The following is a 72,089-nucleotide window of genomic DNA, read 5'->3' as shown; positions in this document are numbered from 1 at the left end:
AAGTATTATCGATGCGATTGCTCTTTGATATAGAGAAATAGTTTTTTTCCGGCTATCAGTTCTTAGAAAGATTTCCTATTTTCTTTACATTTCATACACCAAAAAAGAGTTTTTTGTTTTCCAAAACACACCACGTACTTAAATATTATACGAGTAACACCCTATTTTTTTAATGTAAAATTGGTACCAAAACTGACTTTGTTATGAGAGATAGTTAAACGTGAGAGGAATCCGATAAGGTAGATGCATTATTATAGTAACTATCGTCTTTTACTTACTAACCGCTCCGCCATTGTTCTCGTCACAAAATGACATGCCATTCAACTTTCAGCGTTTTTCTTGTCAACGCATTAGCTGTTCTAGACATGTGCTGTGGTATTACAAAATTATATGGCTAAAAGTTATTTAAGCTTCAATTTTAAAAGTCAGTTAACGTTCCCTCGAGCCGATTAAGGCGGCTCAGAAAACAAAGTCGGAAAAAAGTGACTTAGGACTTGAAAAAGGCTAGACACGAAGTGTTTTTATGCGATGGCGTACTACCTACAACTAAATAATTAACCGTCGTAAATAAAACTTGAACATGTCACGTTTGGGTACATAAAATTACAAATAAATGGTCTACTGGACTGAAATATATTTAACTAGCAACCCGCCCCGCTTCACACGGGTTAAATAAATTAAATATATTATTATAGGTACCTTAACCTTCCTCAAGAATCACTCGATCGATATATGGGTGAAAACCGCATGAAAATTCGTTCAGTACGTATAAACACTCAACACAACCGACAGTCGCGGTGGAGGACTTAGTTTTAGGTGTAGTGAAGTTAAAAGTAGTGATATACTCGTACTTGCAAAAATCATAGTTCATTATAATCGAATTATTATAGACATGGAACGTTGTAGAAGATTTTACTCCGTCATCGTCATTTTTTAATACTTGTTATCATGAAAACGAATTAAAGATTTGACAACTTTGATTTATGACATAAAAAAACTAAACCCATACTAAACCACCCATGGCCAGCATTGGGCATGACAAAAATTTGTGCCCAAATTTTGGCTTTATCAAGCTTTACTCATTAGCACTAACCTTCCTTAAAAAAACACATCCGTAGGCTTAACTAAACCACCTACCTACCAGTGGCGGCGCGTCCATAAAAGCCGATTCCCTCCGGCTTGCCTGTTTTTTGGACGTTTGAGCAGAGTTATAAAGGAAATATGTAAGCCAAATTAGCCCCGGCTTGCCTGTAGATATGTTTGACGCGCCGCCACTGCTACCTACATACATATATTAAGCTTATAATGCGCAACTATTCAAGATTGTAAAATCGAAGTTGTTATTAATTTAACATATTTTATCGTTTTATAAAACGACGCAAAGCCATGCAAATCTTTATATCACCGATTGCAAAAATACGATCACAATCGAAAATTTTATGACTCGTAAAATGAGTCAATACAGTAGCGATAATAAAACATGACCCCGAACTGTGATTCCCATCGATTGCAGAGTAAAGGGGCCTACAGATTACGAGTACAAGTTCCCCGGACGATATCAGCCTGTCAGTTGTACGGAACTGTCACCTTTTACGATTAACTGACAGGCTGATATTATCGTCCGGTGAACTGGTAATCTGTGTGCGCATTACGTGTCGCGCTATGAAAAATAGTACAATGATTATGAAGTATTCGACTTCGAATAGTCGTTACGGATCTCGAGTTCGTACTTATATACATAGAACTATGGTCTCGGTAAGCGAAGGAAGAAACATTCCATGACTTTTATGGATTATATGCGGTATTTGTGTGCACGGAAGTGTATGAGACAAGTTAATATAATTTTATAATTATATGATTTCATTATCATTACTGCGTAATGCTAAGTGATTTGTTCACATAAAACCTTAGTCATGATTATCTCTTATAATGGCTCCTCTACACGATGGGCCAACGCCGGCCACTGCAAGGGACGCAGCTATGCGGTAAAATGAGATAGCAATATCACTTGATAATGCGTCCCTTGGAGTGGCCGGCGTTGGCCCATCGTGTGGAGGAGCCATAAGACTTATATTTTTAAGAAGTATCTTGAACATGTATGTCGCCACCTATCAAACATCTATCAAGAGAAGATAGTCTAAAAATTGCAACCAACCAAGAAATCAACGTCCACTATGTACTTGTAAATGTACTACTGATTAAGTGTATTATGTATATAATCTTTTTCATCCATTAGATACCCATGTATTATTTACCCAAGAAATTTTAGCTTGAACTTTGCAAAATTGGGTTTCACGATTTTTAAGAACTTGGCAAGTCCCACCAGATCCTTTCCAGCTAATACCTCGATGCTGGCAAGTTTTCTTCTAATATGTGAGCTTGAAATATTCGGAGGGCGCTCGTAAACCGTTTCGCGCGATTAACCGCCTTTGACCCTCGCTACCCGTGTAATGGTCGCTCTGTTCTGCTCCGCTCATAAAGACCTCTACCCCGTCAAGCGAGAACGTATATACGACCTTTTACACAGGCATTGTTATAAACTTTGTAAGGCTAGTTGGTTTATGCGCTGGTACATGGTGTTATGGTCAGCTAGGATGCCGTACCTACAGGATTTTTTTTAAATATTCGACTTTGTATCAATAAATCCCGCTGGCAGATAGACACGAAGAAGGACGAGCAACGAGCATGCATGAATAAAACAAAAAAAGTACTTACACCGAAAAAAATAAGCTCTAGCAAAGTACCAATTTGGCTTCGTTAAAATTTATTTAGTTGAATACAACTTATTTAAAATGCGGAATGAAGCTTTGTAATTGACAAACAAGCAATTATTGCTAAACGTTATTGGTTGTTTTAACCAAGTACCTACTAATTTGTTTTCAAATAAGTGTCTTAGCCAATTTAAACGCGTGTTATTCACTTTTAATAAATTTAATTGCATAATTTTACTAACTTACGTTAACCTAGTTGACTTCTTTGATTTTAACAACGAACTTTGCAGGTTTCCTCCTAGCCAAGTCACTCGGTTGTAGACAGCAAAAACTTATTTATTTCTAGCCATTTCATTTTTTCAGTATACATAATACGTTCGAAGTAAAGTTCAAAATATGACACTTTTGGGTACGGAACCCTTAAAAATTTAAATAAACCTTACTGTAAGTAGTAGGAAAAAAGTAAAAAGTAACCTGAGCAATTTGAATCCGTATTGTTAATGGAGATAAAAAATTTGTTTAAACAAAAATGTATCTATTTTTCAATGACTGTACTACCTATTTACTATGTACCCAGTAAGATATTTGACGTGTAGGTACTTAGTTACTGTAGCACCATAGTAAAAACAACAATATATCAAAGTACTTTTAGTTGTTCCGCTAAATTATACCGTAAATATAAAGCTCGTAGTAACACTCTTACCCGACTGTTTCCACATTTTACCGACCATATTTTCATTCCCAGCAGTAACTCTCATCAGAACCACTTACTCTTTTTCTAGGGTTTCCACGTGTGAAAATTTAACACTTACGACAAGAATAGCCACTTATTCAGCATTTTATGCACTTTTTACTGCTTGGTTGAGTTCATGTGTATTTAAAGTTCTTAATGTTTTATTTTGGTCTTTGGATGGGAGTTAAAAATAACTAAAAAAAGGCTATCTACCTATTTATTACTACCTTCCTACTTACTTAGTACTTATTAAGTAGATAGATAGAATATAGGATATTTTTTAGGGTATCGTAGTACCCCTGCCTACCTAGAAACCCTTATAGTTTCGCCATGTCCGTCTGTCCGTCTTCTGTCCGAGGATTTGCTCCGTGAACGTTAATGCTAGAAAACTGCAATTTGGCATGGATACACAAGCATGCATTGCGACAGAACGGTAAAATAAAAACTACAATTTTTTTTTTTAAGGTAGGTTAGGTACACCGCCAAAAAATTCAATAAAAAATTCAATAAAACAATTTTTATTGAATTTTTTGGCGGTGTCCCAATAGTGTGGACATCAATGTGTGATATCATTGGACAGGTCTTTAACGAATAAGGGTCTCCAAAAATATTTTTTTTTGATATAGCATTGTATTGCATTGTAGCATTTACGGAAATAATCGCTCCGAAAGAAAAAAATGTGTCCCCCGCCCTCAAACTTTTGAACCATGGATCCAAAAAAAATTAAAAAAATCGTGAAATATCAATAAATGGGTCAAACAGATCACTGTGTTACGTTCTTTCCTGTAGACATACACAAGAGTTAAGGGCTATAAAGCTTAATTTTCTTATTTAACCCTTACCCACGTAAAAAGGTCCTCCTTTTATTTACAGAACTATGATAAAATCATTACTTACATGCCCACAAGCTGTTAACTATTGCCCACAGGAGAGAAAAATGTACAGTTCGCGCCAACACGCTAGTTTTCTCTCCTGTGGGCAATAGTTAACAGCTTGTGGGCATGTAAGTAATGATTTTATCATAGTTCTGTAAATAAAAGGAGGACCTTTTTACGTGGGTAAGGGTTAAATAAGAAAATTAAGCTTTAAAGCCCTTAACTCTTGTGTATGTCTACAGGAAAGAACGTAACACAGTGATCTGTTTGACCCTTATTTACTTTCAATGAAAATTATAGCGACCATGATCGGTCCAGTAGTTTTCGAGTTATTGCAAAAAATCTTCTTTTCTTAGTAAAAAAACGTACAAAGCGCTGCAAAGGTATGCTTGTAATGTAACTACAGTCGCCTACCAGGCAAGGTAAGCGTCCATAGTGCGAGGTCCGTGCAGCATCTAGTGGGAGACATCTGTATGATGGCGCTAAAAGACTAGACTTGGTAAATGGCGCTTTTGGCAATCTGCATCGTTCGTGGCACGCGACTGTAATTGTTTCATAATTGCTGATGTTCCCATCAAGACTGCGGGAGGAAAAGTCCGCGATAATGCTTAGCCTGTCAAAATTTTCTGCGATCAAACATAACAACGAAAACCCTTTACCGAAGAAAATAAGGTTATATTTATATCAAATTAATTTAATTATTTAGATAATAGGTACATAACTTGAAAAACTAAAATGATCGTACACCCACGATCGGCCACCTCTGTGTTTATAATTTTTCTTATAAAACGAATATGGTTGTTGAGTTAGAAAGAAAGGTTTTCAACTTATTGATTCTCTTCTCATTGTCTTATACACTCTAGGAGGAGGCTCTCAGAGGTGGCTCTGTCCATCAATTGTTTGACAAGTTTTTCTCTGTATTGTACATGGCGATCCTTATTGAGAGACTTTTTTATTTTTTATTTATAATGTAATTTTTGACTATCTTGATGGAAAGATAAACATAATTTTGACGAATGTAGCAAATTTATAGTGTAATTTTCATCTTGAAATAAAGATATCTAAATCTAAATCTACTTAATAATTTTGGGTATCACGACTCTGAAAATCTAAATCAAGCTTCTACTGGCTATTAAATTAGTCTGTACGGCAAAGTTAACAATAACTTCTTAACTTCGAAGCTATTTCTCTGTCACGCCGTCGACCAAGTTTCACTTTGTTCAAAATTTTATGTATTTCGCTGTGTTTCACGGGTGTTTTGTTTTGTCTTCGAGACAGCAAGAGCTTTAATTATCCCTCTGGGTCTGGTTGAATGGGAAACTAATTGTTGGTTAAACTTACTGTTACAAGCTCGTTTTGTTTAGTCTGAATAAATCTTTCAAGATTTAATAAGCATTTGTAAAGCAAATAATAAAAACAGACGTAACTGTTGAAAACTACCAGTAGCTTAACATTATTTTTTAGTGGACTATTTACAAAGTAGGTCACTTTGAAGAAGTATTGATAAAACTTTTATATTCATCGCTGTTTTGTTATTTTATAATTTAGGTATCTATTTGTATGTCATAAAACTTATTCAAACGTTTAGATATTATATCTTAATTTAATTTTTATTAGTAAATATACATGTATATTTTCAGTCTGACTTGCTGAACTTCGAACACAAATGTATTGTTTTTTTTCCGGCCTTCATTGTCAATTTGTCATGTTACGTTGTAGGTACATTACTTAATGTACAATTCTTTAATTTGCACAAAATACCTAAACACAACAAAAACTCGATGTAAGTGCACTGTTATCTTAAATATAATTCTGTAGTTTTGTGATAATATTGATTTCAATTTAAAGGACAAACATTTATTCATTAACTTTTCTCAAATATTAACCTTCGTTCAATGTACATTTTAACCAGCTCCTTTAAAGATAATGGTGTCTATTTAATACCGGAGTTTCTGATGGAATTTAATATGACAAGTACAGGAGTTGATTTATAGATAATGTAGCATTAATTAACGTCGACTGTAATGTGGCATTAACTGGTAACAGTCAAGCAGATTGACAGTTACTTACTGTAATATTCCTATTGTTCAACGAATTATTTTATAACTATTAACAATCTAACGTTCAGTATAAATATAAGCGTGAACAAACCCCTTTTGTGACAATGTCTCGTAAAAGGTCCCCCACAGCGGGACCTTTAGTTTCTGAATAAGAAAATTACCCACTACCTTAACAGCCAAATGATAAGTACCTATATCCTTCGCGGAGTACCTATGAAGTATGTTTTAACATATATATGTGCTTTAAAGATGAGTTTATATGAAATCCTCAGTAAGAGTTGTATAGGGTGAGGTCCCGCCGGTTACGTATGTAACAATCAATTTTAACGAGATATGTTAAAAATTATGCCTAACAGTGTTATCCTATAAGTAGTATGTTGAGCAGCAGCCAATTAAATATCTATAACAGCTAAAATGTACTGAAATGTAGATAACTACGATCTGATTCTAACGTTAAGATACGTCAAAAATTTGCTTAATTATACGAGATGGATCAGATATGTCAGTGTCAAAAATTAGGTACATACAGCCAGGCGTGGCCCACTCCGAGATTTCGTCGCTTTGCTACAGGTAGCTAAATCTACATCCGTTCGACCCCAATTTTGGAGTTTACCATAAGCCGCGCGTGGCGCTGTCGCCACCTAGCGACCATATCTGTGCTGATCGTGACAGACGCGTTTTGTTAGAGAGTGAGTCTTCTGTACCTAGTACTATTATTTATTCTGTGATACAGCGGCCTTTTTAGCGGTCACCTAAAAACTAAAGATCTTTAGTATGATCTATCGAAATCTATGCGAGACTAAAGTTTTGTGGCTGTTGCCATGGAACATCAGTACCATGAGTCACAAATTTTACAGGATAAAGATGTAATCATTCTCATTTTCTCAAAATAACAGATCCTGGCCGGAATGAAAACAGTCACAATTTTATTGAAGTATTTTAAAAAAAACGGCCCTCATGACAATAAACGTTACGCGGAAACGGACATCCTTTGATATTAAAAAAAAACGGATCGTTAAAACATTAACACGGTAGATAGCGTGGAAATATAGGGCGTCGCGGGAATAATTCGCGGTAAGTTGGACCATTAACTTTTATCTCGGAGAGGCAGGGGACTAGGCCGTGAATAAAGGGGTACAGAACGGACAAACGAGAGATTTTTCAGGACAAATCATATTTGATGTATTTCATATTTCTTTGGAGAACACAGCAGCCATTAATGCAGGTAATTTGAGTTATAAATATTGTGACAACACGTCAATTTGAAGTTTAGGTATTTAGATAATGTGGTGTTTTTAGAAAAAAATCTGGTATTCTGAGATTGAAACATTTCGACACGATGCCGTTTTGACATGTAGGAGGTTTAGTAAATGGGTATAATGAAAGCAAAGAAAATTTAATGTAATTGCAGCTGCTCGTATTTTACTTTTTCGACATAAAAGTTCTACTCGTCCAGAAACTAAAAATGTTTAGTGAATCTCAGCGGACCGACCACTCTGTCCAGATTAATGATGATTGCTCTTACGGGGGAGGGCATAAATGGCACCTCTGCTGGGATTTGACCTATAACGCATGATCCGGCATATTGTGCCACTTATCCGTGGGCTCCCGTCAATTACGGAGGTTAATGTGATAAATGATTATTGATATTTGCAGTGTTCGCAGGGGGAGGTGTTTCAGTCAGGGCAGCGGTGTTTACCTGCCGGTACCTATTTGCTATTATTTTTGTGATATTGTCTGAAATGGAAACCATCTCTTGTTTTTAATCTTACCTTCTTGAGATAAACGTTTTTTGTTCGAAAAGATTTAGATATCATCAAATGAAAACTTAGGTATAAACTTTTGGTTTCATTGCACCCATAAACAGCATCGATTGTAGTATTCAGAAAATGGCCGTTGTTTTGCATTATTCCCGCTTAATGTTGTGTTATATCGAAAAGAATATACTTAGTAAGTAAGTGCTGTGTGTTGTAATTTTTTTGGTTACAAATAAGATAATGGACTTATGAGAAGTAAGTGACAACTTATCACAGTTAATGTTTTTAGTAGAATATTCGTTCCTAAAGTTTGTAGTACGTATAATATAATGACATTTATTTCGGTTTGTATTTTTGTGTTTCTACTCTAAATAACACAAATTTAAATATTTTAATTTGTTTCTCTCATTTTTTAACACCATAAAAGGTGCAACCGCAATAAGTACCAGAAACGCTACCACAAAAAAACGTTTCAATTTCGTCCCACATTAATTTCACCCTACTCACACATCTAACCAAGCGTTAAGTTTCACGTTAAGGCAATCGTAATTAACGCTAGATGAATGAACGGGCCGAGTGTATCATTTATTAAACCCGCCTGATTTGTGGCCGACTGTACCTACGTTTCATCAATTACAAAAAGAGTGTAAGAGTGCTATTTGATTGTTTTATGAATATAAATTAAATAGAGTAAGCCGAAGATAAGTCTACAACTATTTTGACAGGAAACGCAGTGCAAGTTTATTTACTTAACGTAGGTAATAGTTTCATAGAAGTTCGACGTTTAAAATAACTGTCTAAGACTAATTGATTTTATACATACCTATCTAAGTGTTAGTCTTACCATAATTTTAAAACGGTCTATTCCGTTTATCACCATACAAACAGCATTACGATTCTATACACAACTATTTTGCGATACATAAGCAGCAGCTAATCTAACCAAATTATAAATATTTAGAAAAATAATTTAAATCATTGTGCAAAGCCTGACACCAACCGATAATTAGTTCCAAAAGCCTATCATTAAATTACAATTCAGCGAACATTTTAACAACGACGCAGAGCATTCAACTTCAGGGCGGCCATTTTTCTACGCCGACGGACTTCCATTCAGTCCTGCTAAGCATATCTGTTGTAACTACATTTGATAAATCATTCAGTTGTATACCTTATTGTAGTATAATAAGGTGGATAATCGAATGAACTTGGCAGTGTTACTTGCAGCATAAATTAGAGTCTATAGAAATAAAGGGCCGATTACTGTGGTTAATGACGAAAGAGTACCGGGAGTAGCGGTGCACGATTGTTATTTAGACAAGGTGTTATAGTGCCGTTGGTACAATGTGAGCGTTTTGAATCTAGGTCTCACTTATTATCCTTTTAAACTTCCATTGTGTGCTAAAAGGATTTATGTTGCCAGCCTAGTTTAGGTAATGTTACTGAATATTCGTCTCAATGTTTATGTTTGTGTTTATTGTTTGTTTTAGACGATGTAGGTAACACATCTTCGCATCAAACATGATTCTACGTCTATGTTTTGAAGCATTTACTAATAGGTAGCGTTTAACAAGTATCGGTAGATTGGTGATGTGACAATGCCCGTCTTGTTATATTGTATCCTGCAAGAGTCTGCAAAGAAAAAATAGGTTTAATAAATAAATTAAATAAATATTGTTGGACCTTATAGTAGTGTCGGCCCGAGTGGGCAAATATTATCTATTTGATGCTATTGTGCCTTCAGGAGGAAATATAAATACTACTCCGCCACGCATTATTAACTTTGTTACAGTTACTAGTTAGTAGAAATTAAATAAAATGGAACTATAAAAAATACATATTAAATTTTTGCCATGTTTAAGCATTTTACCTCAATAATTTTCTACAATTTCTTGTCGGGCTATAAGCAAGTATAATTTACAGTCCATTTTTTAAATAACATAATATGTACTACAGTACCTACCTAATAAATTGTAAGTATTAAGTGTTAAGTTATATTAATACCTAATGTAGTTATAAATAATACCTTTCATTTATTTTCTGTAAACTGAAATCGTGATAAAAAGTAATTTTGACTGACTATGAATACTTATTAACTGTCAGTCACTGAATATTAAAAGTAAACAATACATTTTTATAACGGGTGCACCTTCTGGAAAAGAAATGTAACTTGGAATTTATTAAATTTACTTTCTTCACACTACACATAACTCAACAGTAGGTCGCCTAAGGATATTTTACCTACCTACCTAAACTACCTACCTACCTAAGTGTTTCTTTTTAAACAAAGCTTTAGATACCTCTTACACTTTTAGGTAGGTACGTAAATATAATTTATTTATATTACCTACCTTGTATATTAATGGACAAAATTGTTAATGAGAATCAATAGAAACAAGTCGTTGAGTAGGTGGTGATATGGTGCCGAGTTGGTATGTGAGCAATGAGCATTACCCTCCCAGAGTCGCCCTTCTGTGCCTTACCTTACCGTTAATCCAAGCTACGTGACCGCCCCGAGGTCGCGGGTTTCGAACCCATTAACCTTGTCCTACCATGATTTAGGGGGCGAAATACGAATTTCCCTATATTTTTGCCCCTTCGCCTTTTTGTGTGGAACAGATTTTTCATGAATTAAGTATACTGTCTGACACCCGTAGTAATGAAGAGAGGCGGTTTTTAAATGTTCAAGAGCATTTGGCATCTAGTCATGCTAATAAAGGTGGCAGGCAATGATTTAAGAGAATTCTCGTGTTACCGTAGTTCTTCGTGACATGGTCAAGCACCCGTAATTATGGAATTTGAGGATTCTGAATGTTCGAGTGATGAGGAATGGCATTGTTCTAAGTGGCGGATTAGTCACGTGGTTAAGTGGCAAATGCTACAAGCCCCGTGCATTTGTGAGCCCCGCACCACATCACCAACGCAATGTGACTGTATCACCGCAAATACTACATTACTACAAAGGCCGAGAAGTAAGGGATTACCGACCGAGCGTAGCGAGGCCGGATAGTTATAAAAAAGTTATTCCTGAAAATTTCTATACATGTATATTTGTAAACAAGTAAATATTTACTTACAATAGGTACTTCAACAACTTGCAACTAATATTATCTAACCTGTAGTGCTGAAATTGTACGTTGTTCAGGTTGTTCGAGTATTGCAGTTCTAACCTAAACTTAGGTAAGTACCAGCTTACTGGAAGCCTTTAGTTTGAGTTTATCTAAGTAAATTAATAAAGAAACATTAACAGGTTACCAAACGCGTGTATTTTTACTGAAATTGTGGGACAATTACTGTACTTGTATAAAACACTTACCTACCCCCTTATTCATACAACTTTAGGGGCCTGATTTAGTTAAATTGTGTTTTATCTCTTTCTTAACAATACATAGGTCAAAAAGATAGAAAAAGATAAACGATTATTAGCTAACTGAGGTTTGTAGCGCGTTTATGAATAAGGGGGTTAATCTTCACGAGTTCTAAATTCTAAGTGCTTAATTTCCCACTAATAATATTATATACTAAATAAGTATAACTGATGATAAAATGTTGAGTATATTAAGAAAGTTTACTTTAAAACAGATATGCAATATCGTATACGTTGCCAAGAAACGCAATTGTGAGGTGGCAGGCATTAAACTTGCATCTGTTTGCGGCGATATAGACTTCAGTCGCGAGTTGCAGGTTCTGCTGCGGAAACACTCAATTTTCTATTCACAACTGTACCGCTCAGTCTCTGAAATATGTTACCTTTCCTGTTTTTAGGGTTCCGTACCTCACAAGGAAAAAACGGAACCCTTATAAGATCACTCGTGCGTCTTTGAAAAAATACTCAAAATTAGAAAAAATACACAAAATAGCTACCTATAGATTAGATGACAGGAAAACCTATTAAAAATGTGCAGACAAGCGTGAGTCGGACTTAATTACTAAGTTTTTGATCCGACCTCTACAGGTTTTACTCGTATCAAGATATTTCACTTAAAAAAATACATTGTTAACGCATTCACTGCCAGGGGGCGTGGCCTAGTAGGGCTTTTCCAAACTCACAAAATTTGTTTTTTTTTAGTTTATTTGTATTGAACATTTTATCTAGAACATAAATCGGATCTCCTTCCATAAAATGTAAGAGCTAAATATTAGCGTAGAAAGTTCTAGTGATGACTGTAAACCTGGGGATCCTTATTGGGGAATAAGGTTGAACTAACGATCAGGTTATTATTGGCTGCGGGGTTGCGAATGCCAACTCCGTCGTAGCCATAATTGTGTTTTTAGTTTCAAGATATATTATATTTTATATTTTTTACGTAGGTATTATTGGGTATGTTTTAAGGTGCCCATTTATCTGTGGGCCAATAGTTGCCTGAAAATAAAGATTTTAATTATTGCAGGATCAGCAGCAAGAGCAGCAGTCGAGCAGTTGTCGTGATCTTTAAAAGCTTATGACTAGCAGTTGATGTAAATATCCAAATATCCGTCCAGATGGACATTACATTAAGCAACACTTTCCACAAAGCAACCGACAGAGAGAAGCGGAGAGCGACCATAAGGAAAATTAGTATGCGGAGTCACGATCCTCAGCAGTGAGGGACCGACTTAGAAGAAGAGAGAGCAGTGGATGTGATTTATGATGATAATGATAATGATGACAATCAATAATTGACGACTGCAAGAGATCAATTGAATTTATTCGAAAGTGCACTGAATAGAATAGAATAGAATTTCTTTATTTGCCAGAATACGTATGGTATAAGATAACAAAGGTTTTACATGTAAGTATCAGTATTCAGTCGAAGACACTACATGCAAATAATTGACAATTTAATAATTTTAACATAAAATAAAAGCACAATATTGAAAAAACTTAGAAAATAAAAAAACAGTGGGTAAATTTTTCATAATTAAAAAAATGACACTGTGACCACTTTGCTTTGCTTTGCTTTGTACTTTGCATAGGTACCTACCGCAAACAGTTGGGTGGTCGTTTTTTGACTCATTCTACAAGATGTTTTACTAACATATCTACCTAAGCCTAATAGTAAATATGTAGTAAGATACTTAATAGGCCGTAGTTTCATTTTTGGTTTGGAAGGGATGGAGGTTGCTTTAACTAAAACTATTTACTGTAAGTTCTCACTGTAATCTTTAATTATTGGTAGTAGGGAATGCTCCCGGTACTGAGTTTGTATGGCGAGAACCGGGAATTCCCGGTTCCGGTACTGTATTTGTATAGAAAGCCAGTACCGGGAGCACTCCCTAATTGGTATGGTAGCCAGGCCGAACCTGTGATTCTTGAGAATGCAATAGGAAAGCGGTTAAATAAGGAGGATTTAAGTTCGTGTGTTGTCAGCGCCAGCCGGCAAAGGCAGAAGTTTTGTTTGTGTCATCTACTGAGAAATATTATGAATTGAGACTCAGTTATTGCTCTAGCTTAGCCCAAGTGAGACGCTTTGTTTAGTTATAATTAGCAATTATTATTGGCCATACACAACACGTACTTACACATAACAATATAGTTACAATAACTAGCTTACGGACAGGTGGTGGCATTATATGCTAGGTATACAGGGTATTTGGTACATTGTTTGCCAAATTAAAACGGCAGATATGTTGAGTCATTTGCTATCTTCTCATGCCTAGAAAAACAAAATTGGCCATGGTTTTTTTTACTACTACGCAAGCAAAAATTTGAAATTTACGAAAAACTGGCATAGAAATGAAAAAAAATGTGCGCCAAATTAAAAATTTCTAGGCCTGAGAAGATAGAAAAAGACTCAACCTATCTGCAGTTTTATTTTGGCAAACGATGTACCAAACACCCTGTATAATATGATTGAGTAAATAACCATATGGTCCGACTATCTCATTTAATTCTTGTATGACAAAATCCAAACATTTATAGTTTATTTATTTTTACACTCCTACTCGTTCATCTTTTAATTTTACTTGTTCTATGAAGGAATGTATTTTTATAACGATAAGTATTTCTTACTACGAGTATAATATCTCAGTCTTAGCAATAAATGTCACGCTTATTTCTTTTCTTTTATTCCGCTCCAGATTTAGTGGCAGAAAACCCGTATTTCCTGGACTGCCCGAGGCATCACTTCACCCGCTTTAAAAGCTTGTTCTCCATTCGACACGTTTCCTTCCTTTTTATCGGTTCAGAAACAGCTTACTGTTGTAAATCTTAGTTTTCTTTTACTTGATGAGTTTGAAGATTGCTTACCAGATTTACTTGCCTACAAGGAAAGCTAAGTGTTGTTTATAAAATAAATTCTCTGTTATTTATCGGTCATTTAATGCAATCATGTTTCATCACTTCTAATTTAACATAGAGCTGGGACATCTTACCATCTTGTCTACACATCTTTATCTACAAGTATGATTGATTTATATTGGAATCGAGCGCATCGGTTTACGTAGAACCTACTTATGTATTTTTGTCTGCATTGACAATATGATATGGGTCGATATATTGTCTCAAAATATGTATTATTCGTCCTTTTCAGCATAAGTGATTATATATATTGATCACCTAGAATCGCAGTAAATAATAAATCCATCAATAAATATTCAGAACTCATAAGGCGATGACAATCAAGATATCTCATGGAAAGCAGACATAAGAATATGATAATAAACTTCAGTAAATAAAAATACATATTGTTACATATGTATGTGTGTATGTATGTATTGTGTGTATGTGTATATTATTTTGTTAAAGCAAATAGAATTCAAGTAACCGGCTAACTTTTTAATAATTTAAAATATATAATATTCAGAAGAACAATAACTCATGTTATCAACGGAGTGGGTTGACGAATCATATATCGTATACATTTCCGTGAACAGATTTTCCAGCTAGCTGTAACGGTGTGTGTTTTCCTGTGATCTTAAAAAATAAAATTGGATGCGCATAAAGCTTTGGACATGTGTGCTTGAATTTAGAAATACGGCGAAAATAATTTAAGTCAAAAGTTAAAAATTTCTTCCGATAAACAAAGCCCTTGTTGCAACTTCGCGCAGAGCCACGGGTACAGCTTGTATGTAATAAAAATGTTAAGCCCCGTTCGTTTCAATCTGTATTCGGTATCGAGACCCGAAGGCAGATTTACATGCATATAGAGCCGGCTTTGACTTTATTTGCTTTATTCCAATATCCCATCGCATGCAGTTGGCCGTGCATGTGCCCTTTGACCTTTGAGTCTTTGTCACTGCAGTCATCGGTCAGATTTTATTCTTCTGATATGATTAAAATGATAAGGATTTTGAAAAATATTGCAGGAATTTTAAATGCAAAATAAAATATAAGTTTATATTAGACTAGGGTAGGGGTGGGGTATTTTAGTTTTAGCCCCTTTAGGGTTTTAAGGTTTAGTTTTAAGGTATTTATTTTGTATTTATTTTTTAATATATTAATGTATTTTTTTATAATTTCCTGTTATGTAATAAATGATAAATAAGTTTATTAAAGCAAAAACTACTACATAAATCCGGTTCCGTATTAATTCCGCTGTAGTAATTAGTAAGTAGCGCAGGCCAATTCGAACATCCACAGACATGAATGATATATGCAAGAAATGGACGGTAACTAAATTACATTATATACTTAGTCATTTAGTTATCGTCCACTTCGCTCGTACTTGTACGTACATGTATATCGGCGCAAACGAGGCGCACGATAACCAAATGCCATCATTACAGTGTGCGATAGAATTGATCTGTTAGTTGGTAATAGTAGTAGCAAACTGTAGGTAATGAACCTTAAATAGTCACAGGTTTTCAAAATGCGACGCGCCGCGAGTAGCTGGGGTGCGCATTTCTTCCAGGGGCGTAGAAAAGTCATGTTAAATGTAATGGCTCTCTCTCTACACGATGGGCCAACGCCGGCCACTCCAAGAGACGCATTTATGCGTTAGAGGGAGCAAGTTATATTGCTATCTCATTCTACCGCATGGCTGCGTCCCTTGGAGTGCCCGGCGTTGGCCCATCGTGTAGAGGAGCCATAAAGTGAGTCGCGCTACAAGCGCGATACCTACCATGTGAGTGCTTATTATATTTTGTTACATAACATTTTAGTTTATAGTCATATTTAAACAATTTCCATAATACAAAGAGCCATAGTCAATTCTCTGCCACTCAACACACAGTAACCGGCATCCGTTGGAAAATATTTACCTTGTAGGATTGTTTTCGTAGAAATAAAAACAAAAAAGGTAAACAATGAATATAAACGTAAGCAATTGTTGTAAAAACTGGCTTGAGTGAGATATTTCTATGTTATTATTATTTGTTTGTTTTAACCTTTGAAAAGACAATTTTTTTTAAATTAAGGCCTTAAATTAGGCTAAAAAAACTTATTGGAAGTACTATAACTCTCATAACTATGGAAGGTTCACCGTAATATAAAATTTTATTTTATTTCTGTTATTTTGTTGTCGTAGTTAAACATAAATGCTCCTCTCGAGCAAATGAAAACTTTTGTGTCTGAAGAACTCATTATCGGGTTATGTTATGAGATACAGCACGTCTATAGACAGACGGATAAAGTAATATGGTCCCGTTTGTCACTCTTCTGCTTATCACATGGATAACTCATTTCATCACACGTCCTTGCGCAAAAATTAAAAATATAGTTAAAAAAAAATCTCATCAAAATATTTATGTTCCAGTTTTTCGTAGATGCTCCATAATGGCAGCTCGAAACAACAGCATTTATTTGAATTTGATTCTAATGAAAGTATCTCCTTGACCACTGGTCAATGTTATTTCATGCCTAAAGGGTCCTTATGCTCCATGTCTATAAGGATTCTTTATACATGTAATATCACGTATTATCTACTAATTCACTTATACGTAACATAAAATCCAAACGTAACTCGCTACATAAAACCCAAAAAGTAGAACAAAATAAAGAATCAGATAACAAAACAAACCTAAAGTATAATGGATACCTAAAATATTTCTTCCCGCAAAATTTGGCAAAACGCAGACGGGTCCAAGAGAATGCATTAGCCTTATTCGGACGGTGCATTAGAGAAGCCCGCAAAATAGAACACAATTCTATTATAAGAGTTTTTGACGGGGAAAATGTACGGTTCTTTGTGTTTTCTTAGAATATAATGCTTGCGGCATATAATGCCAGACTTTATATTTATCTGCTTTGCCCTTTGTTTGTAAGGATATGAAAGGAGAGTACTGCTAGTTGGTTGTACGGTACATAAGTACAAGTAGCTAATAATACGAGGCTTTAGTAAATAAATATTTCTCTATTTTATCCTTGTAATAAAAGATGTGTGTGAGAAGACCTTTTTTACTTATACTTCACTTTGAACACAGCTCGAGGCAGATAGATCAAGGTTACACCTACCACGAGTCTAATTATGTATCATAAATTCATAATGGCGACGTAAAAATGCTCTAGTAGAACGAAAATCGTTTTAGTTTCGTACCTAGTCTTAATGCGCGCTACACCATTTAGGTGAGTATGTTTTCTTTTCATTTCGCTTTTACTTAGTTTTCGCTGTTCAGCCGATAGCGACCGACCGAGCCGATAGCGAGCCGAGGTGGATAATGATTAGATTCCTCAAATTCTCAGAAATCGTATCAACAAACTCAAATATGCCAGAAATTCATAAAATATTAGAATCAAAATATTAAATCTAATATACCTACATACTTAGAACTTCCTTTTAAATTTGAATGCCGGTTAAAAATGATAAATTGCCTGAAATATTAAAAAATAGTCGCTATTATCCACACTCTATGACGGCATTCCCTTCTGGTAGCAGTATTCTTCTTAACTTTACTTTTGTACAAATACATGTGGATATAGCTTTGCCAAAAGTTATGGGTGTTGGCAAAGTGTGGACAGAAAAACACATCAATAACTGGTAACTAATAACCTTACACAGGTGACATCGCTGCTGACCGTACAGAAATATTTTATCCCCGTATTTTTGCAGGGATGTGTCGAAAAGTTTCCAAAAAGCACATTCATGTTTATTGATTGAGGTTGTTTTATTATATTTATTGTGTAGATACGCTGAACGCAAACATGTTTCATATTTTGTCGTTGCGTTTTAGTCACTGTCCGTGATGTTGATTTTATTCACCCGGCGTTATAGGTACCTACACATGTATAAAATACATATAACGTAATAGATAAACCTTGTACTTTTTAGTAAAAAAAAGAGCTAACTCTGCATAAAAACGTGCCTACAGACAGGTACAAGTCACCTGCAATAATATGTTACTCTTCGAAGGCTGCAAAAATGTGACACGCTCTTATGGCTCTGCAAATAAGATCGTGTCAGATATTTTTGCGGCATTCGTTGTGTATAACATATTATTACAAGAACAGTCAGCATCAATAGTAGCGGATGGAACAAAAAGCTAATAAGATATGATTAAAAAATCTTCATTATTAATAATATTATAAATTTGCATTAAATCAAATCTAGACGTATTATAGTTATACTTACTTACTTGGTTGGCGCGGTGACCTAAAATGAGTCTTGGCCACCAACATAAGAGCACGCCACTTTGATCGGTCCAGAGCGGTATCCCGCCAGCTTTTGCCGACGGACGCCGAGCTCACGGAGATCTGCCTTCACTCTATCTGCCCAACGGTATTTAGGAATTATTATATCTATATTATAGTTGTAATATAGATATAATAATTTTTAATATCACACCTATAAATAGCGGATGAAACCACAGCGTTTTTACAAAAATTACCTTTAAAATCATTTTCAACATCAGGCTATAAATTTTGCAAATGTCAATATGAAAATAAATAGCCACGAGGGACAATTATTCCGAAACTCATGAATGCTTAACAAATGTAGTATTACAAATATATTAAACATTTTCTACAATGACGGTCAAGCCAATTCGGACGCGCATCCGATATCAAACCGATATTTAAATAATATTGGAATCACATCAGCTGTAATTCGCGCGGGCGTCTCGCTCGCTTTAATACATGAACAGACAAGTCAGGGTGAAGTGAACGCGCCAATGACAGCTAACTCCAATTATTACAAAATTTTCGTTAAACGGTTTTTTTAACAATATCAACGCCCACGACTCTGTTCTCGTACCTATAACTCATTAATCATTAAAGTCACTCTCATACATGATGAAATTTAAGTATTATTATTAACTTTCATTGATGACTTCATTATTACTAGTTATCATAATCCATTTTTTTAATACATTTATTTAGGTAGTCTATGTCCGGATGCATTTCAATAAAATCTCATTCATTCTGCTTTAAGTACCAAAATATATTATTCTTTCCACTTGTTAGTGCATCCTAAACTCGACGTGTTGTATTTTGAAACATTAAACAGAACTATCCACTAAAATAATTTCAATCTAATAGACAATGTAAAGAGAAAGGGCAAAAGCTTTTTGATCTGAACACACGAAACACATTAAAAGTGGACGAAACGGGCCGATTAATACGTATCAATTAACAACGATTCAGTTGAGCCATTAGTGGTTCACCCTTTAATTTTCCATTTAATGTCTTGTTTATTATTGACTTACCCAACGTAACTATCACAATTATGGCTGCAACGTCAAATATGTCATAACAACAAGACATTAAATTTGTCATCCTGCAGCAATGCAGTCTGCAGCATTACTGTTGCAGCATTGCGGTGCAGAATCAATGTTAATGCCTGGATTTTTGATACTTGCATGTTTTGAAATTTGAAGAACAATGTTATACAACACAACACTATCTTAATTTCGTATTTACTCTACAAACACTTCACATGATTTCAATCTTTTGTTAATGACGTCATTGTCCATTTTCACTTACTTAGCAAACACTGTTCAGCTAGAATACTAAAAGCTTGGTTGGATATTTTAAAAAACATCAAACTTTATTATTAACTTTCTTACTTTATGCCTAATTATTCTTTTACTCTTCTTTCCGAGACTTTCTACCAACTCCTTTTCAAGTATTGTACCTAACTTTTGCCAACCACTAGATCGCAAACAACTTTGGTGCATTAAATTAAATTCTATCATAAGCGCGAGTTATCATCCGTGTCCTTCTAAGTTAGGCAGTTAGTTACCAGTGACAGAGCCGTATATCTCAATTTGTTCTGATTTAGAGGACGGCAGAACACTGAAATGCACGCTGTGAATCATACGTGTGTTTCGGTCCAGATTAACTACTCATATCTCGTTCCTTCGATTCAGGTAAATTTTAGATAAATTAAACATTATTCTTACTAAGATATATACTTATTTGAAATCTATGATTACTTTTTCAAATAATACCTAGAGTAACAACAACGATATTCAGCAATAAATAGCGTGAGTGCTACCTATTCTCTTTCTCTTGGATTTTCACACGTCGTGTAGATCTAAATAAATTAAGAAAAACAAATTAGTATCAAAATACTGGGCTGCTAACAGACTGGTCATTAATTTTCCCTTTTAATTTCCCCTAGTCAATAAGGGTTGTTTTGTAACTTGGAAAGAAACTTGTGGAAATAACGCATTCCAGGCGCCAGCTGCTAGCGAAGGGTTAAATTAATTAATAGTATCTCGATTAGAGAAATACTTTGTTATCCTGTTATAGGTTCCCAATTTTTAGGAAGTAAGAAGGTAAATGCAGTGCTCTAGTGCAGAAACGTTTAATTTTCTGTACACTTTTTAGAACAACAACAACGACTTTCAGAGTATGAGAAACAAAAAGGTGCTAGGTACCTGATCGCGAAGAAAATGTGGTAAATATTTATTTTTCCATTTTTGCGTAACTTATCTCGATTCGCTCCAAAAACCCGAGGGTAGTTGGAAAAGATATGCCGTTTCCCAATAACTAAGTCTGGGACATCGAAGGCACATTATAACAGCTTAGGACGACGGCCGCAAATAAATTTCCCACGAGACGCGTATTTTACTACGGCAGGACAGCCGGGACGCTAGATGATCCGAATTATTTTAAAAAGACTCTCTTTTCAGTTTCATGTAGCCGTGCCTATATTTCCCAATGGTAAACGGTAATAATCTCACGCAGGTCGGTAATATTTCGATAGTTAAAATTCGAATGCAACGGTCTGCTACCGTGCTACCTCTTTTTAGAGCCTTCTCTGATTTTGTTGAAATACGTAGTAAAATGTTTTTCTTTTATCTGAAAAAAAAGTAATGAAGTAAGTTATGATTAAGTGTTTAATTCAATATCAAGTAAATGAAAGTAAATTGTCGTTTAAAAATTAAAATCGCTATGTGACGAATAGTTTTTATACCGAGCTGCGGTGAGTCTACTTATGTATTTTTTATTAATAGCTCATTTCCAACCGCCAGAGGGCTTCTTCCTATTATAAAAATTTAAATCTAGAACGTTTCCTCATTGCCGTTGGAAATGTCTGCTATGTCGGATGCATTAATTTGTTTTAAATGAATGTATAAGAAGAAACTTCCTCAAGGAAATGCACTTCCACTCTCTGGTTAGATTTATATTCTAATCTCTATTTTTGCTTTAAAAGCGTTTATGTTTGAGATGTGCTGCGCTAAGAATTAGGTACTTTTGGATGAAAAGCTTTTGTAAGTATGAGTTAAGGTTATGCGTCTTTTCTGTGTACATCACAAAATAAACGGATTTTAAAGCCCAATTTTCTTACTCCTTACCTATAGGCATGACATAAAACTATTAAAACGGATTATATCGCGTATCTTGAATTCATACTACATCCCGACGTTTCGAACCTTTTACAACGATCGTGGTCAACGGGTGACTGAAGAAAAACTACACTATACTGGGCTGTAGTATGAATTCAATATACGCGATATAATCCGTTTTAATAGTTTTATTTCATGAGTAACTATCGCGGCAACCGAAGACAACCTATAAGGTACCTATAAGGTATGTTAAAACTTCCTACTTTTATAAAGTTATAATATCCAAATCATTAACTTTTAATGGCCACAGAAAAAGACTTGTTTTACTATCACGTTTTGATCCTTTATTAGTATAAAAATTTATTTAAGAAAAATGAAAATGTAGAAATAATGCCATCCTCCCCATTGGTAAGTACGTAAACAGCGATTTGCGAGTTAAATGAACTCGTACTTGACCATTTTTTTTATAATTCTTACTATACAATATTTAAAAAAAAAAACCAGATAAATATAAATATGAAAAAAAAAAATGGATCAACTATAATTTTATTTAAAAAAACTGCTGTTGTTTAGCATCGTCGGCTGAATGTGACCGAAGCCTATTTCGAATAGTTCCTATAACTATAACGTTTTAAGTTTAAACCGCGAAAAATTGTTAGGTAACTTACAAAAAATTATGCCACCTTTATTAAACCAGCAAAGTCAACTAGGTATTATTAACCACTTAGATGCGGTCAGCACACATTGACATCGCATTATACACTTTTTCGATAACATAATTACTATACACAATACAGATACTGTAGGTATGTATCTTATTGGTACCGTTTTACAATAAGCGATACACTCAAAAATGCCCCCAAATAAAAAAGCTGCGACTAGAACGCAGGCCCGCATGAAAGCTTTGTCCACGATGACGGCCATTTTTTAAACTAACGTGTTCTGTCCTGTGTTCTATCCAATCTTTTTAAAGGTGTTATTCCTGTCCAATGTCAGTGCGTCTCACTCTCTCGTTAAAGCAAAATGTGAGACGCAATACACATTGGACAAAGAAATTGGATAGGTGGAACCACCCTGAGCGGCGACTGTGGATTGGTTGGTGTACCTGGATAAGCCTTGGTACGTTTTGTTACATTTTTTAGGGTTCCGTACCCAAAGGGTAAAACGGGACCCTATTACTAAGACTTCGCTGTCCGTCCGTCCGTCCGTCCGTCCGTCCGTCTGTCACCAGGCTGTATCTCACGAACCGTGATAGCTAGACAGTTGAAATTTTTACAGATGATGTATTTCTGTTGCCGCTATAACAACAAATACTAAAAACAGAATAAAATAAAGATTTAAATGGGGCTCCCATACAACAAACGTGATTTTTGACCAAAGTTAAGCAACGTCGGGAGGGGTCAGTACTTGGATGGGTGACCGTTTTCTTTTTGCTTTTTTTTGTTTTTTTTTTGCATTATGGTACGGAACCCTTCGTGCGCGAGTCCGACTCGCACTTGCCCGGTTTTTTTAACAAGTTAAGAGTGGCTTGGTATGGTATGGAGGTAGATTACAGGTGTGGGGTATGATATGGGAATTGAAATTCTAACACGTATTTCCATTTCATTACTTTTAAGACCATATAAGAATGATGAAATGCTGGCTGCTGAAAGCTGTCATTTAGTTTGTACGAAAAAAGTTATAATATTACCTGTAGTTACTACAATAGTACTTAATCAAATAAGAAAAACCGGGCAAGTGCGAGTCGGACTCGCGCACGAAGGGTTCCGTACCATAATGCAAAAAAAAAACAAAAAAAAAGCAAAAAGAAAACGGTCACCCATCCAAGTACTGACCCCTCCCGACGTTGCTTAACTTTGGTCAAAAATCACGTTTGTTGTATGGGAGCCCCATTTAAATCTTTATTTTATTCTGTTTTTAGTATTTGTTGTTATAGCGGCAACAGAAATACATCATCTGTGAAAATTTCAACTGTCTAGCTATCACGGTTCGTGAGATACAGCCTGGTGACAGACGGACGGACGGACGGACGGACGGACGGACAGCGAAGTCTTAGTAATAGGGTCCCGTTTTACCCTTTGGGTACGGAACCCTAAAAATCCACCAACTGCATACTTGAATACAGTCCGCTTTGTTAATTTATTACGAATCCTGGCTTAATTTACTGCTTTTAAAGGAATGGATGCGAAATGAAACGAATTCTTAAAGAAATAGTTTTATTCTCGATTCCGACTAGAGCGAAGTACTTAATTAAATTTCATTCGGAATGTTTTCAAATAGTTCGTAATACTGAAGTTACATTTACATATTTTTTTTTATAAATAGCTTATTTTATTGCGTTCATACTTACCGTAAAATTGGGCGACAAAAAATAAAGAAGCCAGATTGACAGGTTGGAAATTATAAAGGATTCTTACTTATCTGTTCGTAGTCGCTTTCCTTTACAAAGCGGAAAAACGCTGGGATCGGCTTCGAGCGTAACGTTACGAAAATGTTGGGAGTTAATTAGCTTTATTCATTCGAGAAGAAATCAAACCAAAAGAAGTGTCACGAAAGAGCCACATAGCCAATTGCATTAAGTATTACAGTAATTTGACAGCGAACTTTGTATCAACTGTAACTTTTAGAGCACCGTACAAAACTTTGTTCACGGTGCTCTTATTTCCCGTATCCCACAAACATTTCACTCATATGAACACGCTCCTAAACTACCGAAATAATGCAAATGTCTCTTTCAAAACCTGGCTCCTTCATGCCACTTTCCCCCTTCATGTATGCAGAGACATATCTAATTTTAGAGAGCTATTAAAGAAGGGTAATCTCATAAGGTGCAGGGGGACAATTTCGACTGCGGGAAATTTCAAATAGTCGAAATATCTTCCATGTTTTACATTATTAATTACTGTGCCCATATATGTCCAGATAGCGAAAAACATCATACGCCAACAACATCTCTTTCGCTATATATATCTAGTTAATAATGTAAAACATGTGAGATATTTCGATTAGTTGAAATTTCGCGCTGTCGAAATTGCCCCCCTGCACCTTACGCTACTATTTATATCTACTGCAAATTCAAATGTTTTAACCCTACAATGCATACAGTTCCATATATGTGCGAATTGCGTCAAGATTCAGGTAGGCAGCGACATCTGTTATACCTTGAAGGTTACTTTACACTCAAGGCTACTATAATAGTTCGGCGTGTTGCCGCTAGGTAGCAGTAAATATCCATGGTGACGGACAATCGATCAAATTTCGGGAGTTGATGCAAAAATCTGTTATGACAAGTTTCGAAGTGCGACAAAAAAATCATTTTAAAGTTAAAGAATAAGAAAAAATATATATTGTGACTGTTAATCTGTATATTACTCAATGGTAAGTTTAATTTTATAGTTTTGCAACGTTTAGATAGCGTCAAGCAATATTTTTCAAACGTTCCCGATATGGCACACCATGCATTGAGGTTAATATTGCTTACACAAAACAAGTAAGGAACGCTTGCACCTGTCAGAGTCTTTATTACGTTGGCGTAAGTTTTAGTTTGGCGTAATCTGTAGGAACGGTTATTTATGGTTTTACGGCACACTCACGTTAAAATATGTATACATTTGAGAACTTCTGTCCAAGGCATAAGGCTCAAAATCGTTAACCTTTGTTTAGAGCTCACAACAGCTGATTAATTAATAATTATGAACAGTTTTTAGACGATGCGAAAGTAAATCCTTACGGAATGCAGATAATGAGCATTATTTATCATTTTTATCAATCCCTTGCAAGTAAAGATGATCGGGATCTGGATGATGGGATATTTGAGTGCCGATAGTGAACTCGTCTTTGAAATAATGCGGGCAATAATAAATCAGGCTTCTGAAGAATTTAGCGACTCAGAAAATAGTTGGTCGTCATGTCCCGAGTTAGTTGAGCTGACGCCAGTTACATATGACTTATTTTTAACTATATCACAACTCCATACATCGGAATCACCTGTCAGAATTTCGGAGTTGGTATCATGTTCAATAATAGGTCACCAATGTGTTCCATGATCATCTGCACGTCCTACACTTTAATTCTGTAAAGTCAACCTACAATACCAGAAGTTTTTGGAATGCTGATGCTGGTAATACATCACCAGTAGAGCTTCAAGCTGGCCTCATCAGGACTAAGTAAAATTACAAAAATCTCGTCAAAAACATGATTCAAGGCCGCTAAATCCACAAAAGTCACTTAAAAGCAATCCACATCCATAAAAAAGGTTGATAGCATTACAAAAAGAAATGGAATATGTAAAAACGAAAATGTGCCATATATTTTTAAATGTATATACTCTATACCTTAATGCATGGTGTTTCACATATGGAACACAGATAAAAAACCTTCTATTTTCCAAAATATGCGTTGTGTATTTTTTTTATTATTTTTCCCTAATAGTAAACACATATATTTATCACATATAATTTTATTTCCATAAACGAAAAAGTCATGCATTGTAGGGTTAAGTACTAGTATATGACATTAATATTATTATCGACGGTTTGAATCGCAACGTATCAGAAATCCGTGGTAAAAATAAATAATAAAACGTATATTTTCTAAATTTACTTACATCGTAAACTCCTAATTTTCTTCGATTGTTGCTTTTTTAGGCAGAAATGTCAATGATATGAGACTTATTACCAACTGTGATTGAAAATATTTGAAAACTGTTTTACAGTATGAGTAGAAATAACATAAGTAATTTAAAAGGGTTGGAAAGTGACTCTGATATCTTTGGATAAATTATTTCTGTCTTGCCTCCTCTCGAACAAGAATCTTTGGCTTATTTACAAAATATTCTTACGAATTTATCTTGACTAAATATATTATTTTACTACAAATATATACACTCTTTATAAGAATTTATGATATCGTCATTAATCTTACAGATTCTTATCTACAACTAATATATTACAGACTTATTTGCTTGGCTTTATTATTTGTAACAAATACATCATGAATTTGGTATTGTTATAAAATGCACAGATATTAGTGAGACCATGACAATCCATCGCGGAGCAACATTAATCCCTGAAACAATAAAAGATTTTTTTTTAGCAGTCATCAAAAAAGTGTAGTATGTATTAGCTTCGCATTAAGACTGAAGTTACTAAGGTTGTAGTTATATACAAGAAAGGCAAGTGCTCGTCTTTATAACGCTTTTTAGGGTTCCGTATCCAAAGGGTAAAACGGGACCCTATTACTAAGACTTCGCTGTCCGTCCGTCCGTCCGTCCGTCCGTCTGTCACCAGGCTGTATCTCACGAACCGTGATAGCTAGACAGTTGAAATTTTCACAGATGATGTATTTCTGTTGCCGCTATAACAACAAATACTAAAAACAGATTAAAATAAAGATTTAAATGGGGCTCCCATACAACAAACGTGATTATTGACCAAAGTTAAGCAACGTCGGGAGTGGTCAGTACTTGGATGGGTGACCGTTTTTTTTGCTTTTTTTTGGGTTTTTTTTTGCATTATGGTACGAAACCCTTCGTGCGCGAGTCCGACTCGCACTTGCCCGGTTTTTTATCTCGACTCGAAGACTCTTCTACCCCCTCCCTGTTCTCCGCTCTCATCCTTTCACTCTCCATCTTTATATTTCACTACGCTAAATTTATATGCCAATTAGTGGCAAGGTCACAAAAGCAGTCCACTACGCACGTCAAAGTTTACGAGTCTACGAATACCTTTTGTCTTCTTCTATACTCTTCTGTGTTCAAATCGTTCGTCGTCCGTTCGTGTAAGTTCGTGTTCGAGGAATTAATACAATATCCACTTATAAATATGTACTACAATAACTGAATAGATATTGATGTTGAACTTACCACTATCCGGTGCAGATGTGTGCATTGAATTTGGTGATTCAGGAGGCGTAACAGGTGGATCTATAAAAACAATATAATATTTTTAATTATAGTAGTATATGTGACTGCTACATAATTAAAGGCATTAAAATAAGAGTGTGGGCAGGCGTGGCTCACTCCGTGATTTCGTTGCGTCGCAACCAGTAGCTACAAGTACATCCGTCCCACACCAATTTTGGTAGCTAGCCATAAGCCGCGCGTGGTGCTTACGCCACCTAGCAGTCATATCTGTCCTAATCGTAACAGACGCGTTTTGTTCCAGAGAGTCTTCTGTACCTAGTACTATTATTTATTCTGTGGTGTGGGTTAATCAAACGAGTTTTTTTATGTCTAATTATGTACAGTTGAATACATTGATTTATCATTACAATGCTTTATTATTGTTATAAGCTATCTGTGATATGTCTAGGAACCGCATATTACGACCGAAATTATTTGTATTGAACTCTAACAAAATTTTGGTGGTAACTGGGGATAAACCCAAAAAAACACGGTGTACATTCACATGAAAATAAAATATTTAACTTTGTTTTTTAGATTCATTTTAACGAAGTTTGAAAATGTATATTATGTTACCTCTATAAAATATATCCCTTTTCCTGCTAAAGTAGTTGGCGAGCGGCACTTGCATGTCGCAGAGAATCTCCACAGTGGGGGGCAATGCGTCGACCCTGACCAGGGCGCTGGTGAGCGCAGTATACCTTCCTTCCAGCAGCTTGATAGTAGTCTTCGCGTTCAAAGGCCTGTGAAGTTACATAACCAATAAATACCGTAACTTCTTTGTACATGACGATCCTTATTAAATAGGTACCTATTTATTTAATATACTAACAAAAACACTCTTAGAATTACAAAAATAAACTTAATCCGGGGACCAGGAGAGTCAACGAATAGGAACAAATTGACTTTTGCAAATTTTATTAGTTCTTGCAATTTCTATTATCTGTTTGTTGAAATTAGATTTGGGATTACTGAGCTGTTTGTAGAAATAAATAAACTTCACAGAAATAGTGAAAATACCGTAAAACATTATAATATTGCCCTTCCAACATAACTTTGCCCACCGTGTCACAGTTCAGTAAAAGCGAAATAACTAAAAAGTAGTTACAGATACATTTTCTTCACTTTCTTCAGAAAGTATAAAAAGGTCATTACAAAAGGGCAATGTTATAGTGTTTTACGGTCATTGTTAAATATCAACTATGTACCTAATACAGGGATGACTGAAACTACGATGCAATGTTTTTACCGAAGTTTAAATTATACAGTTTATTTATTGGTTTAAATAACATTGAAGTCCACGTAGACATGTCATCATGTGATCATGTCTCATATGATTGTGTTCATGCTTACCTACTTATAACTAGCATGAAACTAGTCATAGTGTTAATTATGTTTTATGCAGAATGTAATTTCTGTAACACTAACTCATTCCGTACTTTTCCAAAGTAGTAGAATGGTATTTTTTGGAAAGCAATGAAATAATAGAATAATAGAATATAAGAACACTTTTAGAGGCTGACAGTCACCTTCGAATGTCTCCTGAATGTCATTCCAAATCAATAAAATCATATCATATCAATAAAATGAACCGACGCTGCCTATGTAATATGCCAATACCTAAATACCCGATCGCGTAAGATGGACACTAGCAAGAAAATTTAATCCCCTTGTAACATTATAATAGCCCAAAGATATTAAATTTGTATCCCTTTTGGTCCCTTTGGCCGGGTACGGGAAAATGCCAATGGTAGGAAATCTGGCGCGCCCGGCATCCGCGGTACGCAGGTTCGACTAACTTTCGTTGGGAATCCGAATTATTTAGCCTAAACTGAGTTTGGAATTTATGGACACTTAGTTTGACAGAAACCGCTACCGTAAAAAGTACATATACATATTTTATATTGTCCGTGAGATTGTGTTGTCTAATGTGATAAAATCATATATCAGACGAAGCGAGGTACTTTATCGATTTACATGAATCACTGACGAGGCTATCGAGTGACTCGAGTCACGAGAATGAATTTAGGATAAAATCCCAATCGACAACTTATAATAGAAACTAAACCGTCACAAAATATTTGTAGGAAATAATTGACTCTGGTGGCCGAGTCGTTTCACAAATAATTAAGTTTCTGCCAAAAAAAAAATTGTGTAATTGAATAAATAAAACGTTAAAAGTGTTCTACAACGTGAGTTTGTAACACACTATAACTGACCAGTGAGTCGTGTCACAAGTTTTTTTTTAATGTTTGTATGTTATCATCTTAGTAGCTAAAAATCATATTATTAGTTCCTAAACGGCTCGAATCCCTTCCCTTATGTTTCCACTATAAGGAACGTCCAAGTGAGTATTCCACGTTATTCGACAACGATTTGGAAGTTTGTTGCCCTCGCGTACTGTTTGAATCGATTATGCGAATCGGATTCCCATTGTACTGCATTGGAAAGTTCCCTCTGTATGGAAACTGTTGAATTACAGTAATTTAATAATACCGCACCCATATCCTAACCATGAAGAGAAATGCGACAATGGGATGCAACACAGAGACATAGACAATATTACACATGGAAAGTCATCATCATCATCATTGGCCTTTGCGTCTATTGCAGACGATTTATGGTTTAAGACATTATACCGCCTGGGACGGAATTAAGGGAACCCAGGGATGCACAGCACCTGCATTACGGTTTCACTGTCGTATCCCACAGGAAAGGTGAGCCAATACCTGTGGAGACAAGTCGGCTGCAGGAATCTGCCGCTTATTTCAGGTTGGACCCTACTCGCGCCTTACGGAAACTCCATTCTGGGTTTTATTTTGGAGTATCCTTCTACTAGATGGATTGCAAACCAATGCTAAGAGGACCATCTCCCCTGTGACGAAATAGGTTCTTGCTTCGTATGTACTTAGTCGTCTCATACGATGGCCTTATCCTATGTGTGGGTTGGCAATTCTAAAGCCGGCCACCACGCGGCCATGGAGAGTCGACCGTTCTAACAAATCGCGTTGATCTGTATCTTACATTGTTTTGGTCGAATACCACGACGGTAATCGGTAAGTAATGTGCCTAATGTTTAGGTGAATGAAAGCTAATATCTCCTTTTATCTCGTTACAGCTTAAATAAATAAAATTATCATAGATATAAATACTACGTCCTTTTTTACTTTCGAGAATCAATTAGGTTTTGTATTTTTATTTGTTTCTTTATAATATCACTATCCACTTATCTTCTTAATATCCATTTACAATTACTTACTTAACTTCTAAATGTTACGTAATAAGTTTAGTAACCTTTTGTTAAATGGAGCACGAGAGAAGTTAAATTCCAACGGATTTCTACGAACTATTATAATTAATGTACCTGGTAGAGATGGAAATCTCGGTGCTCGCATAATTAAATTGAGATCTTCTGTGACATTCGATGTTCACATTGCAAGGCAGTGCATGTTGAGGTTACTAAGGCACTGTTAAACATTCAGCGAGTTTTGAAAATAATCGCGTCCAAAATGAGGTCCTCTCCCCTCCAACTTTTCACCGGACGGAATAAAAAAATGTTTACAACGAGAATTATTTTGACCATGGTCAGTTCAAACATTAATTTATTTTTTTCATAAAACCTTACACAGTTTTCTTAAGATACTCATTATCGTGGCAGTATATCTAATTATAATTTAACGACGTAATAAGAATCATATAACTACTTAAGTGTGTAAGATACGCCCTTTTGCTTAGTACGGATTTTTAGTATTTTTGATTTGTTTTTGTCATAATATGAAACTATGGAATCCTTTATTAAGGGTAGTCCAACATGAATTTTTCATCATAATCATAATCTTCGGATCTAACATTAACTAGATATTAAAGAATTCACATATTAACATGTCTGTTAGAAGGAGTCCAGACAAACCATTTCATAAAAAAAAGTGCAAAAATCAGATTACGTATTATTGTATCAACAATCAAATTTTATACTTTACTACTGTCCACAGGAAAGACAAGTTTTGTTTTAAACTGCGCATTACCCCCACACCAAATGACCACAGCCTTACTTCTGGCGGGACTGGTGGTGGGTAAAGCTACACAACGTAACACGAGTACTACACGACTCACGGGTGCTGTCATATAAATTCCTCAAAATTAACATTGCAAACCAACTAGCAGTAAATGTGTCGTGATACCTACTACATCAACTGCATATTATACTAGCCAGCATCCTTGTTACAATGCCTCAATGGTCTATTTTAGATTTAAGCTTGTAAAAATTTAGTTTAATATTTGTATTGTAGTATATGTACTTCTGTATATACTGAATATACTCCCTGTAATGAATTTTTTGCCCAAAATTATTTATTTATTCTGTGCCAAAGGTATTAGTAATAGATCTGAACTTGCTTAGTCTGATTACAGTGACTATAGTCAGAACGTAAAAAGTCTGCAGCGATTTTGATAGCCCACGCAGTGCAAGTGTCATTTTAAACGTCAAACTTGTATGAAATTATGACGTATACATAACACTTACACTGCGTGGGCTATCAAATCCAACTTTTATTGGTGCGAATATAGTTATGAATTTGGTCGTGGCTAAGGATCGTACTTACCTATTTCCTGCTAAGATAACGAGCTCCGGCTTTGGAAACACTCCTTCAGCTGAACAAATGATGTTGAGGTACCCGTCGTCCAGCCTGTCTTGTATCATGTCGAAACGTGTTTCTGGCACTGAAACAAAATGGTAGTAGGAATTATTATATGAGTATACCGTAAAAGTATAAAACTTTGCCCGTTAACATAACTTTGCCCACCACGTCACAGTTCAGTATCAGCGAAATAACTTAGAAGTAGTTACAGATACACTTCACTTCACTTTCTTTACATTCTTCAGAAAGTTTATATCTGTAACTACTTTTTTTTGTTCACTTTCACTTCACTTTCTTTATATTCTTCAGAAAGTTTATATCTGTAACTACTTTTAAGTTATTTCGCTTTTACTAAACTGTGACGCGGTGGGCAAAGTTATGTTAAAGTACAACGTTTTATACTTTTACGGTACTATAAATAAAAGTACCTGTATGAGTAGAAATATATTGTGAGATTATTTAACTTTTTTTTTCTATTTTATTATTTATTATTTACCTACTTATTAGGACTAGCTCGCGTTCACTACAGTTAAAATAAAATTAGTAGGTATATAGGTTAAGGGGCTTTCTCTAAATACTTATCATGAAATGGACAAACTAAACTCTCACGCATGAAATTAACATATTAATCCACCATTATTGGTTTATTTTTGATTTGAATTTAGATTGCATGCCCTTTGATATGGATGTCATTAACTCGCAGTATTCCGATCGAGGCATGCTTTGGGTACCTACATCCAACGGTCTATGATCACGCAAACTGTATTGGATAACATGATGGGTGTGTGAAGAATTAAATATCTAGAAGAGCTTAATATTTTATCGCATTCCTGCAACCGCATCCGCGTAACCCTACCTATAGCATAAGTACGAGTATGTTCCTTTTTGACACAACACGGTAGTTTATCATCATTTATTTAATAACTAGCTTACATTGACAGGTATAACAAACATGTAAGTTATAGTTATAGGTTACTATACTATACTGTTTTAACTTAAATAAATTTATCAAGACAAGAATTATCACCTATGAAAGATCACGGGATATAAACTCGACACTCGTATTTATTAGTTTTTCTGTTTATTAAATAGCTCGGCTCCAATAATTTTATGTAATAATTGAAAATACTAAACCAATTTTACCGAACCGGTACTGTAAAGTTACCTATAGTTTGTGTTAAAATTCGCTGTCAAGAACGTTTTCGTAGCGCTACGCTCTCGTAGCTAATCCCAGCGTCTTCCCGCTTTGTAGAGGAAGGCGATTACGAACAGAGAAAATTGAAACTCATCCACGAATCGCTATTTTTTATACGTTTTCTTGCCGTTTTTTGCGTAATGGTAGGGAACCCTTTTTATTTTACTATATGCTTTTAAAACCCTTGTTTTTCAAAAAAAAAGGTCCGTTTGTATGATTCACATATACAAGATTTAACAAAAATTCGGATCCCCACCAGTTTTATTACATCCTGTATGGGAGTTTCCATTCGCTTTACCTCATTGTCGATGGTTTTAAATATTGATGGATTTTATCGTATGCAAGATGGCAATTTGTATTCCATTAGTTTAGCCTGATGCTTTAGTTTTACTTCGCCGTTTTATGATCATAGCCTAGATTAATTTGGACTTGTTTACTTAGTGTTCCAAAAAGTATCCAATATTTAGTTTGCTCAATTATTTTGTTTGAAGTTTGTTCCATTTTCTATTAATGGGGCATTAGTTAAGCATTAAAGCCAAAATTGGTGTATTGGTTTAGTTTGTCGCCTGAATGTTGGCTTGGTATATTATTATAGCGCGATGCCCAGCCTTGTGAATAAATTTCACGCTTTTAAATTGAATAATAACAATAGGTAGGTATTAGGGCAGGTAATTACGTTTATGAACAATGCTTATAAGATGTCACGGCGATACGATACCGATCTCTCAGCATCAAAAACGACGTTTTTTGGTTGAAGAAATGTAACTTGATACTGACAGATCGATGTCGTATCGCTGTAACATATTATAAGCATTGTTCGAATACGGCCGTATGTCTTTAGTAATGCAATTTTGTTTGAAGCTCAATAATAGGTTTACATACTTTGCACCACAGAAAAAAATTAAGAGGTTAGTAATATTAAAAAAACTGGTCAAGTGCGAGTCGGACTCGCGTTTCAAGGGTTCCGTACATCACACAATTTAAAAAAAAAATTTTTGTACGTGTAACGTGACGTGAGTGAAACGCCTTGAAAAACCCGAATGAGTCAATCAAGATTTCAACACATGTAACATGAAGTTTTCTGGCGTGGTGGCTTATATCTCTGCAAATATGCAAAGTAGCTTCTAGATAGGAAATTAAATGCCGAACAATAGTACAATATACATATCAGTCATATCATCGGTAAAGCGTATAAAATGTACGGTTTTATCATGCGTCTCGGTACGGATTTTAAACAACCCTCAACTTACCTCTATTTATATAAGTCGCTGGTTAGGTCACAAATAGAATATGCCGTGTCAATATGGAATCCTTTCTATGATAAGTACAAAAGCTCAATAGAGACTGTTCAAAAGAAATTCTTGCGTGCCATGCATTTCCGATGTTGCCGATCGCGATTAAGTTACCAACAGCTTCTTGATAAGTACAAATTACTCAACTTACAAAACCGACGCCTCCTTCTGGACGCGATGGTCCTTTATAATCTATGTCATAACAAATTTGACTGTCCAAGCCTGAGCGGGACTATTTGCTACCGCGTACCGACGAGGGCGCGGGAGCGCGCTGCACGTAAGCACCAGCTGTTTGCAGACTCGCGCTGCCGCACCCACGCTGGAGAACGAGATCCCCTATACAGGCTGGTTAAATGTTACAATTTGTATTTTAATGATATTGATATTTTCATGTTCTCTGATAATGTGTATAAAAAAAATTGATTCAATTGCTTCAAACAAAACATAATTAAAAGTTGCTCCCATGGGCCATGCTGTTTTAACTGTTTACTCGCTCATTAAACTGTATAAGACTACTTCTGCCAATATGAATTTGTAATTGCATCCACAAACCTATTTTGTAATCTTATCTTTGTTAATTTTACTTTTACAATTTTTACATACATCATTTATATTGTTACCTTGCGCTATATACATTGTAGATTTATCAGTAGGTAATCTAGTAATCTGTGGACGATGTTGTTGGTCTCACACTTTATTATCCTTTGTACTCTATTTCTGTGTTTGAACCCTGTGTGTTACTGTTTTTTGTCCCAAATAAATTGAAAAAAAAAAGTGTCTAAATGCGAAGACTGAAGACCGAGCTCCGCGTAGGGCTGAAACTCGGAACGTCCAATGGGTCGCGCTTCCTACAACTTCCGCAAGTGTTCTAAAAGCGAAGGCCGAAGAGAGATAATGCCTACAGGGTGGCCAAAAAATAAGTACATTCCCGTAACCAGGGAGGTATTGGGATTATACCTACCTATTGAGCAACATTTACTATGGGACCCGAAATCGCGAAAAGAAATGTATCCTCCCATAGAAAACGGACCAGTCAAAACGTATGAAACAGCCAAATTTTTCTTTGCGATTTCGGGGTTGCACGTCGGCAACGGAAATACACTTAGTTTATTTTTTGGCCACCATGTATAGTGCTTTTTAAAACACGTGACAATACCTAGTAACCTAATCAATCAGTACTACAAGTAACATTGCGGCTGTGTGCCAGATACAGCTTAGTCGCATTTTTTATCTTAAGTCCGACTCACGCTTGAAGCTAAAGGCACGTCTCTTCGGGACGCTTCGGGTCTTCGGCCTTGTGCGGATTTCGGCCTAGGGCCTTCGCAATAGCTGTCTAGAACTCTAATACATCACGTTTCACTTAAACCATTGCAGCTGTGTCCCTAAAAAACCTAAACCGCATTTTTGTTCTTAAATCCGACTCACGCTTGACTCTAGATTTCTAATAAGTTTTCCTGACATCTTTAGGAAAAGGACTATTTTGTGTATTTTTTTCAGAGTTTTAGACTTAGTAGTTTCGGAGATAGAGGGGGGGGGAATGGTCATTTTTTGTCTATTTTCTTGAATAACTTCTAGAATTTTTATCGTAAATTTATAAAAAAAATATATTTGAGATTCTCACAATGAGCTCTTTCGTTTGATATGTAACACGACATAGTTTGCAAAACTTTGATTTTTAATTTTATGGTTTACCCCCCAAAAGTAGCCCCTATGTTTAAAATTCATTTGTTGACGTTACATATCCGTCTTTGGGTCACGGACTTACATATGTGTACCAAATTTCAACTAAATTGGTCCAGTAGTTTCGGAGCAAATTGGCTGTGACAGACGGACGGACAGACAGACGCACGAGTGATCCTATAAGGGTTCCGTTTTTTCCTTTTGAGGTACGGAACCCTAAAAGTATGAGTACCGTCAACAATAATGAATAGGGATGAAAAAGGTGAACAGTGGACAGGCCCTTCGCCCGTTTCCAGAAGCTGCAACGCTGCAGCATTCTCAATTCGAATGAAATCTTAATACTTTGGTGGCGTTAAATATGGATCGCAAATATCCTTATTCACAGAAACATTCCCAGTGACTTAATTTTGCTGCTGGAAAGCAATACTCAAAATAATAATGCAGCATAAGAGAGCAGGACCACATCCCTCGGCAAGCAGGTACTTATGTGGTAAACGTAACACAGAATAGTGCACTCGCATAAATGGATAAAGTTACCCGGCGTAATTTCCGGACCGTCTCAGCTCACAAAGCTGCAACGATATGGTTTAAGCTATAACAGCTGCACACAAACATAGCCCCTATTAGTAATGAATTAGGAGCGTCAGTAGGTTACTTAGTGATTGACGTGAATTTAGATATTTTGTTTCAAACAGGATGCTGATTTTAGTACCCTCGCCTTGTTGATTTTGAATTTCGTAACAACATGGATATCAAACATATGAAGAAGGATAAGGTAATTTAAACATTACTAAAAAAGTACCAAAACGAAACCAGCGATATTTATGCGTGAGTGATTTTCTCAAAAATGCGAAACTAAAAAGATATCTATACCGGTATTATAATTGAATATAAGCAAGCTCTTTCTGATCGGTATTAACTTTTCATTTCCCTAGGAACATATAATTTAATGCTAAAATCATTTAATGCTTTTTCAAGCCCTTTAAACTTGTATTTGCAACTTTTATTAACAGTCAAAGAAAAAACATGTCAATGTTAAGGTAATTGAACATGCTTTCAATTATTGTTACATACTGGTTAAAGTATGTAACAGGCAATAACAAGCTGCAAGGCAATGCTGTTACATACTTGTTTAAGTATGTAACAGGCATTACCTACTAATTCCTTTTTAACGAGCCATACTTGCTCCATAATTTAAAGTAAATCGATTACAATGGAATCCATACCAAATATGGTCATCGGTCTGGTCCTCTCGTCTTCGGCCAAGAATGTGGAGACGACACATGTGTAGTTTCCCGTGAGATCTGTGCTTGGAGACAGGATTCGCAGCGCTCGGTGCTGCGTGTACGCATTGTGGGATACCCTGTAGTTGAGGTCGAGCTGGAACACAATACAGGTGTTGATTAGTTTAATTAGATTTGTACTATTCAACAAGACCCTTAACCATATAGAGAGAATCATTTTTACCTACGCGTGATCTATTTTTGCATAGGTAGGCGTTTGCGTGAGGACCGCGAAAACTGACGCATACTCGACCGACTAGAGCCATGCTCTTCAATTATGATGATGATGATGATGAGGCGTTTGCTAGCATGCGATTGACAGCAATGCTGCAAGCTGCATTGCAGCAACAGAGGTCATTTTATAAATTAATATGTGCATTTTTTGTAGCCATTATCCTGCAGCTACCCCATAAACGTGATGAAAGTTCCTCCAGCTCAATGCGTCCTTGCCTTACGATGGACCCAGCCGCGAGCAACCTTAGGTATATTTGGATGATATATTTTTCTTCTTCAGCCCATTGCCAACCCATGCTGAGTGCAGGCCTCCTCTAACGCTGCGTCTTACTTAAGCGAACAACTCGCGAAAGCGACACGGCGCCCAAGGCGTTCGCGTTCGCAACGAAATCGCCCACGTAGGATACTTCTATAGGTATCAGAGGATTGATTCACCCCGTGCCGCATCGCTTCGCTTCGCATTCGCGCGTTGTTCGCCTACGTCGTACGCTGCGTAAATGCGAAATGCATTCTGCTCGATCTCTTGCTGTCCTTTGCCATTTTCTACCGGCTATTGTGTCCAGCGTGGGGACTATAGCCCAAGCCCTCTCGCGTATGAGAGGAGGCCTGTGCTCAGCAGTGGGACGTATATAGGCAGAAATGATGATGATGATGATGAGTGTCCAGATCGTCAGTTCACCTCATTGGCTGCCGGTTGATCGGCGACCAGAACGAAGTAATTTATCAGGCCGTTCATCTATATAAAAGTATTATCTAAATCTTACTTTATCCTTTAATATCCCCAATGCCTGCGGCTTCTGCGGCGGTATCCATTGGTACACCGGCTGCTCCCGGTAGTTGAAGAACCACTTCACTACCAGTCCCGTCACGTTAGTGGTCACGTAGTCGCAGTCCAGCGTGATGGAGTCTTTCGTGCCGTACTGAATCACTTCTGGTACACGCATGTGCGTGATGCGTACGGAGTTGACACCTGGGAAAGATATCTTTATTTCAGTTTATACTTTATAAATAATACTGACTTAAAATAATATTAACTAATATCAATAGTCTGTTCAAATTGGTTCACGAATGGTAACGAAATCCTCTCCGAATTGCCTGCAGAGCGATCCAGTGGGCCTCGCCATATGTTAGTCTGGCCAAAGACATAATAATATGTAACTTCGTATAAGATGAATAAAGTCTAAGAAAAAAACGTGCCTCGAAAATCAAGACAAAGTCATTCTCGGATAGATGGCGCACACACCTTTGGCCTATGCTCGGCTAGATGGCGTGACGACACCGTTTCATATTTAACAATTTTAAAACACAGATATCAGTGAATGGACATGGGTCAAAATGATATAAAAATAATAAAATCATTTATCCATATATATTCATTTTTTTATAATTTTATACGTGTTTATTTTGAGTTATAGTCGTGTGTCGATAGATGGCAGTAAATTTACAGTGACTTACTATGACAGGACCCCTCTAAACTATCTATTCTTTTTGGTCTGGCTATTGATTCACGGCCCGATTCGAACTTTAAGATACGTCAGGTAATAGATCTAGAAACGATATGGATTAGATATGTCAGTGTCAAATGTGACGTTTCGTCAAACAAGATTTATCCCTTGTTATACAGAGTGTTGTTGTAGACTGCACTTGTATTTGTTATCAATTTCTAGGATCATTGCAGATGAGACAAAAGTAAAAAAAAAAAATCTAGGAACCTTCGCGGTTCACGCCGTCTGTCATCAAAACATTGAAACTCAAACTCAAAACTCAAAATATACTTTATTCATGTAGGCCTAGCAACAAGCTCTTATGAATCGTAATTAATCTTAATCTAATTATCAGAGCATTTTATTGATGTTAATATTATTCCATTGGATTATTACTTATACAGATAAAATTTAACACTAAGAATTTCACAAAAGGATCGTCAAACATTAAAAAATAAGAAGATATAATAAGAAAATATTTATATCCAATAATTTTTCGTTAGGATGCTGACATTTGATGTAACAAGTTTAATGAGTTTACATTGGGACGGTTCGCTTCGTCTAGATACCTTTGTGATATTAGCGTCGTTTTATTTTTGTTTTTCGTTCCACTAACGCTGTGGCTGCGGGAAATAAATTCCAAGGTTTTTCAAAATACCTGGGTATAAAAACCACAAGCTGTACCGTAAAATGAGGTGAGTTGGGTGAAATTTGACTTTCAAACCTCGATAAAATTTTATTTTTACATGTGAAAACTGAATGGTGTATATAATAAGTGTTTCGGACGTTTGTATTTTAGTTTGTATTTTATTTTGGGTAGTTCCATTTCATAACTTTGACGATAAAGAGGAAAACTCACCTCACCCCGTAGTGCCTCGTATTTGGGGTGAGAGGGTTTTTCATACAAAGGTGATTTTGGAAGATTGTTGGATCGATTTTTTTTATTATGCGTATTACTATAGCCCCATTTTAAATTGGAATACATTATTTTTGTAGCAGTAGCCTTAACATCCCTTCTCACCCCCCTCTCAAACCTTCTCTCCCCATTCATAACCCAACTCTCCCCGCGAAACCTACTCACCCCGCTTTACGGTATCTCAAAAAATTACGCTAGCCGTCATGTAAACTCCGTTTGTTTACAAACCTTTTGTTTATTTTAGAACGAAACTTTTTTCCATAGTCGAATAAAATGCATGTATTTTTACGGTACCCTTTTAAGCCGAAAATAACAACTTACGCGCGCATTATAAAATAATCATTTTACCATTTATCAATTACATCCGAAGGCACGATAATTTAGGCTCGACACACTTCCTGCCATGTGGCGTAAATTTTTAAACACCTCTGATAGAGTAAAGTGAGACAGACAGCTGTTTAAGTTGTGAATTATTCAGGTTAAAGGAAGAAACGTGTTTTTGGGGTTCCGTGTGTACATTTTAATTTATTGATAAAACGTAACAAAATTACAATAATGATACTAAAAGAATCAAAAGTAATTATATACCGTATGTAACTGAACGAATGGCAATTACTCAAACCCATTAATGTTTAGGTCATACTGAGCAACTTTTACTATGGGGCCAACCCCGAAAACGCGGAAAAAAAAGGTAGGCCGCAATTTAAGAACATTTCTGAACAAAAAAATCTATAATATTTTATCTGCATGACGGGTTGTAATCTGATGGAAGACTGCGTTGCTGCATTTGTACATTTTGTACATTATGTGTGCATTTTGTACATATGCGCATGACGCCATCATTACTGTCTTAATCTGAAAAGATGTCATGAGAAGCTGAAGCACTTCATTAAAGAGTATTTTCATTTAACTTGTACATGTTAAGCTCGACTTAAGTCGTGTTTCAGTAACGTCTAACCGTTACATTCCTGACAAAATGTATGGGATTTGACATTGACCGTCAGATTTGTAACGATTGCTAACCGGCCGTTAAAGGTGTTCAATTAAGTGAAAATGCCCTAAAACGTATTTACACGAATCAACTATGTTTTTTTTACTCGACAATTAAAAACTATTTTTAAATCTGAATAAGTACTAATTATTAACCTAAGTACCTATTTACTACATCAACTAAAAGGAAACTCGAGCTTACTCAATACTTTAGGCCAATTTTATATTTAAACGGAACCCCTCCAAACCTAAATAATTAACATGTGTATCAGAGCGTTGGAGCGGAACGACGCGTGCGCACCGTCCACGTTCTGCAGACTGCACCTACGATAAAGTGGTGCGATAGTATGGCGTTCAACAAAGCGTCTTGGGGTTAACTAAAATTACTTCAATTTTAATGTCATATAGTACATCCACTACACGTACGTAACACGTATGTATGCACGTATAGTGCGACATAAAATAAAAAGTAGATTTAAATAAAATGGATTTTAAAAAAATCAATACTAAATTGTTGCCATGTTTAAGCATTTTACGTTAAAAATGTGACAGTTACGTAGGAAGAGGTGCCCTCAATAATTTTCTACAATTTCTTGTCGGCCTATAGGTATACACGAACATGACGAACATCTAAAAGTAGATTTAGATTTCATCAACAAAAATATAATAAGTATTCAGAATTAAAAAAGCTATTTAGATTTGCTGTGTAGTCCAATTAGGCAATGAGATAATGTAATAGTAAAACAATAAGTAGTTTTTTTTGCAACGTTAAGTTGAGGTACCATTATGGTCAAGTTAGAGAAATCTGCCTTGCTTAACAACTGTCAAACAAAGCAAGTGACAGCAGTTTCAAAGGCACAAAACCTAAAAACCAACAAGGAAACAATGGAAAACATAAGCATCTGGGTTAGTCGAGTAAATAATATATAATGAAAAACAGCATTTATCGAGGTTGGCACGCGTCACATGTCATTAACAATACCTTCGAGGTAATTAACCTTAGGTATGAGTACACTTTTCTACCCGTCTTTCAAACCAGTTTCATAAGCACGCGACTAAACGTACAATTTGTACAAGCTTATCAACACCTTCTCAAACTTTTTTATCACGTTGACATAATGTTTATAATCGCCTGCACATATCAAATATAAACTGGTTAACTTTACGCCCTAGTGCGCCCAAGACGTAGACACGGGTATTTTTTACGAGTATAACAGGCAGGAATTGCGCTCTCCTACCCACGTCCACATGTCTCGTGGTCATGGTCCGTGGCGGTGGTATACCTATTAATAGTTTCGCTGATATGATTTTCCCTAAAGCAGATAATTGCAAAATATCCGGGTCCCCGGCCGGTTCGTATAATATTGTCACAGATTGGTGCTATCTCTAACCAACAACATAAGAGAAATAAAATGAAAGAAATAAAGAAAAGTCATTTATTCGATAAAGCATACATACACAAGACAAAAAGATGAAAAACAAAGAAAAAGAAAAGGATGACAACAACAATACAAAGGCAGCAGACAAAAATTATTACTTACACAGACAGAAAAATTAATTACACTTGAGCCCAGCAATGTATGCAGTAAGGAAGGGGTGCGTCCCACGAGATATAACTACATAATATATAATTTCATATTAATAACATTCACAAGATATAATGAACATCTGCTATAACATCAAAATCAATATTTTTATTAGGAATAACGGTCAATTAACATAATACTCATTTTGTATAATGACTTTTTATATAACACTCAAATACTCTAAATTCAGTTTATATAACATACATAACGTATATCGATCATAGTATATACTATCTTTTAGTATACTGATTATAAAATATAATAGCGTATGATATACTAAATAGGTTATAACTCCTACCCCTACAGAAAACAAACTGGTGCCAGAAAAGTAGGTTAGGTTAGGTTAGAACTGCGACCCCCACAGAAAACAAACTGCTGCCAGAAAAGTAGGTTAGGTTAGGTTAGAACTGCGACCCCTACAGAAAACAAACTGCTACCAGAAAAGTAGGTTAGGGTAGAACCGCGACCTCTACAGAAACCAAACTGCTGCCAGAAATGTAGGTTAGGTTAGGTTAGAACTGCAACCTCTACAGAAAACAAACTGCTGCCAGAAAAGTAGGTTAGGTTAGATTAGAACTGCGACCCCTACAGAAAACAAACTGCTGCCAGAAAAGTAGGTTAGGTTAGAACTGCGACCCTTACAGAAAACAAACTGCTGCCAGAAAAGTAGGTTAGGTTAGGTTAGAACTGCGACCCTTACAGAAAACAAACTGCTGCCAGAAAAGTAGGTTAGGTTAGGTTAGGTTAGAACTGCAACCTCTACAGAAAACAAACTGCTGCCAGAAAAGTAGGTTAGGTTAGGTTAGAACTGCGACCCCTACAGAAACAAACTGCTGCCAGAAAAGTAGGTTAGGTTAGGTTAGAACTGCGACCCCTACAGAAAACAAACTGCTGCCAGAAAAGTAGGTTAGGTTAGGTTAGAACTGTGACCCTTACAGAAAACAAACTGCTGCCAGAAAAGTAGGTTAGGTTAGGTTAGAACTGCGACCCCTACAGAAAACAAATTGCTGCCAGAAAAGTAGGTTAGGTTAGAACTGCTGCCAGAAAAGTAGGTTAGGTTATACAATATGAGCATTATGAATTTTGGTGTTAGATGATTTGAGTAATATACATTATAAATCTGAGATATTATGAACGTTATTCATAATGATCATTATATACAATGATATTATACTTAAATAACGGTATACTTAACAAAAGTATATATTTTGATGTTATATCTAACGTTCGTTATACACCTTGAACGGTATACAAAACAAACTTATACAATATGAGCGTATATAATATGAATATTATAGTATAAGTTCTTATGTCTTATATTACTTACCCGTAAGGAAGAGGCTTTGAGTCAGCATAGTTCATATCATTATTCTTTTATCGCCTTATACACGGTATCATTTATTTATTTATAACAAGCCTCTATATATATACAATAATGTTAAAATAATACTAACACAAAACCTAAAACCTACACGGTATAACATTACGCTCTTTTTTATTTTTTGCAGTGTCTGCTTCCATTAGACCAAATCTAAATACCTACCGAACTTAAAACTTCAAAAAATTGTGACGAGTCATATTTGTATCCCCAAATCAACAAATTTCAAACCATATTGACTTTCTGTCCATGCTCAATGAAAGTCAACTTCATCAAATACCGATATATTTAATGTGAAAAAGAAATACCCAGAATTGATAGGAAACCACGAAACAATGTTCGAAGGAATTCCTACGACGATAATATGATATTTCCGGGTGGGAAGGCACCTAATGCGGCCGGTAGATTGCCTTCCATTTGCCTGTATATTTCTGACAAAAATGTACACTTTTCATAAGGTTGGGTTTTAAGACTTCCGTTTTTTGTCCTTTGTTTTTCTTTCGGATATTACGCAAGCGTTTATTATGTTAGTAATGATCGTGAAGCTCCATTCATGTTATCTGGCTAGTTAAAACAGTTTACTAACGAGTAAACTTTGTAAATGCAAGTTGCTCTCATAACAAGGAAGGCTAAATGGCTGCCCATTGGTGTACGTAGAACCTCGTCTATATTTTAGTAGATAGTGGCACGACTGCTTGTGGGCAGAACCTTTTTTTAGAATACCCGCTATATAAGATAAGATAAAAATATTTTACTGAACACAAAGAATATATTGGTATTAGATGATTAAAATGCCGTATGAACGATAAATAAATAAATATTATAGGACATTTTTACACAAATTGACTAAGCCCCACGGTAAGCTCAAGAAGGCTTGTGTTGTGGGTACTTACTCAGACAACGATATATATGTATAAATCCTTAAATACATAGAAAACAACCATAACTAAGGAGCAAATATCTGTATCCCAGGATTCGAACCCGGGACCATCGGCTTAATAGGCAGGGTCACTGCCCACTAGGCCAGACCGGTCTTCGATGTAACTAAATAGCTACTATGTTTTTGTCTCCTATTTACAAGTATATATATTTTTTTTTTCTCAAAAATGGACGGCAAAGTCGACGTTGCCGTCTAAAAAATAAATCGCGAAGCGCGTAGTTTATGGTCAGTCAAAAATTAAAAAGTTAAAAACATTGCAGTCTTGATTTTGGGACTGCAATGTTGCATACAAGTTCCATTATTTGTCGAGTTTCAAACTTATTAAAAGTTGAAATGGCCATATCAAATGAAGGCACAGGCCCATTAAACAGCCAAACAGATGATTAGTACCGCGACTATTTAGTTGTCTCAAATAGGTTGGCGTATTTTCGGCAGAAAAATACACTTCTATTTTTTTAATTAAAAAAATAAAAAGGCAGCAAGGGCGTTTCTGTGAAAATATATACGTAACAATGTTGTTTTTGTAAAATATTTCTATGGTATTTATATTTCTTGCACCATTTTTGAGAAAAGCACTCATATGACTCGGCTGGAAGGCTACTTGCTGGCTTCGGATTCAATTAAACGGACTCCCAAGGTCGTCCGTTTAAAACGAATCCTCAGCCTGCAAGTAGCTACTTCCGAGCCTCGACAATAATGTACTATTATCATATCACAACGCAATTATCCCTTCCCCTGCAGTAGCGATAGAGCACCGTGCAACTCCTGCGCTGTGCATCGAAGCGTGAACCGCCCCTTCTGTTGTCTTTCAAGCGCAGGTGCGCAGTAATGCCAGCAACGCCATTTTTTGTATTCGGTCATACATTCCTTCACCGTACAAGTTATTTGAAATTCTCGCAGAGGCAATATGGATGATTTAACTACATTACCTATGTCTGTTAATTTTAATTGCAATCAGATGATCACAAATTATCAGTGAGTAGCGAACTTAGGTCTAGCAACTAATGAAATCTTTATAAATCTTGCTAATTATGTTTTATAACTTATAAATTATAAGTGTAAAAGCTGCTTAGATTAATATTACTTAATGTTCAAACTTCAATACACTTCCAAAGAGAGTCAGTTACAATATGTAATATTATTTTGAATTACAGAACTGTCTCGTGGGAATACTAACTACCAAGTAGTTAGGAACAAGCTATCTAATGCCACGTCATGGTGGTTGCCTCAGATAAGTTTACGCACAATATGTCTTTACTAACATTTCATGTGAAAATTGAATTTCACTTACAATACGTGAACTTGCGTGAAACATGATAGTTTATCTGTATTTTCATTAAAGCTACTTAAGTATACTCATTTCATTCTAAAACATAAAGCCCCATTTAGACGTGTCAAGAACTTGCATGCGATTTTCGATATGTTGCGGTATTTGGTCGTTCGACTGAAAGTCATTATACTCTGTAGTTAGTAATGTATTGAATATTGCTTGCAAGTTCTTGAATAGTCTAAATGGGGCTTTAATACAAAATCGCAAACACCTGAAAGTATTCATTTCTCAAAATATTTCCCACATTCCTATAGGTATATACACACACAACTCTTTCCTTCCTAATGAATACCTAAAAGGAATCTCCGATGTCAAACTTGCAAAGAATAATTCAAAGTTGGGAGCGATCTCGAAAGTGACTCGACGGATGTTAATAAGTAAGTTCAGTTCAGGCGCATGTCACTTTTGCTTCTGAATTTTTAAGGCGAGCGTTAGAGTAAGTTAAAAGTTTTCTACATTAGGGTTACCCTGAACTTCTTGAAGTTTAAGAACGCGTACTTTTTGGTCTTTGTTTGTTTTGTTTTTGTTTTAAATTATATCAGCATAAAAGCTTTGTTTCAAACACTTGCCATGCCTGTTTATAGTTAATGTTTTGGTATTTTGATGTACTACGAAATAGTTTATTTTACTAGTTGGATTGATTAGGTTAATACAATTTTTTTACATTTAAAAATTACCTACTAGATCTACCGAAAAAAGTTTTATATCTGACCTCCCGGTCAGATATCCAGGTATACATTTTATTATTTATTATACAAAAGGTTAATGGTATATCATACAAAAGTAACTTAAATATATCTAAATACTAAAATATTTTAATCTAAAAGACCTCCGCGGGCTGTACCGAATTTTATAATTGTGTTAGTAAAAATCTTGCGACACAAGATTTTCGATCATTGTGTTTTAGGGGCCGAGCTCACAAAACTTATCTATACATTAACATAACACCCGACGATTTCCTCGAGGAATTTTTCACAACTTTACCCTTAGCTAGCTTAAAAAGACTTATGTATAATAGGAAGTCATGAATCCTATCACTTTTCAGAAGATAAAACTGTGGTATGAATAAATTTCCGATAAGAGGAGTGACAATATAGCCAGGCAATAAAAAATATCAAATGACGACGGTGAGCCTAATTAAATTAATACATCATCAATTGTTTTTACACTTATAATATATCTATCATTTATCTGGCATACCTACGTTATAAAAAACGCTTGTTGTTGTTGTGAAGCGCTGGTGGCCTAGGAAGCGCTGGTGGCCTAGCGGTAAGAGCGTGCGACTTTCAATATGGAGGTCGCGGGTTCAAACTAGGGCTCGCGGTCGGGTCCGGGTTTCGGGTACCCGTTGCCGGGGCCCCGTTCTCGTGCTACACGAAACCGGATTTGTGGCCCGTTCGGAACGGATAATTAGGATCCGTGTAATTAAGATCCGTGTACCCGTGTTACCCGTGTGTCCGGATCCACGGATCTTAATTACACACGGGTCCGGCCCGTTTTCGATGACGACCGGTTGCGTTCTTTATAAAAGCAAAAAATCTTATACCTTTAAACGAGCAATTCCTCTATATTCAAATACTAAATGTACTATTTAACTAAACAGACTTCTAACCATTGTTACCAATAAACTTTTCATTTTCATTTTTTCAATTTCTATTTTTCGAGCATCTCGGAAATGGCTCTAACGGTTTCGATGAAATTTGCTGGGCGGGGGGGGGGGGGGGGACAAAACGAAAAAAAACAACGGCAACAACTAGGTATGACTATATGAAACCAGCTGAACTAAGATTAGAAACTTTGACCGACTGAGTGGCAAACTAAAATCTTAAAAAATCCATAACTGAAAAAAATCCAATTCTTGTTTGTAAAACAGCACGGCTACTTCTTTAACTTTCCAAACAAAAGGTATGCCGGGTAAAATACCTGTGTCAAAATTGCCACGGCTATTTTATTGCATGTGCCGCCCGCAAACCATTATTATCTTAATCTACACGTGTACATTTCTATGAACTTCGCACGAAATAAAAATTATCTAAGTAATAAGTGGGAATGTGAGAAAAAACTAGAGTCGGATAAAAAAAGTCTGCAGCGCTGCAGACTATTCTTGGTCTGACTCTAGTATCTTAATATTTATTATAAACCTCATTGTTATTATTTAATCATTTTTACAAGCAGTAACATCTAATATACAATTGGTGTCTCATTTAATATAATCCGACTAAATTACATTTCAGCAACACCTCCATATTTCACAAAATAAATCAAGACATTATCCACCAGTAGAATACCACCTCTTAAATATTGTTTAAACTCGAACCGGCCGGGGGAGTCGGTCCGCCGGCGCCGTGTATTCAATACCCGAACGAAGCCGAAGTCCGCGGCTCCGGAGCCGAGCGTAGATCCGGAGCCGAGCGTAGATCCGGAGCCGAACGCACTACACGGGAACGGATCTTGACGGGTTCGTGTAATTCGGAGGCTTAGCACCGCCGGGGCTAAGAACACGGATACACGGGGTGGCGTGTAGCACGGATATCGGGAGCCCTAGTTCAAACCCCGGCTCGTACCAATGAGTTTTTTCGGAACTTATGTACGAAATATCATTTGATATTTTCCAGTCGCTTTTCGGTGAAGGAAAACATCGTGAGGAAACCGGACTAATCCCAATAAGGCCTAGTTTCCCCTCTGGGTTGGAAGGTCAGATGGCAGTCGCTTTCTTAAAACCTAGTGCCTATGTCAAATCATGGGATTAGTTGTCAAGTGGACCACAGGCTCCCATGAGCCGTGGCAAAATGCCGGGATAACGCCAGGAAGAAGAAGACCTACGTTGTAAAAAAATATGATAAAGTTAACGGTACTGATTTATTTACTTAACGCGGCTTAATAGTTGTAGTAAATAAACAAATGAATTGAACTGAATACGACGTTTTCTGGAACCATGATTTAAATTTGTACACCATAAGTAAAGTTTTAGTAAGTACATAACAAAAAATTAAAGAATAAAATGTAAGTCAATATATTTAGCTAGACGTAGTTGGTAGTGATCATATAATATGTGTATACCTAAACCGCGACAAATCAACACCTATTTAATCGATAAATTCGTATATTTTAATAAATAATTAACATCAAATTTACTACATACACGTACAATAGGAACGTTATGGTATCTACCCTATTGTTTAAGTCGATGTAACATATACCGTTGTATCGAAATAATGTTGTATGCATTCGGGATATTAAATTTGTTCATGCATAAACAACTCAAGGATCCCGCGTCACGCGACGATATTTCGTTATTTCAGTGTCAGTGTAGATACTGTTCTAAATTAACGGTACATTAATTTATGTTGGTATTTATGTATTTTTATATTTTTACTTATAACTATTATTTTAGGGCTAATGATGTAGACAGCTGAAAATAACGCGACAACATTTATTAATTTTGTAACCATTACAGTTATTTCATGAAACGGTCAAATATTTGTACCTACCTAAACAGTTACTCGGCTGTAGAAGCTGAGCTAAGATGACGGTATCGTCTTGGGTAGTCCCATTCGTTTTTCGTCAAGTTCTTAAATTAGTCCTATTCTGCCTTCGGCTTTCAATGTAGAATGAGTGACGAAAGCAGAATAGGACTAATTTAAGAACTTGACGAAAAACGAATGGGACGACCCAAGATGATACCAAGATGACAATGATATTTCTAGGATTCATTTTTATTGGCATATTTATATTGAGCAGATTTATTTGCGAGACAAAGATCCGTTTACAATAGATCATGCGAGCTCCCCTCCAGCGTCAGCCAGCGAAGCACAAAATGCGTTCGCTGTTCATTCGACTGTGCTAACTGACTCCATATCGCACGAAACAGTGCGTTTTGTGAGTTTTTTTAACGCTAAAGTGTTTCTACACTAAAACAATACTCGTAAGAACGCTTTTATTAAGCAAAAGCAGGCAACAAACGACAGGGAATTGCTCAAATACCAATTAGTAGATTCAGCTCAAATCGTACCTAAATAAGACTTCGGTGTTCTTCGGCGCTATGGTAAACGAACACCTGTGTAATGCTTCAATACAATAGAACTGATCATCTTCAATATATTATTAAAAAAAGAATCGGTTGATATACTTAATCCCAGTCCAATACAGCGGTTGTTACCTGCAAGTAATGATAATAGATATACATATTATATTGGACCTTACGCCGAGTACCACTCGCATGTGGTGTTACTCGTACGTTTTTTGGGAAAAAGTTTTATCATACTCATCGTATCATATTAAGTTTTTGCATATCTCTAAAACTTTTGACACACAGCCTGGCCACGACACTGCGCGACTGGCTTCGGCTAAGGCGACAACCATAGGTTAGAGCGAGACACAGCGATCGTACCTCTTGTTCCCATCCGTAGATGGGTGAAAACCGTAACTTTCATCACCTTAGCCGAAGCTAGTCGCGCAATGTCACGTCAAACCTGCGACTGGCGACGGCGGCGGCGGCAACCATAGGTGAGAACGAAAAGGTCCGATCGCTGTGTCTCGCTCTAACCTATGGTTATCGCTGCCGCCGTCGCAAGTCGCTCATTGCCATGTCCGAGCCAAGGCGTTAAGAAGTTTGAGCGATTATTGTGCTAGTGGATTAACTGTTTTGGCGTGCGACGACAGGTCGAGGCATCTGGCGCGACTTGTGGCGCGTTCTGCGGGAGACATTGATATTAATGTTCAGCTGCATTAATGTTACCTTTATTGATTTATATGCTTAGATGATTTTGTTTTTGTCGTTTGTTTTCTCATTTACTTAGAGTAATGTTTTGTAAAAGATTGGTCGGTGTGAGCAATAGACTCGCTAGCGTGGCTGCTTCTCTCATAAAAAATCTCATAAATAAATTTCTTGATCGTTTAATACGTGCATATAGAAACTTTATCAGTATCTACTACATTTATATTTTATGTTTCCAACTTCAACATTTATTCAGTAAAATTTCGGTGAAGGAACATGGTGACGAAACCTGCGTACATTCGCGAAGAAATTCAAAGGTGTATGTGAAGTCCCCGTATTGGACCTGCATGGGGACTATAGCCCAAACCCCTCATGCTTACAAGTATTAGGCTATTTTTTATTTAATCACAAAAATTTAATTTCCGAAAGGACTTCGCTTCGCTTGGCTTTGCTCACCTACATTTACTAAGCTTGAGCAAAGCCAAGCTGGACATTTTCAGGACACCATGGATTCATGTAAAGGAAAGCCATACAATTATTATAAATAGGTAATGAATTATAAACTGAACAGTGAAGGAGCAAGACAAGCAATTCATATTCTTTAAAACAAAGAAAACCGTAAATACTTGTACCTACAGTCGACGTCAAAGATATGTTTACAATTTTGCACCTTACTCCATTGTAATACAAATGTAAACATATCTTGGACGTCGACTGTACATACTTTGTTATACATTTGTACTAAAATGTAGCTTTGAAGAGTAAAAGCGGGATGTGTGCTTTGAAATATTTCACATTTTTATTCACAGTTGTTGAAACTGTTACAGAATGTGGAAGACAAAGTTCATTTTTATTTCCAGCAACTGTATACGTGTTTTATTTATTCAGTATAGTATTTTTATAGTCCAAGTTTTTACAAGTTATTTAGTTTCGTAACTTCGCGTATACGTCGTTAAATACATACATGTATACCCACCATATTTTTTGAACTCCGATTAATTTCTTTTGCATTTCGTATCTCACAAAAATTGTATTTCTTAAATTGTAATTGACTTTGTTTTCATAAAAAGTCATTAAGAGCCCATTAACGTGCATACTAGCGCCACTGCTAAATACTCGTGATTATTTAAATTTAACGAAAGATATTTAAAAAAGGGGGCCGCTACGTACTTTATTTTAGCAACATAAAAACTAGTTTGAAGTATTCAAAAGGTACATAAATACAAAATGCAGTACGTAGCGGCCTCTTAAAATATATCTTAAATATAAATAATCAAGACTATTTAGCAGTGGCGCTAGTGTGCACGTTGATAGGCTCTTAAATGCTGCATATAGGTAGCGTCTTCGTAACAATGGGAAAACAATTGAAACCTATGACATTTTAATATCATTTTCACCACACCAGCTCGGAAAGGCTTACTTTGCGCTTCAAACACTGATAGCAAAGTTGCATTTTATTCACATGTGAGGCAAAGTAATCAAATGCAAATTTTGAGTTGTTTACTTATCTTTGCTGGTATAATTAACTTTTAAATGATAATTTTGGATGATAAATGTTTAATATCATTCATTTGGATATGATTTTGTTTGATATTTTACATTTAATATTTGCTTCGGGTTGGTGTGGTGAAAAAATTTGTGTTTCACTCAGGGGCAAATTTTGTTTAACCCTCGTGCTTTGAAACCCTCGCAACGCTCAAGATTCCAATTATCGAACCACTCGCTACGCTCGTGGTTCAATTTTGGAATCTTTCGCTTGCTCGGGTATCAATATTAGCACGAGCGGTTAAACAACAACTTTGCCCCCTTGTAAAACAAATAACTATTCGAACACCGATCGGTCGAGATATTAATACATGCGTTTATTATAGAAGTTTTTTTCTATTCTAAAAACTATCAGTTCTTAAAAATGGTTCTTAAAAATATTCCTTTTAGTGAAAAAATATAATTAGATGGTGTAAAGAAAAAAAATGAAAGTATGTATGTAATTAAGTTGGTTAAATTAAAAATTACCTTGAATATACCTGATCACTAGTTTTCAATCTAATGACTAAAGACCTTGTACCTACGCAGAATTAATTACTCTATTTTTCCATTGTTCTAGTCAATATTCTTTTGTAAAGTAGGTACAGATCTGGTACAATGTATAATTACTCTAAAAGGGACAAATTATATGTAACTCAGTGAGAAAATGATTACACAATCGGTTTCAAATTAAACTTTTGTATAGTTTCATGTACCTACCAGCTTACATCTTAGACAGATTTACCTATGGGGTCACAAAGTTGTATCATTGTTGTATGTAGATTGATTTATATTTATAATTTGTGAGATCTTAGTTCCAACATTTAACAGTTGTCCATTGAAGTTTGTAATATGTACTCGCAATGAGATGATGAGATTAAGACGTATCGTTTGTGAATTCTAGCTATTTTAAACGAATTGGTCGAATCGATTTTACAGCCGAGAATAGACTATACAACTTTACGTCAAATAAATATTATAGGTACATTTTACCTACCCAGCTTATTACACGTCATCAAACTGTCGTTATTAGCGACAAGTGTACCTTACTTGTATTGTCAAATGGCAGGACATTGTAATGATAACAAAATTATAGATAATCATAGGGGTTCTGTCTTTGACATATGTATCTTATCATAGTTATCCGTTTGAAGCTAACCTATTACGTAAAGCAATCCGAAGGAGGTTTTTTCAAGTAAACTTAAAACATGGCTCTTTTATTCGCATAATAATTCAAGTTATAGCTCAAGTCCTCACAAACAGACAATACTACAACGAAGTTTTATTAAAACTATTACAACTGGATTCACGAGAACATGTATAAATAAAGTTTATATCAAAGAGCAAGTCCCGCAACTTAGGGGCATAGCACACTGAGTCCGATTCGCGACGATCGTCGTCGATCGGAGCGACATGCGAGCGGGATGTCGCTATAATACGCGCATAGTGTTGTCTCGCCCAAACTTCGGAACGACGTGCAAATCGGACGCAGTGTGCCATGCCCCTTTTAGGAAACCCGATTTAACTTGTAGCCTCTGAGAATTAAAATGAAAAGTTATATCGCTTTGTATGTATGTATATCACAACGTTTTACTTTAGGAACAAAACAACTACCTATCTTTATTGCATGAAATAATGCTAATCAGTTTAAAACTCTTAGAACAGGTATGCCACAATATAGCGTCCTGTTTAAATGCTTTTAACTTCAACATTTACTTAGGCAAAATTATTTAGGCCACTTTTATACTGTACTGTAGGGCACATTATAATTACATAATAATTTCTGAATTCGACATGTTAATGAGGGTTATTTTTAGCTTAACTTTTAATTTGTAAGGTTAATTAGGTTTGACAATTTGCACTTTTACAATTTTTACTTTAGTTTTGTGATTAAGTACAGTCAGCCAAGAAAGTGGTCTAGCACTTTTCGACTCTATCAATCAGATGATAGAGTCGAAAAGTGGTAGACCAATTTCTTGGCTGACCGTACATATTTGGAAATTTGTGGGAGGCTTATTCGCAATTTAGCAACCTCGAGCGTCGTTCACTAATGGACAATCAATGACTTTTACTTACCTAGCCTAGGAACGACACCGCAATTTGCGTTTTTGGATAGCATTACCTACTCGCACAATGTTCTGTAAACTTTTCCATAACCATTTTATATTACCACCCTTGGGATTTATAATATTATTAGCAAGAAACTTTACTTCATTGCGAGCACGTAGGTAATACAAAAGTTTATAGGTATGTACATACCAAACTACAAATTTATATTTTTCTTCTGATAAAACAGTGCGACTATTAGACCAACATACGAGCTTCGAAATATTTTTACCCAGTCATGCCAACCTTAACTGCAAATTTAAGTTGGTAAACGATTCGCTCTATGCTCTATTCTCATAGGAATAGCCGTTGAAATAAAACTATTCCAATAACTTTTCATTTTGTAGCCAACAACTGTAAGTTCACACAAGTTTCATTTAATTATACCTTTTGTCCTTACAAGGTTTATTTAGAATATGCACATTAAAGGGGCGTATTGAAATATTATGATAATGTGATATTTGCAGTTGCGCCTACTTTAAGGTTCCACAGTACTGGCTGTAGGTGAACTCAGTCAAATTTGATTTTGGATAGCAACGGTTCCATGAAATGTTTGTTTACCTTTAGATTTGTCAGTCGATCAATAACAGTACTCATAAAAGGTCTGAATAAATTTATAGTATTGGTTTAACTGCGTTTTAAATCTCTGCAAAGTCTCCCTAGTGGCACACGAAAATACACCCAAGTTTGTTAAGAAATAATTCTTCTCGGAATAAGTATACAAGTATAACGTAAGATTTCTCCAACAAATTATTTGAGTTAGGTACATACTTAGGTAAAAAAAAATTCATTCGACGTTAAACATCGTACGTTAATGCGACCACTCCAAAATCAGGTGATTTTCTATTAGGAAAGCAGTGGAAAATCACCTGATCTTTTTTTATTAAGACCAAACAATAAACGCATGCGCAAATCTAATCTAGTTATATTGTGTTCCGTTCTGGTTAATCTTTTGATCTTGAATGAATTTCCTATACTTATTACAGGTTAAGGACAATTATTGATTCAATGGAGATGTTGATTATTATTGATAGGCATATATTCGTATTATCATTGATAGGTGCGCTCACTCGCGCCAAAACATCAGCGCTGGCGATATACCTACACACTTGCTCAGATATCGCCAATAAGATATTAAGATGAGATTTATGAAGACTGAATCGGCCTTAAAGTTAAATAAACACACCTAAAATAAACACGATTTTTTACTTACATTGCATAACGATTGATAACTTCAGCAACCACCACATCCTTGAAAATCAAGTCCAAACTGCGATCCAATCGTTATTACAGTCCACTATATATGACAGTTACACTTAACACATAAAAAATAAGTTTTATTTTAATTCTTATTATATCGTTAAAACTTAACAATATAACTATTTATTATTAAACTTTGAACGCGACCGTTAAATTCAAATTTCGAAATAACACTGTACTGAAAATGTATTATCAATACCAAAACTGGTTACGCCAACGTTTATAAATTTCCGAACGTTGTTATTTTACGTGCACGTTGAATTAAAGTTTGATGTAAGTTGGACGTGTGTGGGGGTCGAACCGGGGCCAGGGACTAACCGCCGAGCAACTGGCGTCCGGAGTCCGGTAGCTAGCCAACCATATCGGAAGCGACTCGCCGCATAGTGTACTTATTGGTCAATTTATTAATGAAACTTTGAGGGTATTGAAACTACATTAAAAAAAGCTTTTTTGTGAAAAGGTGTTGAGATAAGTATTAATTGCTGAGTATAGTACTTGCTTGTACTGTTTTACTATGTATATTCTTAGAACACAGATTACTTATAGGCACCATCTTCATAACAGTTCTAAAGTTTGCGTTGTTAGATAGTTGATTTTCATTTAATAGGTAGGTAGGGAAATATTACAGACAAGTTTATTAATAAATTGAAAAGAAAGAAACAAATCTTTCCACCATATTTGCTTTGCTGGCTATGGATGAGGTCTTGGTGGTTCAGATGGCAGCGCGCTGGAGTATCGATCCAGAGGCCGTGAGTTCAAGTCTCACCCAAGACAGTATTTTTTACACATTTAATTTTATTCTAAGCTTAAGAGCATCGTTTGCCGACGTTTCTGCTTGTTATAAATTAAAAGTTTATTAATGTCAATTAGTTTTAGCTTTGTGGTAAAATTAACAATATACACTTCATTTAAGTGTTAATATTTTAGATATACATACCTTTTAGGTAGCTAACAATGTTTAATCTCACAAATGCTTTATCAAATCAATTCAAATTCACACCACAATAATCTAAAAGCAAAATTGTGGCGGTATTACAATATCTATTACTCGGTCGATACCGGAATTCGTATCGCCATCCGGTGTTTTGTCAAATTAGCTCATCGCTTTCCTTTCTCGTATCCTTATATTTCGTATTATTTAACTATGATCTTTATTTAAATAACACTAAGGTTTATTTTGAAAATGTATATTTAGTAGTGTACGAGCTTGGCAGAATAAGCAGCGGGAATAGGTATCCGGATAATTCGCGATACCGTATGCGAGCCGCATCGCAAATTTGCATATACTGTGAGTTGTGGGGACGGGGGAAGCCGTATGGATACACAAACAAAGGGATAAAAAGTAATTTATATATGTTGTTTTACTGCTATCTTGAGATTGCAATACATTACGATTTTTTTTCTTGTATGTAACTATGTTGTCACAGCAAAGCTTTAGAAGTATTCATATGCTCCTTTTTAACAGACTTAAAAAAGGAGAAGTTTCTCGATTCGTTCTTTGTGACGTTTAGCGTCGCATGAAGTAGGTAGATTGCAAAATGAGACTAAAGAAAACTAACCAGAGTAAATTTTACGAAATATAATTAAAAAAATAAAAACTAGAGGAAAGACAAGTTCGTGGATCTTTTCTGAGCTGACAATTAACAGTGGTGAAACGAGTCCTTGATAGGGGTCACTTCCCTGCACTACGTCGCAGAACGTCTAACTTGGAGGTGGCCGTCTTCAAAAAAAAGGATTCCGGATCCAGCACGGGAACCTTCCGGAACGAAGCGGAGCATGCGAATTCAGGTTGGTAGGTTCCGACTCCAACCCCAGACTTGGTCCCCTATTTGGGGAAATACTGGAACTTAACACATTTAATATTAGAATTAATTTTACACCATAATAAAAATTTGTCACATCATGACTGTAAAATTGTATTGTATCTTTGAATTTAGTCGATTTGACCTCTCGCTGTCAAAGCCGTGGTAGGAATGTCTCGGACGCGTACCATGTGTCTCATTAGCTGGCCGGTGCGGTGCACATCGCTTATCGCGAGCCGGGTGACGTAGTCCTTTGTATTCGCATCTAGTTTTACCTAATAGCATATGCAGTCGTCAATTCTGTTTGTTCGTAGATTTATTTTATATATATTAGTTTTTAAGGTTTTTGTATATATTTTTTTAGATAATAAGTATGAAATGTGTATTATAGTAGTTTATAGTTATATTTAGGTTTAAGTTTATTTCTTATTTTATAGAATTTTAATTGGAAATAACGGTAAACCGTTACATCTTTACATTTTTTATTCACACGTACGATGCCAAATGTGATAAACTTAAATTATCCGAACGCGCATGTGAAAACCTTTACTTGCGCGCGTTGTTAACTAAGTCAGAGTCCTCAATGGAGCCCCATTTTGTCTATAGAGGCAAATACTAAATACCCTGGGCTTGATTCGGAAAATGAATTAGATTTCTACTAGACTTCAACAAGTTACGATATGGATAATTTAAAGATATTTGTAAGATAGATATGTAGTATTTGACGTGTCCGCGATTCTGGAGGTCCTCTAGAACGATTTCGACAAGTTATGATTTAGATATCCAAGTCACATCTAGTCGATATCTAATGTAGATCTAGTTGATCTCTAAATCGTCTCTAGATCTTGTGATTATCTCGAAATCCGAATAGGCCTGCCTGTCTTATTCCACCGGTGGGGCAAAATGGCGATATAGAGCATTTTGCTTTTTATGCTGTATTATTTATATTTTCAGACTGAGATTAAAAATGTGGTTTAATTTAAAAGACAGACAACAACCAACAATATTAATCAAAATAAAATCGTTTCCGCACACTATAACTATGCATTAAATACAATTATTTTTTATTTTGTTAGCGTTTTATTGATTATTAAAGTAATTTATAAAGCTATAATTTATAGTTTTAGGTATAAATTGACAGATTTCTATATTGATTATAATTGCCATAATTATATTATGCCATAATTGTGTGTTTTTAGTTTGAATAAGATATATTTTATAATAATATGTATGCTAGTTTTATTTATCTATGGGCCAATAGTTGTCTAAAATAAATATTCTCATTCATTCATTGATCGGTGGTCATATATGGTGGTTAAAAATAAAAAGTTGTTTTTGTTAAAGAATGTAAACGCAGAGACACGCGCCTTTCTGTGGAACTCTAAGTGAATAGGCGCGTGCGAGCAAGAATGGCTCTCCATTTAATTAATATTTATGGCCGCGGCGTCCGGCACTGATTCCTTTATTAAATAAACAACATACGGGTAGATAATGTCCACTTTATGCTGCTAAGATTCATAGTAGACAATATTAGTGTCCCTGATAGTTGAACTATTACTCGCTTCTTTTAAAAATGAATAAATAGCAAAGGATAAAATGAATGATGCATATCGCAACTAAAAGTAAAACCTAAAAAGCTGCTTGTTTTAAAGCGGAATCCTTTGATAAGATTTACTTAGGACTAACTATTCCCTTTTCTTCCAGGAACTTGAGGTTATTTTTACAATATACATATAAATATATAAAATACAAAAGGACACATACAGAAACAATCAAAAGTATTTACTTATAAACATAAAACCTAACCTAGGTTGCCGCCAGCAGCGGAGCAAGGTGGTTAGGGCTGCAGAGAAAGGAACCGCGGGCCTATCCGCGCCGTACCAACTGACCCTTGATCCAGCCACCTACTCACTATTCGCCTTTTGTTCGCTGAAAAGAATATAGGGATAAAATCGTGAAATCAACATTACCTACTCCTGGCGCTTATCTTGCGAGTCGAGTCTAGGGATTCTCGGCTTTATCAAATAATAATTTGTACAAAGGCTCTTAGATTTCAGGAACCAGAAACTCATCATTTCAATTCAATTATTTATTTATTTCAAATCCAGAGATCCATAATATTGTTAGTACAAGAAATCTTAAAATTAATTAAGGTTAGTGACATTAAAATTACAAAATAATAATAATAAACCTATCTACAAACTAAAAAATAAATATAACTAGGCAACCTAAATGCACCACCACTTCTCAGCATCTGTGGCTGCCACATGCAGTCCATTCCAGTGCATGAGCAGTGGTACATCCAGTGGCGTAGCTAGGGGGGGGCGGCGGGGGCGGTACGCCCCGGGTGTCACCAATTTAGGGGTGACACCCGACCGTGAACATCAGTAGTGCCACCTGTAAAAATTCGTAAAATCATGTAAAATGAAGGCGATGGAGTAAATCCTGAGCTATTTAACATAAATTACAATTACCCTTTTAAAAAAATGTTTAATTCGGAAAAACTATATTCTATTTTTCAATATGCCGTAATTCGGTTCGGATACATAATCTCAGAATTTCCAATGTCTTTCGTTTGAAATAGGTAAAGTAAACTATTTCCCCGCCGCTTCCGAATTGCTATAAATTTGCTTCATTAAACACTTTTTAAATATATTTTACAATTTTGATTGAATTTTGGGGTGACACCCACAATTTCCGCACCGGGTGCCACCCATGCTAGCTACGCCACTGGGTACATCTATCTTACCTGCCAACGTTTTCAGGATGCCATTGGTACTGCCACACAGTCTCTGCATAAGTGACGCCGATCTGTTGCGTATAATTGCATAAAAGTCATATGTGTGCGCCTCCGCGAACATAAAAGTATAAAAAATAAATATTAAAATGTTATGAAAACTTTTTGTCTTCTTTGTTAACTAAACAAACATTTAATTTATTTTCTACCACTAACTTCGACAGTAACTAATTTAATGCGGTTTTATCATCAACATACTGTAATGTAATGATACCTTAGCACAGAATAAATAATTGTACTAGTACACTTGCATCATTCCACTAACCCGGGTTAACCGATTAAACCTGGATGTACCATGGCTACCAGTACAATTTGACACCGGGTTAACGGTTTAACAGCTTAACACCGGGTTAGACAAACAAACAAATAGGCCCTAGTAAATAGTGGTAGTGTAACAGAAAAAACATTTTGTTACTTATTGTGTTGGATATTTGTTTGCCTAGAGTAAATCCTCGTGAACACTGGCCATTCAAAAACTCTAAACCAGCAGGTCACGTTCCAGACCGGTGCGTAGGGGTGTCCCGCGATACCCGGAAACCGGACGTCCGCCGCCGGAACACCGCGTATTAAACGCATTCCAATAGTGTACACGGCGCTTTAGCTTTTGTGCTTTTTAGGGGCAGAATCGACTGATAAACTTATAACGATATGTGAGAAAAATTTATAGGTGCCCTTTAATTGCAATTAACCATAACTTTAAATAATGGAACGCATGACAGACTTGGCATGACATTATTAAAAAATAAAACCCACATAGGTATATACTTACATATATTTATATATGTAAATATAATAAGTTTATTTTAAGTTTTATATTGCATGTAGTTTAGTTTTAGTATTGTTAAGTTTGTATTTTTATGTCCCGATAAAGTCTCATATTGATATATAATGTTTATAAGAAGTTAAGAATACATATAATGTTCATACCTATAGAAAGGGCTTTTGTTAAAACGCAAGACACGATATATTCGGCAAGAGGTTATATATTCGGATGGCAACCTGCAGCAGCATCGCTGTTGTAGCAGGGGGAGGAAACTAGAGCGTTCGGGCATTCTCGGCTCCGTTCGGCTCAGCATTGCTCCGAGCAATTATTAGGGTTGGCACAACTTGACGTCACTTTGCGTGCACAACCACACATAAGATAATTACTTGAATTTTGACAACCCTAATTAGCCGAAAGGGATAGTGTCATACATTAGAAAGGGAGTATATTTATGGCGTTCTCGAGAACATTCTCCGTTTTGTAACAAAGAACGTTCTCGAGAACATTCTCGGTTTTGTAACGAAGAACATTCTCGAACACGGCACAACTATAGGCGGAGCCGGGGATAACCAGGGATTAAGCAGGTAAATGGACAATAGTGCAGAGAGGTCAAGACATGAAAAGAGAACATAAAATTACTAATTATAGATTGTATAACATTTAAAAGGTATTTATATCTTCTATATCTATGAGTAACATTTATATTTAGATAGATAATTTAAATATTTTCGTTACTTAGATATTGATAGATTACTCAGAGTTTAAACCGTTGTAGGTCTCGCAATTTTAAACATAATTATAATTATTCCTCAAAGTACTATATAAGTAGAGCCGGAGGCCTATTCAGATTGTATGATCTCACAGGTGTCACATATCCGTAACAAATTAAGCAAAAAAAACTCCTGAGTTATGTTGTTAGTTGAGCTACATTATAAAAAAACCGGGCAAGTGCGAGTCTGACTCGCGCACGAAGGGTTCCGTACCATAAAGCAAAAAAAAAAAAAAAGCAAAAAAAAAACGGTCACCCATCCAAGTACTGACCCCTCCCGAAGTTAAGCAACTTTGGTTCAAAATCACGTTTGTTGTATGGGAGCCCCATTTAAATCTTTATTTTATTCTGTTTTTAGTATTTGTTGTTATAGCGGCAACAGAAATACATCATCTGTGAAAATTTCAACTGTCTAGCTATCACGGTTCGTGAGATACAGCCTGGTGACAGACGGACGGACCTACTTAACCTGACTAATTAGTCTCAAATATCCTTGATATTCCAGTACAAATGCGATTTGTTTCAGAAAAAAATTAAGCATATCTCTCTGACAAATTCAAATTTCTAGCTTTTGAAATATACACACATACATATTTTTAAGATACTTATTATGTAGCAATATATTATTAGTTACCTATATCTTAACTTAATGTTTGAGCATGAGCCATGTATATGTAAGACTATTTACTTCACAAAATTTGGTAAGATACAAAGTAATTTTAAAGCACTTCTCATAAACTTTAAACTCACTACGACCAAAAACAAAAACGACTAAACACAGTGTGTTTATAATACGTTCAACAAAACTTCCAACTGTAGTTAGTTAAACTGTCCGCAAGTGCACAAACATCTCGGTGCAACGGCCGTGTGCAGATTAAAGAAAGCGGAACAAACCCGGTTAAACGGTTTAGGGTTTTACCGCTACAAGGATGTTTGCACAGCGAAGTGCTGCCTTTAGATATCTCTATAAGTCTATAAGCCCGATTCGGATTTTGAAATACACATCTATTAGACATCTTTTAGACATCACCAACCATCTAACCTGTCAAATTAGACATTTGCGCGATTCGTGAGATATTCTTGAACGATTTCCACAGGATATGACTTAGAGATCCAAGTCACATCTAATAGATATCTTACTCTATCTAACGTAAAAGTGACATTGTAGAACTAGTTGATATCTAAACTATAACGTATCTAGTACGTGTCGTCTCTTGTGAATATCTTGAAGTTCGAATACGGCAGTATATCTATTTCAGTTTGGTGTCATTCTGACATCGCTCCGTAGCCAAAGACAGATTATAATACACTCATGGACAAATTTAGAGTAACGCAAAAAAAAAATACTAATTATGAAATTTCTTTAGGTGCTGTAATCCAGTAATTAAACCTTTTTTCGCGTTCCTCTAAATGTATCCACGAGTATATTACATTTGTTCTCGCGTAATGATTGTAATCAAATTATCTTCTAATCCACTTAATGATTTTATACTAAACTAGCTGTTGCCCGCGACTTCGTCCGCGTGGAATCTTATCTTCAACATTTTACATCTTTAGTACCTATAATTTTCATATCCAAGCAATGTTGAAATTAGTAAGTACTTTTCTTTTTTAGCAAGTTGTATGAAGTTTTAAGTCAAGTGGATTTTGATGTTGGTTGCTGAAATTACTTTTCTTGTATTCTCATAATAGGTACCTATGCCCTTATACAAAGATTCAAGTTCCGCACTCACAAAATATCTGATCTCCATACAAACTTTCAACCCCTTTCTCACCACCTTGGGGGATGATTTTAAAAATGCTAGAATTAGATTTCATGTTTTTTAATTTAATACCTTGTTTATGCAAAAAGTTCAAGTTCCTAGCTTAAAATTAAATTTACACCCAAGACGAACTTTCATCCCCTTTTTAACCCCCTTAGGGGTTGAATTTTCAAAAACGTTGCAATTACTTTTTTTTTGTAATCGGCTATTATGTCCTTCTAAGAAGTTTCAAAGCATTTGTAATGGATTCAAATTTCGAACCCCATTTTAACCCTGTTAGGGGATGAATTTTACAAATCGCTGAAATCACTTTTATTGTCTTTTAATAGTATCCCCAAATACAAAGATTCAAGTCCCGCGCTCGAAAAAATGTTTGATATCCATACAAACTTTCAACCCCTTTTTCACCACCTTAGGGGATGAATTTTGAAAAACGCTGAAATTAGTTTTCTTATATTTTCATTTAAAACGTTTTAACAAAGTTTCAAGTTCCTTGCTTAAAATAAAATTTGCACCCGCAGACGAACTTTCAACCCCTTTTTAACCCCCTTAGGGGTTGAAATTCCAAAAACGTTGCAATTACTTTTTTTTGTAATCGGCTATTATGCCTTTCTAAGAAGTTTCAAAACCATTGCAATGGATTCAAACTTTTAACCCCTTATTAACCCTGTTAGGGGATGAATTTTACAAAACGCTGAAATTACTTTTCCTGTCTTCTAATAATATCCCTAAATACAAAGATTCAAGGCCCACACTCGAAAAAATGTTTGATATCCATACAAACTTTCAACCCCTTTTTCACCACCTTAGGGGATGAATTTGCAAAAACGCTGAAATCAGTTTTATTGTATTTTAATAATATATCTTTTAACGTAGTTTCAAATTCCTAGCTCAAAACAAAACTTTAACCCCATACAAACTTTCATCCCCTTTTTAACCCTATTAGGGGATGAATTTTACAAAACGCTGAAATCACTTTTATTGTCTTCTAATAATATCCCCAAATACAAAGATGCAAGTCCCGCGCTCGAAAAAAATTTTGTTATCCATACAAACTTTCAACCCCTTTTTCACCACCTTGGGGGATGAATTTTGTAAAACGCTGAAATTAGTTTTCTTGTGTTTGAATTCGATACTTTTTTACAAAGTTTCAAGTTCCTAGCTTAAAATAAAATTTGCACCCGAAGACGAACTTTCATCCCCTTTTTAACCCCCTTAGGGGTTGAATTTCCAAAAACTTTGCAATCAATTTTTTTTGTAATTGGCTATTATGCCTTTCTAAGAAGTTTCAAAGCATTTGTAATGGATTAAAATTTTCAACCCCTTTTTAACCCTGTTAGGGGATGAATTTTACAAAACGCTAAAATTACTTTTCCTGTCTTCTAATAATATCCCTAAATACAAAAATTCAACTCCACCACTCGAAAAAATTTTTGATATCCATACAAACTTTCAACCCCTTTTTCACCACCTTAGGGGCTAAATTTTCAAAAACGCTGAAATTAGTTTTCTTGTATTTTAATAATATATCTTTTTACGAAGTTTCAAATTCCTAGCTTTAAAAAAAACTTTAACCCCATACAAACTTTCATCCCCTTTTTAACCCCCTTAGGGGTTGAATTTCTCAAAATCGCTTCTTATCTCTTGTACACTTTATAAATGCAATCTGATGTGCAAATTTCAACTTTCTGGCTTTTGTAGTTTCGGCTCTGCGTTGATGAATCAGTCAGTCAGGACACTTGCATTTATATATATAGATAGATAGGTGTGTAAAATGGACGTCACAATACTATAGAAGAACTTTAACTCTAGCTAACAGGAAGCTGACCAGACAATAAACTACTAAATAGATCATGGAGATGGAAACTAAGGGAAAATTATCAAGGTAACTTTATCTTTAATAATTAGAAGTTGATCAACTAAATATGTATAGGTACGTTTAATATGACATCCGCTTAGTTTGAAATACGTCAAGATTGCAAAACTAAAGTGATCCCATAAGTGCTCCGTAAACAACGTTTTGTACGGAGCACTAAAATAGTTTACCTATTTTTATAATAAAATAATAACCTATATATAATTATCTCATAATAACGTAATAACATGAACACAATATTATATTTTATTTGATACCATTGCATGTCAACCAATACTCCTAATATCACTTTCTATCATTCTCACCATTTCCCAATAACAAAACCACCGATATCATCGCGTAACATCGTATAATCATGTTATCAACTTCATTTTTAATAAAAGCATCAATAGGGCCAGCAGAAACAATCGATAGGTGAACGTTCGATTGACGACATTCGCCAACTCGATGCATCGAATGCGGGCCTTATCTTTGCCGAAGCAAGTTTGTTTTTTAAATTTTTCAGTTACCTAGCAGTTTTTCCTTGGTGGGTAATTTTGTTTGTCTATCGATTTCATGAACGTCGCTGGGTGCATGTTATTGACTACGCTCCAGTTCTATTGGCTAGTGCTGGACTAGCAATCTTTGTAAACTATACTTGAAATTTTATACTAAATCAACTTGCCTACTTATTATAGGTAAATATTTTATTATGTTCAAACGTGGTTAGTCTGTGGTACAAACTGACCAGCAGCTGACCTGCAGTCTCGTCCTGGTAGAAAGTGATAACCGGTGTTAATGATAAAAATCACTTTAGTTCAGTACTAATTTATCAACTCCAGCTTAATTTACAATGTTTGGTTTCCATACAATAACCTAAATTCTTCTTCTTCTTCGTCGTTATCCTAACACGTCGTGACCACCATAAGTAATTCTATCTATAAGAAGTCTCCAGGCTGCTCTGTTCTGAGCCTGATGAAGTGCGAACTGTGTGCCACTATTAATTGCCTCCAGGAGAGGATCCGTCCAGCGAGTTGGAGCTCTGCCTCTAATTCTTGTTCCCTCGACACGGCCAATCATTATGATTTTCTCGAGGTTGTGTGATTCTCGTCTCGCCACGTGTCCAAAAAAAGAAAGAGCTCTCAGCAAGCAGACTACAGAGAGAGCCCTTTTAGTTGGCTTCGGATTGAAGCATTAACAGAAGCAATAACCTAAATAGCGGAACGCAAAACATAACTTGAAAAATTCATCCATAATATATTATCTTACAGTTTCTGAGAAAAATGGCTGTGCCATACATACTGAGGATCCCATATGCCGTTGTGACCACAAAACCCTAAAAACCGATAAACGTATTTCGTTTAAACGCCTCATTTTCACAATGTTGTCCAATAACTCACATGCATTTACATTGCTCGCGAAACGAGTGCAGGCGCAGCACACGTGAAAATATATGAGCTTTTGTAACTTCGATTTTGTATTTACAAAATCGACTTTTGGAATTGTCTATAGTCTGATCTTTAGGTATTTAAATAAAAGTAAATAAAATTTACCCTCAAATCTTAAGCCAGTAAGGTAGATGAAAATATTAAGCACATGATCAAATAACGTAGGTTAAAGTCAAGTCGTTCAGTGACAGATCCAGGTGGTTTTGTATTTGGTTGGTTAGCCAATAAATGTTATAACTACCCGAAAATGCACAAATAATTTGTTTAATTTTATTTAAATACATACAGATAAAGAGTAAGTATAGCTGTGATTCAGAATGCTTTCCACGTGTCTCATAGGTTCAATTTTCAATAGCTAACTAATAATTCAAGACGTCTCATAACATACCCTGCTTAATATTCTGTCGCACTCTGTTGACTTGCTTACATTTACAGTTCGGAACTTCGGAACCGCAAACTGCATCGAAGATTTGCAGACCTACTCATAGTTCAGTCAACGAGGTTGTCGTTTAAAAAAAAGGCAAATATCAATATTTTATAAGATTCATTAGGATTCGCAGATGATTAATTATATTCTTTCATTTTTCTTAATAGGTACTTCAACTAAAAATTCTAAAGTTTTGACTTTGGCGCTAGCTGAAGGCCTAGGAGAATTTTAGTCAACATCGATGTCTCTGTTAGTTGGAGCACAGAATAACTAATAGTACTACCGTACAGAAAGGACACTTCCTACAAAACCGAAGTTTGACAGTCATTCAGGGACGAATCATGCTATCCCTTTCTAATGTATGGCACTATCCCTTTCGGATATTTAGGGTTGTCAAAATTCAAGTCATTATCTTGTCTGTGGTCGTACACGCAAAAGGCCGTCAAGTGGTGCCAACCCTAATAATTGCTCCGAGCAATGCTGAGCTGAACGCAGCCGAGTTTGCCCGAAGCAAGCGTCGCTCACTCCGCGATTTCGTCGCTTTGCTTACAGGTAGCTAAAAGTACATCCATTCCGCCCCATTTTTGGGAAAGCCATAAGCAGCGCGTGGCGCTGTCGCCACCTAGCGGCCATATCTGTGCTGATCGTAACAGACGCGTTTTGTTAGAGAGTGAGTCTTCTGTACCTAGTACTATTATTTATTCTGTGCCCGAAGTCAGGAGTGTCTCCCCACTGGTTGGAGTAGCTATCAAACTGGTCTATTTGCAGCCCACGTTGTCGGAATTGCTAATGCTTCTTGGTCAGTCATTAGGCAGTGGCCGGTCCTCTAGTCGAGGATAATTTAGGAAAAGCAGTCGCCGACGTTGATAAGCGTACCTGTGCTAACTCGGGGCACGAATACTAAAGTTAAGTATCAAAATATTTTATCGACAAAAAAAATATTATATCGATGTCACTGCCAACATCCAGATGTTATTTAAATGCCTAGAACGCGCCCCGAGTTATAGTGCGACATAAAATAGTAGACATTAAATAAAATGGAACTAAAATATTTCACACTAAATTGTTGTCATGTTAAAGCATTTTACGTCAAAAAAAAACCCTCCCATATAAAATAGGCCCTCCAAAATGTATGAAACAGCCATTTCGAGTTTGGTCCTATGGTAAAAGTTGCTCAGTATAAGCCCAAAACCTCCCTGGCAACGGGAATGCAGTTATTTTTAGCTACTCTGTATAAGTAGATTGAATAAATGGGAGTAAAATATTTACTTATACTTATTGAAAAAAAATCTGTATTCTGTGTGTAGCTGATTGAAAATACTCAGTTTCGCAAACCGAGGCCCTGATTGCCTTCATTTCCGTTCATAAACTCGTTAAAAAAGCAATGCATCATCGGGCTTGTAATTTCGGATATTAATCAAAGATAAGGCTTCAGTGTAATCGGTGTCGATTATATGTATGAACCCGATATCGGAAATCTGTCGCGTATCGGTGACGCGACATCTGTTGTAGGAATCACTGTAGGGTTTTAAGTCAGGGGTGACTCGCTTTATTGGCGACGCGTCATGATGTAGCGACCATCACTATGGTTATTTTGTAAAAACGATTGCTAGATAACTACTTTTGCTACTTGCTTAAAATATTTATAAATTTAACAAGAAAGAATACCAAATTAGTTTTGTCCCGAAAGGTGACAAATGGATTTCTATTCCTAAGCCTGCGGCTGTCCATTTATATTGTCTGTCATGGGGCTACATCTCCAGAACCTTAATACATAGGACCCTGTCTATTCTAGAACCTTAATACATAGATAGCTAACTTCCTATTCCTACGAAAATTATTTCAATTAATTTTAATCGGTTGAGTCATTAATGACTTTTTTTACAAATAATATCTTATTATTAAAACGACGTAAGTATCGCGAAGATACGCTATTTTTTGGATGACCGTTCCGTACCTATCCATTTTGCGTGGTCTGGCAGTTGGCCGTGTTTTTGTAATTTGTCCGAAACAATATTATAATATCAATATCTTCCTCATAATTACTAATATAATATCTCTGCATATTCCCATATCAATTATTAAGTTAATGCTCTGCCCGCCGGATTTCAAATTAATTCATTGCACACCTCTAGGTAACCCTTTATGAGTATCGGCTTATCGAGTACTTACCTAGTACCTAGTGCTTTTAACATCACGTCTAGGTGGATAGTTGACACCTGCACCTGAATGGCAGCCTTAGTTAGTGTCGAAATCCGAACTGACTTTGAAAGCTTTGATAGAGTTCGCTGTTTCTCGGAAAATTTCACTGGAACTTTAGTAGCTAAATAGTTCTTGGAGGAGACGACGCCTTATTTGCTGCAGAAATCCTTGAATGTATTAGAAATCCTTGAACATACACGCTCAGCGATGAAAAATATACATTGCAAATATTAATGAAAATAACTAATTGAAGTGAAAACTTCTTTAACGGCGCTGGGCACTTTCTGAGGTGGGGAAAAAAATATAAACTCGAGACAGCGATCACGTGATCGTAACGTTTAGATGGCCACTCATTTAGATGGCATTTAAATTAATAAAGAAAAACTCAATGACATTACATGAAAAAGGTTCTAATCTTGTACGGGTTGAAATACGAGGATCTCACAGTTACATTCTAACTTTATATCACTCAAATATAATTCAATAAAGCTACATCTTGATGAAATCGCTAATAAAAGTGAACTAGTACTGGTAAATAAAACACAAAATATAATGAACAAATATATTTAGATGCGAGGTCTGCAAGGTAACTTTACAATTTCTATTCGAATTTTAAACAATTAATGCTACAAATTTCAATTTCGAATTTTAAACAAGCTCACTGACCAGCAATTTCGGAACTAAAGTTTTTCAATAGAAAGGAGGATGGGTCAATTATACATAGTGCTGCAGACATTTTGGACTAGTCTTTGAGTTTTCACTTCTGTCGGCACTCCCGGAGTACAACTCGTTGTTTTTCTATACAAAAAACACGGTTGCAATTTAATATGAATTATTTTGGGTGAAAATAGCGAAAGCAGTTTTTATTTTTTATGCAAATATTCATTTTTTAGCCAACGTGGCAATGATAGCAACATTCAGCAAAATAATAATAAAATATATTGTTATATAACATTTCATTTATATAGTTAATATGAAATAAATAACGTGTAGTAATATTTTCTGTACGTAATAAAACGAGTAAATGTCGAAATAGAAAAATATGTAAAGCTTTTGAACACCCAAACTCTTTGGTGTGGACTTAAGGATTACCTACATCAGAAATAAATTTAAAAAAATTGGAAAAGAAAAAAAGTACTAGTTGTTAGCAAAGAATAATTTTGCGAACGCTAAGCAGCTACGTAAAGAAGCACTTTTTGAACAACTGTATTAAAAAGAAATTTAACTCGTATGTCAACAAACAACACCACAACCACCACACCACAACCACCACAACAACTTTTCGGTGAAGGAAAATATCGTGAGGAAACCTGTGAAGTCCCCAATCTGCATTGGGCTAGCGTGGGGACTATAGCCCAAGCCCTCTCGCACATGAGAGGAGGCCTGTGCCCAGCAGTGGGACGTATATAGTCTGAAATTATTATTATGTCAACAAAAAGGTTATGGTCATCATGGGAGTATGTTACGATGACTATGGTTTTATCCATATAGTTATAAATTATTGGTAGGCGTAATCTTATTCCTATATACAAAGGCTTAAATTTACACAGAATATATTTTTTATACTAAAGGATTAAATTTCATAAAATTGTATGAGCCGTTTTCAAAAGCAAATAACTAGAAACACTTATACAAGTATTTTCGTTTGATTATATCAAATTTCTAGATTGTGATATATGAGACGGCTCATTTTTTCTAAGTGACCAGTGCCAGGAATTTTTAGTATGCCCTAAGTATTGTAGGATTAGAAGCTCAAAGCTTTGACAATTCAGAAAGAACATGGTTAAAGAACGTATAATGAAAGCTGACTGCAATCTCATTTACTTAACAATAACCTGTCAGACAGTTTGACAGGCAGTCCTACAATTGCATAAAAGCCCAAGTTTATTGCCAGACGCCGGCAGTATATTAATTTAAAATTTAGCGATCCGACGACTTTTGTCACTAAAGCGCCTTATTCTGAAAAGATTTGACTTGAAGATTTCTTATCAATCCATCTTATTTTTAAACCAAGTAGATAAAATGA

The 72,089-nt window shown here is 35.7% G+C and overlaps 1 protein-coding gene across 1 annotated transcript; it reads right to left on the bottom strand.

The window, feature by feature from the left end:
* Positions 1-24,010: 24,010 nt before the first annotated feature.
* LOC134667029 (uncharacterized) lies at positions 24,011-56,637 on the bottom strand. The gene is made up of 7 exons (XM_063524334.1): positions 56,191-56,637; positions 38,771-38,976; positions 37,716-37,869; positions 32,287-32,404; positions 28,262-28,428; positions 27,647-27,706; positions 24,011-26,850 (listed from the first exon to the last, which is right to left on the bottom strand). The coding sequence occupies exons 1-7, from the start codon at positions 56,225-56,227 to the stop codon at positions 26,774-26,776; spliced, it is 819 nt and encodes a 272-aa protein (XP_063380404.1). The 5' UTR covers positions 56,228-56,637; the 3' UTR covers positions 24,011-26,773.
* Positions 56,638-72,089: the final 15,452 nt, after the last annotated feature.

Source organism: Cydia fagiglandana, chromosome 8 (assembly GCF_963556715.1).
Source record: "Cydia fagiglandana chromosome 8, ilCydFagi1.1, whole genome shotgun sequence".
Lineage (NCBI taxonomy): Eukaryota > Metazoa > Arthropoda > Insecta > Lepidoptera > Tortricidae > Cydia > Cydia fagiglandana.
This window is presented reverse-complemented; position numbering and strand designations above follow the sequence as displayed.

What these genes read in the sequence shown, in the direction of transcription:
- LOC134667029 (XM_063524334.1), bottom strand. Translation starts at nt 56,227, where the DNA reads ATGTGGTGGTTGCTGAAGTTATCAATCGTTATGCAAT. An exon ending in AAGGGATATATTTTATAGAG is followed by an intron (nt 27,707 to 28,261) that starts GTAACATAATAT and finishes TTGTTTTTATAG; the next exon opens with ATCCACCTGTTACGCCTCCT. An exon ending in CACATCTGCACCGGATAGTG is followed by an intron (nt 26,851 to 27,646) that starts GTAAGTTCAACA and finishes TTATTGTTTCAG; the next exon opens with GGATTAATGTTGCTCCGCGA.